At 48.1% G+C, this 69976-nt stretch overlaps 3 protein-coding genes across 11 annotated transcripts; all 3 read left to right on the top strand.

Moving 5' to 3' along the window:
- Window positions 1-4541: 4541 nt before the first annotated feature.
- LOC130888159 (39S ribosomal protein L27, mitochondrial-like) lies at window positions 4542-5137 on the top strand. Its single transcript, XM_057791044.1, has one exon. It carries the CDS (start codon window positions 4554-4556, stop codon window positions 4992-4994), a length of 441 nt encoding a protein of 146 aa, XP_057647027.1. The 5' UTR covers window positions 4542-4553; the 3' UTR covers window positions 4995-5137.
- Window positions 5138-25040: 19903 nt separating this feature from the next.
- On the top strand, window positions 25041-53715 carry Phf24 (PHD finger protein 24). Of its 4 annotated transcripts, XM_057790999.1 has the most exons (9): window positions 25685-25844; window positions 30942-31074; window positions 42574-42955; window positions 43671-43856; window positions 47086-47164; window positions 47442-47647; window positions 47965-48125; window positions 48393-48488; window positions 48770-53715. In XM_057790999.1, exons 3-9 carry the CDS (start codon window positions 42578-42580, stop codon window positions 48864-48866), a joined length of 1203 nt encoding a protein of 400 aa, XP_057646982.1. In that variant the 5' UTR covers window positions 25685-25844; window positions 30942-31074; window positions 42574-42577; the 3' UTR covers window positions 48867-53715. The 4 variants fall into 4 exon arrangements, with proteins under 4 accessions (XP_057646981.1, XP_057646982.1, XP_057646980.1 ...); XM_057790998.1 differs by lacking the exons at window positions 25685-25844; window positions 30942-31074 and adding an exon at window positions 25041-25214; XM_057790997.1 differs by lacking the exon at window positions 30942-31074.
- Window positions 53716-59811: 6096 nt separating this feature from the next.
- Dnajb5 (DnaJ heat shock protein family (Hsp40) member B5) lies at window positions 59812-69687 on the top strand. Of its 6 annotated transcripts, none has more exons than XM_057790541.1 (5): window positions 59834-59924; window positions 60723-60864; window positions 62984-63228; window positions 66109-66710; window positions 66868-69687. In XM_057790541.1, the coding sequence occupies exons 2-5, from the start codon at window positions 60797-60799 to the stop codon at window positions 67099-67101; spliced, it is 1149 nt and encodes a 382-aa protein (XP_057646524.1). In that variant the 5' UTR covers window positions 59834-59924; window positions 60723-60796; the 3' UTR covers window positions 67102-69687. The 6 variants fall into 6 exon arrangements, with proteins under 6 accessions (XP_057646528.1, XP_057646524.1, XP_057646525.1 ...); XM_057790542.1 differs by having other exon boundaries at window positions 59839-59924; window positions 60720-60864; XM_057790545.1 differs by lacking the exon at window positions 60723-60864 and having other exon boundaries at window positions 59812-59924.
- The last annotated feature ends 289 nt before the right edge of the window (window positions 69688-69976 follow it).

The following is a 69976-nucleotide window of genomic DNA, read 5'->3' as shown; positions in this document are numbered from 1 at the left end:
CCCAGGCTGGGAGGAGTTGACAGAAGCTGAACGAGACGAAGAAACTGAGCCAGCAACCTGTAGCACTGACTTCTTCAGGTTAGAGTTGAGGAGACTCGAACCCTCATCTGATCCCCCACGCCAATACTCAAGGAACAAACAGAGTAAGTTTTATGCTGTCACAGATAGGCAACCAGCTCTCTAGAAGGCCAGAAGTCGGCAGTCGAATCCTTCAGTGCTCCTCTGAAGGGAGTCAGCCTCTAGAACCTTCTCTCTGATCTCCAGCCACCTGACACGTCTCGAGGGTTGAACCCAGATTTAGTCTCCACGTCTGTATCCGCTCTGATCTGTGTAGCCACTATCCCTCCCACCCTTCCCTATCTCAAGGCTTCAAACCAAGCCCTGGCCTAAGCAAGCTCAGAGTGTGTTTATGGGATACCATCTCCTGTTGTACCCATCCTTCAGAGATGTCTGTTGTCCAAGCCACTCTCCATTGGGAAATGAACCCAAATTTCCCCACAACAAAGCAGCAAGAGCTCACAGATGTTAGAAGTTCAAGCAAGGAGAAGAGGTTGGGCTTCGATTTCTTCTGACCCTGAGTATCTGTAGAGGGCAAATGGCAGACTTCCAGTAACTGTAGCTTTCTGTGATATAGGAAGATGGTTATCATAATTTTTCAGTTAAGCTTACCCATCTTTTCCGTATCCTAACCTAACCACTGCTCAATTTCACATAGACCAGAGACTTGGCACACACACAAAAAGATGCTTAATAGGTAAGACTAAACAAACAATTTAAAGGAATAATAACAGCAATGAAATTTTGGGTGGTTTTTCTCGGTTTACAAGTTTCACTACAGTGCCTGCATTACTTGGGCTTCTGTTACTGAAGTTATCGACCTAGAGAAAGGGGAGGTTTATTTTGTCTCCCAGCTTCATAGGATACGGTCTAAACTCAATTAGCTGCCTTGCCTTTGGGTCCTTGTCAAGGCAGCACATCACCATTGGGGAGGATTGCATGGCAGAACAAAACCACTCATCTCAGCACTAGGAAACAAGGGGAAAAAAAGAAGATGCTGGGATCCCATAATCTCCATAATAGGTGTGTCCCCAGTAACTTAAAAACCTTCTGCTTGTTCACTTCTTAAAAATTTCCACCCTTCAGATGGTGCCCAGATGAGACCAAGTGTTTAACACTGGGACCTTCAGGGAAATTCCAGATCCAAGTAGTGGCAGAGTTATGACAATAATACTAATATGATAATAAGCTAAATCTTTTCTTCAAATGTTTTATATAATGAATATGTTTGCCAGGCAGTGGTGGCGCACGCCTTTAATCCCAGCACTCGGGAGGCAGAGGCAGGCGGATCTCTGTGAATTCGAGGCCAGCCTGGTCTACAAGAGCTAGTTCCAGGATAGGAACCAAAAGCTACGGAGAAACCCTGTCTCGAAAACCCAAAAAAAAAAAAAAAAGAATGTTTGTCTTAGTTACTCTTCTATTGCCATGACGAAACATCAAGACCAAGGCAACTTATAAAAGAAAATATTCAATTTTCGGCTTGCGGTGAAAGTCCATGACCATCATGGTGGGGAACATGGAAGCTGAGAGGCAAGCACAATGCTGGACCAGTAGCTGAAAGCTCACATCCTCATCTGTAAGTGGGGGGCAGGAGAGCTAACTGGGAACAGCATGGGCTTTGAGCCCACCCTCAGCGACACACCTCCTCCAACAAGGCCACACCTCCTAACCCTTCCCTGTAGGGATAAGCCCCACCCATTAGGGGCGTGTTTGCCTCGGGCTAATGTTTACTGATAAATCTGCCTGGCATGATCCCAGCAGCCCTTTTTTCTGCTTTCCTGTTCTCCGCGGGAACCTGTGGTCCTGTAAGTCTATTTCCCCATTAAAGCTGTATATATTTTTATAATCTGTCTGCATTCATTTACGTCGTTACACTTCCCAAACAGTTCCAGCAACTGGGTACTAAGTATGCAGATATATGGTTCTATGCGTAGGCCATTATAATCCAAACCACCACAATATTTTAACATTAAATATGTAAATATAGTTAAAATTTTCATTTTAAGTATAAACAGCTGGTCTACACTAGACTATCTCTATAACAAAATGCTACTCTATATATTCCAGAAAAAAATTTCTAAATGTGCGCTCGCCATCACTTCTCTGCTCGCTATCCCAGGCTGGCTCATTTTAAAACGTGGGCCCCTCCACCATGATAACATGAGTCCCCATGCTCACCCTAACAGACAGGCTCCACGAGAGCAGGAATTCCTGGGCCTTCACTGCTGTATCCTAGCTCCAAGAACAATGTTTGGTAACTGTGAGTCACTCACTAACCATCGCAGAATTAATGAACAAAAGTCTGTGTAAGTCTTTTAGTATCTGCAGTTATGTTTCCTGTGTGAGTCTCTGTGTTCGTATGAGCATGTGAGTGCCAGTACCCACGGAGGACAAGCTGGATCCCCGAGACCTGGAGTCACAGGCAGTAGTATAAGCCACCCAAAAATGGGTGCTGAGAATCCAGCCCAGGTTCTCTGCAAGAGCAGCTCTTAACCATGGAGCCATTTCTCCAGGCCTGCTCTTTATCCAAAGACAGGTATACTAATGCAGTTAAGCAGGAGCAAGGAAAATAAACTTATTACATGTATTTTCTGGAGGAATTTTTAAAACTTTCTTTATTTTATATGCAAGGGTGTTCTGTCTACATATATGTCCGTGTGCCACATTCATGACTGCCGAGGCCAGAAGAGGGTGCTAACTTCTCTGGGCCTGGGGTAATGGGTGGCTGTAAACTACCATGTGAGTGCCGGAACTCGAACTTGGGTCCTCTGGAATTACAGTGCTCTCGACTGCTAAGCCAGCTCTCCAGCCCTCTTGGAGAATTTATAACAAACACTCACAGTAGATATGTTAGGTTCTATACTAAGCGCTTGACTTACAAACACTTTATGATATGGCCCCTCTGGTGAGCTTTTCTTCTAAAAACCTGGGAGAAACAGACAAAAAGACACTCAGAGAGGTGAGCACTGCTGTTAGCTGACCATAGATGATTTCATTTTCAGTTTAGTGAAGCCTGAGTCAACTTCATGCGTTGCTCTTGACGTTCTAAATCACAAAGGACCATGCTGGGCCTCCTGTGATCTGGTTTCTCAAAATAGTGAGTAGAAGGGCTGCTCTGAGGTTGGGGCTCCTCGGTCCCGGTGTGCACCGCAGCAGCTCTGAGGTTGGGGCTCCTCGGTCCTGGTGTGCACCGCAGCAGCTCTGAGATTGGGGCTCCTCGGTCCTGATGTGCACCGCAGGGGCTCTGAGGTTGGGGCTCCTCGGTCCTGGTGTGCACCGCAGCAGCTCTGAGATTGGGGCTCCTCGGTCCTGATGTGCACCGCAGGGGCTCTGAGGTTGGGGCTCCTCGGTCCTGGTGTGCACCGCAGCGGCTCTGAGTTTGGGGCTCCTCGGTCCTGATGTGCACCGCAGGGGCTCTGAGGTTGGGGCTCCTCGGTCCTGGTGTGCACCGCCACTGCTCAGATTCTCCCCAGATGACAAATGGCAAGCAATGTAGCCATGCTGCCCATGTCACAAGGCTATGGAGAGGGAGCATTAATAAGTGATTACAAAATTCTTTGTAAATACAGGGTACCATAGAAATGAAAACATCGACAACAACAGTAATTACTTCTAATTACCACCTCTATTCTGTATGCAGCTGTCTCTCAGAACCCACTTGGAGAGTTTAATCATCCCGATCAATAAAGTCACCTCCCTCCCTCCCAGACCTGCCTAACAAGCTGTCCTCATCTCCTTCTACCCCCCACTGGCTTTCCTCCTCTGTGTTCCCCTTTCCTCCTTCCTCCCTGACGGTCAGCAAGGGCTAAACACTAGTATTAATGTGGAGGGTCTGCCTGAGCCCTTCAAATCCCTCAAACACGAGTGTGAGGGCCTGGAGATGCAGATAGACCCCTCCCCCACCCCACACAGGAAAGGAAAACTTCCTCCTACAAAGCTCTACGCAGGATCACAGATTTTGTTTTGATTGTTTGTTTGTTTGTTTGTTTGTTGTGTTTGTTTTGCAGAGTCGCAGGATTCACTCTGCCTGGCCTGGAGCTCATTCTGTAGACCAGGCTGCCTTGAACACTTGCAGATCTGCCTGCCTCCGTCTCCCAGGTGCTGGGATTAAAGGCATGGGCCACCCTGCCCGGCTTACAGTATGGATCTTGAATGTCTTCCAAAGGTACACATGTCAGTGGCTTGGTTTTGGGTCTGCTGCATTACTGGACAGTGGTGGGGTCTTCCCGAGGTGGGGGCTGGTGGGAGGAAGTTAGGCCACTGGAGGGATACTGTGTTGAAGGGGCTATGGGGTCCCTTGCCTTCTCCTGATTCTTTCTTTGTTTCCTGGACATCATGCGGTGAAAGCTCTCTCCCTCCACATGCTCCTACATTGGAACTCCACGGGCCCAAAGCAACAACGCCAAGTGACCACGTACTGAAACCTCTCAAAACCGTAAGCCAAAATAAACCTTTCTTTCTTTTAAGATCCTTTCGGGGAATGCGAAGCAGCGGGCATGGCGTCGGCAGTGCTTGTCCTGAGGACGAGGGCAGAAGCCCTTTTCAGCCCCAAGACAGCTGCAGCTCTTGCAGTCAGATATGTGTCCAAGAAGACAGGCGGCAGCTCCAAGATCCTGGGCGGGAAATCACGAGGCAAACACTATGGCATCAAGAAAATAGAAGGTCACTATGTTCATGCTGGGAACATCCTTGGCACTCAGCGGCAGTTTCGATGGCACCCAGGCGCCCATGTGGGACTTGGGAGGAACAAGTGCCTCTATGCCCTGGAGGAGGGGATAGTCCGCTACACCAAAGACGTCTACGTGCCCAATCCCAACAACTCGGAAGCTGTGGATCTGGTCACCAGTCTGCCCAAGGGGGCTGTGCTCTACAAGACTTTTGTCCACGTGGTTCCTGCCAAACCTGAGGGGACCTTCAGACTGGTAGCCATGCTTTGAAGTCCCTTTGAGACCACTGGGTGGAGACTGGAGCCAGGTCACAGGGCCAGATTAAGGACATGGTCCCCAGAGAAGAGGCCTTGGATGGTGACTGCTGGAGACCCTTTGGTAGCGCTGATGTGAGCATCAATAAAGCTCGCTGGAGCCCTGAAAAAAAAAAAAAAAAAAAAAAGATCCTTTCGGGCATTTTGTTCCGGTGATGGGAAGCTGGCTTCTGGTAACTATCGTGAAACACTGGGCTGACAGATGGTTATTTAGTTAACAATGTAGCTCACTGAATAAATGGTGCAGTCCTAACAATGATCATCTCAACATTCAACATTCATGTATGTTCTGTCTACAGCTCCCCGAATGGCTGCAATGGAAATCATAAGGCTTGAAAACTACGAAGCTCTTCTCTGGTCAACCAAGCAGTCCGGCTCAAGTGCTGCCCGTCATCCTCTCCTTGGCTCCAATCCCTCCTGCACTGGCTGGGAAGTTGTCACAACGGAAATGTCTGTCCCTGACTCACCAGGCTTTAGCCTTTTCCTTCCTCCAGCTGCAGATTCCAGGTGAAATCTAATTTCTTGGGGTCTATTATTTCAATAGTCTGACGGCTACGGAAAAGAGCATGAGTATCTCTTTAGGACATCTTTGTTCCTGTCAGAAGGGTGGCAAGAGCAAGAGATCATCTACAATAATGGTGGCTCGGGGGAAATCATGCATGGAGAAACATGTGCTGGTTTCTGCGGGCTGGCGAGGACCCTCCCAGGAGGGGAGCCTTACTTAACCCAGAAGGAATCTGTCACATAAGGTTTGTTTTGTGGGGTTGGTTTTTTTTTTCTTTTTTTTGAAGGGCGATGTCTCATGACATCTTTGGTGCTGATACTATGGAAATGATCCAATAGACATAACAATAATGAAATCAAGGCTAGAAGAGGACAAAGGAAAGAAGAGATTAAGCGACGACACACTTCTACCCTGGGCTGCTGCGCTGGTGAAGAACAGAGCCACAGCTGTGAAAGTGAAGCAATCCCCGATCCCTGTGTCAAACACACAAACGCTCCCGCAAAAGAAGAACGGAACCCAGAACCGTGAAGGAAGAAACGATGCCGTAGGAGAGGCCCGGCACCCGTTTCTATTGCTGGCAAGCTGAAGAACAGCCACTGCGCCTGCGCCACCCTGATGTGTTCAATCACCGGCCGAAAGCAGAGCCTGGGAATCATGGGAGTGAATGTGGTCACTTATTCAGAGGCAGCAGTAGCCAGGACTGCAGAAGCCTTCTCTAGGATTTCCACCAAGATAAGCCCCACACTGTATTTTCTCATCACTAACATTCCCAGCACCTGGGCAGTCTTCTGTCACTATCCAGCATCCATCCCGAGATGTAATGTGACTTCTGTTTGCAGTCTTGATTGGGATTGGACGAAAGGTTAGTTTAAGAGCTTTCTATTTGGCCTTCCTTACTGTAATATCTTTTACCCCAGTGGCCATGAGCCCAGGGTGAGGGTTATGCTAAGATCATTCAAGTACATGAGTGCAATCGGGAACAGAGGGGACGACCACGGGGAACATCTACCAACCCAGCCGCCCACTCTGATCCAGGACTTACCATTTTCCTCAGTTTCTTTATTCTTTCCACCATCTTCTAGGATACCCCAAGCACACCTCTTTCCCTCAGCATTGCCCGTTACCTTCTTAACCCTCTAAGAAACACTCCATTCTCTTGGGTTCTTAGTAGTGCCTGTGTCAGCAAACACACGTATGCACACACACATACAACTACCCACAAGCCAGTCAATTCTTGTTTATCCAATTTTATAGTACCCTTATGAAAACCCCTTCAAGGGCTGGAGAGATGGCTCACTGGTTAAAATCATCTGGTCACTCTTTTGGAGGATCCATGTTCAGTTTCTAGCACTGACCTGGCAGCTCACAACCTTCTGTAACTCCAGTTTTAGCAGATCTAATGCCTTCTTCTGGCCTCTGCTGATCTCTGCAACCACCAGGAAGGCACATATGCATGCTGGAAAACACTCACACACATACACTTGAAATAAAATACATCTAAAAAGTAAGCATCCTGAAAACGCAGTGTATCCTTGGATACACTGTCTTGCTTCCATCAATGTGTGATAGTCAAGGTTTTTACATCTTAGCATATATAATATCTTTGCTCCCTTACCAGGTAATAGGCCTCCCTTTCTAGGTTATGCTGATGTTTAACCTTACATCATTGGCCTAGCAGGAGGGGGGTTAGGGCTCCTGAGGGGGAGTTGTACAATGGTGAAAAGGGCAGAATCTGAAACATCTATTAAAATGTCAAGTATCGGGGCTTACTAAAGAAGAGCAGGCCAGGCCTGCAGTCTTGGCATTCAGACGGGCTTCAGACCCAGCAACCCCAGGAGCATCCCTCCAGATGTCTCTTCCCATATGTCAGGGTCCAAGGTGTCTCCAAGCAGGACCCTGAACTCAGCACAGCAGATTTGCTTTGACTGATGACTTAGGTCTCTGGAGCCGCTCTAACTCCCAGATCTTCTCTGGGCTGCTTGTCTGTGCTCTCTTTACTGCCGTGTGTAAGGGTTCTCCTGCTTGGGTTCTGGTTCTCCGTTAGCGGCCCCCTGAGCCCCGTTATCTCTCTGCACAGCATCAGTGGGTTCTGGTTCTCCGTTAGCGGCCCCCTGAGTCCCGTTATCTCTCTGCAGTGTCAGTCAGCTTAGCCAGAACTAGCAAGCTCTGCTGCCTTTGTAAGCATTGCTCCCCCACACCATATGTTCCAGGCAAATGAATCACTGCACCAAAAGGCAATCCTTCTAACCATGAAGTTTCTCCTGATCACCTTCAGAAACGGCACCACCATTGTATGCCACCCAAGATGGAGCAATCTTTACCCATCAGACAATAAGTGAACCATACCCAGAATTTGTTCATAGAATACATTTTCTTGGACCATGTAGACCAAGAAGATATCAAAATGAAATAAGATACATAGAAAGAGACCTCAGAGAGAGAGGGAGAGGCAAACAGACAAACAGACAGACACAGAAAGGAAGGATAAATATCAGACTGCATATAGTTCTAATAAAAATTCAACAAGGCCATGGGAAATCCTCATGCCAAAGTGCCTGTCAAATATGTGCCTAATGCTAGGCAGTGCTGGCACACGCCTTTAATCTCAGCATTCAGTAGGCAGAGGCAGGTGGATCTCTGTGAGTTCGAGGCCAGCCTGGTCTACAGCGTGAGTTCCAGGACAGACTCCAAAGCTACACAGAGAAACCCTGTCTTGAAAAACAAATGTGTCTAAGGAATAGTCCTGCCCTAGCATCCCCGCTTGAAGCCCTCTCTTGCTGAGCACGGCCTTTGTGTAAACAGTGAATTCAGAGCGTGTCTCGCTCAAGCTGTCAATGAATCATATACTATGCAATATGTGTGCCTTTTCATGGCTACCACAAGGCTTCACAGAATTCTTTTGAATATTAAATAACACACACAGAATGTTTAGTTTTATTTAGGATGTAGAAACCACATAGATTTTGTTGGTTGGTGGAATTATAATTTTTATTAATAGTCAGTGCCTGTTCCATTGAGAAGGCATTATCTCATGGTCCCAACCATTTAGATGTAACACCATAACATCCTGACACCTTAATTTCTATGTTGTCCACCAAGAATTTTAACTTTTGACATTCTCTCTCTCTCTCTCTCTTTCTCTCTCTCTCTCTCTCTCTCTCTCTCTCTCTGGTTTACTGTTGTTGTTTTTGTTTTTGTGAGACAAAGTCTCACTTTTTAGAGTGGGCTGGCCTGAAACTCACCCTGTAGACCAGGTTGGCTTTGAACTCACAGATATCTGCTTGCTTCTGCTTCCTGGGTACAGGGATGAAAGGTGTGTGCCATCATGCCCCGCTGGCTTACTTTCTAAATGACACTGTTTATCTGGTAAGAGTCTATAAGCTAATTTCCATACTCATTCAAAGATATGCATTTGTTGTTTTACAGGTTTATGTGAACAATTTTATATTAATCTAGCAAAAACCAGTTTACTACTAGACTTCTAATGGAGCACCTCTGACCACGTGTGAGAGCACCTTAAGAAGAATTCAGTGGGGGCTGGAGAGGTGGCTCAGAGGTTAAGAGCACTGACTGCTCTTCCAAAGGTCCTGAGTTCAATTCCCAGCAACCACATGGTGGCTCACAACCATCTGTAAGGAGGTCTGGTGCCCTCTTCTGGCCTGCAGGCATACACACAGAATATTGTATACATAATAAATAAATAAATATTTAAAAAAAAAAGAAGAAGAAGAATTCAATGAACGCCGACAGTATCACTTTACGATAATGGTAACATAGCGGTGGTTTAAGAAGGTGCTTTTGGAGAGCCAGGCGTGGTGACTTAGGCTGCATCCTCAGCAATTAAGGGGCTGAGATAGAAGGATTGTTGCATTCAAGGCCAGCCTGGGCTATAGTAACTTCCAAGCTAGTCTAGGCTAAAATATAAAACCCTGTCTTTAAAGGGCAACTGTACACCAGGAGTGATGACCCATGCCTTTAATCCCAGCATGCAGAGGCGGAGGCAGGTGGATCTCCGTGAGTCTGGGGAGTAGGGAACTTATTGCCATAAGCAATGTGGGGCCAGGAGGAGCTGCACTAGCATTTGCAATGGAAACAAAGAGAATAAGAAACTTCCAGAAGGGAAAAAGTAATCTAAAGTTAGTCAATAATTTATTCTAGTGGGTAAGGAAAAGAAATTAAAAAAATAAAAACTCCCAGGTCCTGAGAAAGAAAATGGACAAACTGGGAGTATTAAAAGCCAGGCGCTGTGTCTGCTTTGGTTTGGTTTTAATATGCCCATCAATCACTTGCTCTTCTTCTAACAGCAGCCCCCTCAAAGACCCACGCAAACAAAATTGTTAAAAATTAAAATAAATTTAGAGAGAAAAAAAACAGACCAAAGGCATGATATTTCTTGAGAATCAACGCTCAATTTCACCTTTAAAAAACTGTGTTTGAGTTATGTGTGGGTATGCACCTGCATGTGCTCTCAGAGGCCCGAGTCATCAGATCCCCTGGAGCTGGAGTTACAGGCAGTTGTGAGCTGCCCACACCTCTGTTCCCACCCACCAATCCACGCCTCCTCCAGTTCTGTTTAGGAAAGGGCAGGTCTCCCATGAGTAGCAACAAAACGGGTGACCATCTCTCTGTAGCCTTTAAGATCCCAATTGCATAAACCATTTCTTCAACATATTTTCTTTCACTTGAATTGGATTTCTTTCCTTTGAAAGTGGAGCTCAGACACTACAAAGTGAGTTCCAGGACAGCCAAGCTATCACACAGAGAAACTCTATCTCAAAAACAAAAACAACAACAACAAAAAAGGAGCCAACGGCAAGACAAAGGAACTATATTTACAAACTACAGTGATCTTAAATAATGCAGAAAACTATGCACTAGCTCAGCATTCACATGGCCGAAAGCTTGGCGAGAGCTATGTAACAGACATGGTGTTGTTTATGAAGTTTAGACCTCAGCACTGATCTGACAACTTTGCCATCTTGTATACTGTAATGACTGACATGTACTAGCACGTACTTTATGCCAATTATGATGCAAAGAACTTTACATTCATCACTTTGATCATTTCACACTTAAGGAGACAGAATCAGGACCATATGAACCCATCCCCAACAACACACGCCTACCACGTGTGGTTTTGCAGTCTGAGTTCAGGTCCCTCACTCCAGACCCCGGCTCTTCACCGGCCACTACACAGCCTCTCTTGTGGTCTGTCTGTATCTATGATGTGAAGCTAAAATGCTTTCAAAATCCATAGGCGTCATTTTCTAAGACTCCTAAGTCTCTGCTCACTGGAGTGCTTTAAGACTATTGAATGGTTTTTGTTTTCAGATACTCCTGTGCCTTCGGAAGCTACAACAGGGAACCTCGACTCCTTTTTAACTCTAATACCTTATGAAGGCTGAACAAGTGGGTTTAGTGGAAACAGTAAACCTCATATAGAGCCACAAGGAACTCTGAGGTCTTGAACTGTCTCTTCTCTTTCATGGAATCCCCACAGACAGGTCTGAAAAGTTCAAAGTCCTCCTTTTCTGCTCTTCATGGTCTGTGGTCCAGGATGTAAAAGGAAGACCGAGGGACATAATAAAATAAATCCTCAGCAGACAGATACAACTCTCCTTCCTCTACCCAGCACGCTGAGTTTAAGTCTTCACTGTCATTTATGGTCTTAGTGAGAGACATTTCCCACATGGAAGTCCATTAGGCACGTGGGAAACCACGTTAAGTGTGATGTGCTCACCAAACCCCACTAATGTGGGCATTTATCACGATGGAGACATTGGCAAGACACATCTTAGAACTCCCCATTATCTTCCATAGCCTGTCCAGTCTGGTTCCTACCTTCAAGCTCGTCTCTGAAATTGCTTTTGAGACATTCCCAGTAACATCCACATTGTTTGATACACTGAGTGGGCTTAATATACACCATTGAAATCTGTCATTAAAACTTTTAAAACTGACTGAGCCTGGTGGCATATGCCTGTAACCACGGTGCTTGGAAGGCAGAGACTAGAGGACCAAAAGGTTCCATGGTGAGTTTAAGCCAGCCTAGGCTACTTAGCCAAAATTGTCTCAGGAAAACCACAGTGGGCAGAGTGTATGTGGGGGGACTCGCTATGTAGGTCTGTGGTAGAACACTTGCTTAGCACGTATAACTGGTGTCGTCTCCAGCACTCTTCCATCCTCCCCTGCCCCACCAGTACTTCACTTGTCTAGCGTTTGTTCATCTCACTTCACCTCCACACACCCTCTCCTCTGCATCCCTGTGAAACCTCTTTGCTCACACCGCAATACAGGGTTTCCATTTCCAGCTTTCTTGTCTATACCTTTGATAGGTTTCAAGTGGGGCTTTATTGATTGATTTTAATATTTGTTATTTTTATTTGTGTGGTGTGTGTGTGTGTGTGTAGACCTATGTGAGGTACTTGTGGAGCCCAAAGGGCACTGGATTCCTTGGAACTAGAGTTATAAACAACCATGAGCTGCCTGATAGATATGGGAGCTGGGAACTGAGTCTAGGCCCTCTACAAGAGCAGTAAGTGCTCTCTCTACTCACTGTTCTAAGCTTAGGGGCTAACCCAAATCCTGAAGCATGATAGGTACTCAAGGAACGAACAAATGAATTCCTAAGGCTTTACCTGGGCCCAGTGCCAGGCATGCTTGCTGTGCCTCATCTGCTCTGCTCCAAATGACTCCAAATCATTTCTTGGCAACTGCGCTATTTCCCTAACTCAAATGTCATGCAGTTTCTAGGATGATCTTTCTAAAGCCAAATTAGGTTACAGTGCTCCTGACTGAAAGGTTCCAACGGATTAGCTAGAGCCTCTAGAGCAGTTCAAAGCCTGAGAACAGCGTAACACACACAGGGGTCTCTGCTCCCTGCCTGTTCCCGCTCTAGCCACACCACCCACCACCAGTGACTCCACCATGTCACTAGTTCCTTCATACATACACTCTTATTTGTCCAGCAAAATATCTAATGGCTGCTCAATGGGGGCCAGTGAAAACACCCCAGATCACCAAGATGAGGGGATATGCCATGTTTAACACACACACACCCCCGCCGCCCTTCTGGGGCACATTCTCATCATCCTCACCTGCCGCCCTGAGCAGGAGCCCTTTGTTCAGTGTCTCTTCTGTAGAACTGTAAGAATTCCAGCTGGGCAGTGGTGGCGCACAGCTGTAATCCCAGCACTTGGGAGGCAGAGGCAGGTGGAACTCTGGGAGTTTGAGGCCAGCCTGGTCTACAGAGCTAGTTCCAGGATAGAGAAACCCTGTCTCAAAAAACAAAAAAAAAACAAACAAACCAAAAAACAACTTCATGATTCTTTATAACCATCCTTTGTACCTGTTAGCCATGTTGGTCTAGGTTTTATGAGCATTTGGTTATGCATGTGAGAAACGGGGCTTCCTTGAGGGAAAATATAATATTTCTAAGCCTATAGAAGTCACTTCATGGAAAATCACGCATGTGTACTGTATCTCTCACTAAACCATGAACTCCCACTCCAGCTGTCCTCCGTGCCAGCTCAGAGTCCTTCTTCCCAGGTCCATGATCTCTACTTATACTTGCCCACAAAGGTCACTGCAGGACCAGAGGGGTACCCAGGAGTTCATCTGCATTTCTTTTTCAGGGTAACAATGCCCTGCAGCTTGCTTGTGACCTAGAGGAGCGCTCATCCTAACGCTTCCTTCCAATTCCTGCAGCTTTTATTAGAAGTCGAAATCTGGGGCTGGCGAGATGACCTGGCAGTGAAGAGCGCCTGCCACTCTAGCAGAAGACCTAAGCTTGGCTCCAGGCACCCACATCAGGTGGCTCACAGCTACCTCTAACTCCAGCTCCAGGGGACCTGACACCCTCATCCTGCCTCTGCAATCATGTACACACACAACAATAATCTTCAGAGGACTGCTCACTGATTCCAGGACACTGCGGCTGTTCTCAGTCTGTTCCCATAAGGCACAGGGCCCATCAAAGCTGATTAAGAGCATGTGTAAGAGTATTCCGTACTTACCAAGGGATTTCAAAGCTAAGTATAATTTGGACTGTTGTACAAAGGGCCTACATAGAATCTAGACTTATAAAAATTCTCTCTGGATTCCTCCTAAGTCTACGTAAGTCTCTCATGCTAACTAAATCTGTAGTTTCCTTGGTCTAAGATCCTTTTGTCTGGTTTCTCCGGAAGTACATATTATATTCGTCTATTTCCTAAGCTGTCCAAAATCAAAAGATCAAAATCACTTAGAGCAGGCAGAGCCGTCCAGGCCCTTGATACGTCTATTATGGTGGAGACCTGAGAGGCTTCAAAGAATCTAATTCTCAGAGAGACGGGGAAAGTCTAGGTCTTGCCATGAGCACATTTTTCTTACCTATCTTACGATCTTTCCTTCAGCTGTGAGTCTCTGAGTTGAAGCCAATTCCATTAACGAGCCACATGTTCTGTCAGGGGAATGCTTCCAGACAAAGCAGCCTCCTTATTAACTCTTCTCTCGATGCGGTAAACGGACGCAGAGAAAACTGCCTTTTTAATATCTCTTTCTTGCCTTTTAATATATTAATGCGAGGCAACACGTTCTGTAATCCGCTAAATTTCATTAACTGGAAAGTGAACAGCTGAGCTCAAAGGAACAACCAAGGCCTTAGGCCCTGGGAGTGCCTGCATCGTTGTGAAGTTCCACACTGAAAATCGTTGTTTTGAGGCAAATAAAGAATTTAAGGTCATAAAAGATAACATCCACAGAACATCTGTGTTTGTGTCTCTGAGTCCCCACTGCAAATCAGGCGCTGGAAAGGAAACACGGTTCCTGCTCTTAGAGTCTTGCCCACCAGACTGAAGCAACAACACACGATGTTGCAAACCAGCAGATAAGATGATGGAAGGGAGCACCAGATGCTGTGCTAGTCTAGGCAAGGTGAGGGCCAAGCTACCGTGGGAAGTGATATCTGACCTGACTTATACAGAAAGGTTTAGCCAGCCAAACTGGAGAGCCGAGCAGAGCCGTGAATGTGCAGTCAGACATCAACCAGCTGACTTCATTAACAAGGAGCAGTTTTGGTTGGGTTGGGGTTTTTGTTTGTTTGTTTGGTTGGTTGGTTGGTTGGGTTTGTTTTTTGTTTTTTTTTTGTTGTTGTTGTTGTTTTGGGATTTTTTTCCCCTCTTTTTATTTATTAATTTTTATTTCAGGGACTGTGGAATAAGAGTATTTGGGGGATGGTTTGCACATGAGGCAAGAAGAGGATATCCAGTATTCCATTCTAATTCTGTCCTTTGAGCCAGGATCTCTTACTGAACCCGAAGCCAGGCTGCTGGTCTGCAAGCCACAGTGATCCTCCTGCCTCAGTGCCACAGTGCTGGAGGGTTACTGGTACAGTCACGCTTAGATTTCTATTTTCACGTTTTAATTTTATTTTATGTGCATGAGTGGTTTACCTGCATATGTGTTGGGGCACCACATGTGTGCCTGGTACCTCTAGAGATCAGAAGAGAAAGCTGGATTCCCTAGAACTAGAGAGAATTACAGACAGCTGTGACCACCATGTGGGAGAATCAAATCCAGGTCCTCTGGAAGAGCAGCCAGTGCTCTTAACCACCCAGCCATCTCTCCAGCCCCACACCCGATTTTTATGTGAATGCTGGAATTTGAACTCAGGTTCTTAATGTTTGCACAGCAAGCATTCTTACCCACTCAATCATCTCCTTAGCACAGGAAGTTTTTGAAAAGCTGCTATATAATCCAGATACCTGAGAAAGATGAAGATGAGGGACTAAAAGACATACAAGCAGGAACAAAGAGGTGCTGCTTTGGATAAATATAGTCAAAATAATTCCAAAGAACCAGGCCAATGAAGCTGCTGCTGCTGCTGCTGCTGGTGCTGCTGCTGGTGCTGCTGGTACTGGTGGTGCTGGTGGTGCTGGTGGTGGTGGTGGTGGTGCTGCTGCTGCTGCTGCTGCTGCTGCTGCTGCTGCTGCTGCAGCGGAGGAGGAGGAGGAATTGCTGTTGGTGGAGGTGGTGGTGATGTGTCCTCAGACTTTTGGTGATACTGAAAATAGAGCTGGTGCTAGATCCTGGATGCTGGCATCTAAGAGTAGATCCCTAAAGCAAAGCCCCACCATCCCAGTGGCAACCCCAGAATGGACAATTCCTGAATTATATAGGAAGCGGTTTCAATGCTAACAGATAAAAAGGGGACACCCATAAAATAGATGGGCAAAAGTTAGGCATGCTTATACTCCCAACAGATGAGAAACTGAGGCAAAAATACAAACTCATTCCCATCCTAAGCTACACGGCAATGTCTTGATTAAGAAAACCCAAACAGGCTGGCAAAATCGTAGTAACACCACTTGCTGCTCAAGTTTGGTGGGTGACTTTGATCTCTGTAGAGTATGGCAGAGAGAAAACTGTCCTCTGGCTTTCACACTTGTGCCACGCTCTGTGCACACTTATAGAGAGACAGAGAGAGAGAGAAACCAACAGGGGCCAAAAGGGTGGCTCAGCAGTTAAAAGCATTTGCAGCTCTTGCAGAGAACCAGGCCTGGGTTCTCAGTCCCCATGTGGCAATTTATAGCCATTTGTAACTCTAGTTACAAGGAATCTGGTGTCCTCTTATGGTTTCTGCAGGCAACAGGCACATATCCAGCACACATGTGTAGGCAAAACACATGCATGCAATAAATAGATAGATAGATAGATAGATAGATAGATAGATAGATAGATAGATAAAGTCATTTCAAATAAACGAACAAACCCAAATAAATAACCCCCCAAAACCCATATAGGCAAATGGCCTATGTTGGGAAAGAAGGATCCCAAGTCAATAACCTAAGCTTCCTAATTTAAGAAATTAGAAAAATGTGAGCAAACACAAAGCAAGTAGAAGGAAAGGAAGAACAGAGTAAGATCATTGGAGTACAATACAGATAACAACTAGCCAAAGCAATAAAAGGCAAAGTTATTTTTAAAAGACAACAAAATTGACAAACTTGGCTAGACTCACCAAGAAACAAAGGAAAAAAGACAAAAGTTACTGAAATAAGGATGAAAAGATGTATCAGTGGAGAGGATGTTGCCACCAAATCATAAGAAACAGAGTTTGGATCCCCAGAACCCACACAAAAGCTGTGTGGGTGTGGAGGTCCATCTGTAATTCCAGCTCTCAGAAGGCAGAGATAGAGGGTCCCCCAGGGAAACTGGCTAGCTAGCCTGGTCATCAGAGAGCTCTAGGTTCAGCAGAGGCATTCTGCCTCAAAGAATAAAGCAAAGAACTGAGGAAAAAATCTGGATGCCAGCCTCAACCTCCACGTGCATGTGTGCATGCATACACACGCACACACACACACGTACACCCACCCACGTGCAAAGATGCACACCCGTGCAGCACACAACACACATACATACACTTTTTAAAAAGCCACTAAATAGAAATAAAAGAGAAATTTAACTGTCCAACTCCAGAGAAATCAAAAGGATCCAAAGAGCTTCCAGGTCCTTTTGAGTCTGAGGACAAGCTGAGTCCGAAGAAGAGCTTGACCCCAGGAGTTCTAGAGCATCCTGGGCAGTATAGCAAAACCCTGACTTAAAAAACAAAGCACAAGAGGGCTGGAGAGATGGCTCAGTGGTTATCAGCACTATCTGCTCTTCCAGAGGAGCCAGGTTCAATCCCAACACCCACATGGCAACTCATACCTGTCATAAGGCCATTTCCAGGGGATTTGACACTCTAACACAGACAGAGTTGTAGGCAAAACACCAATGACCATAAAATAAAAATAAATTATTAAAAAATAAATTGTTCTGCCCGTGCATTATTCAAATCCTTCCCTCCTTTCCCCCATTCTCTCTGTCTGCTCCTTTCTCTTTTTTTTTAAAAAAAAAAAAAGTGATAAAAGAGTGTCTGAATAAGAAAAATTAAAACTTTACCCTAAATTGAGAGATGGAGAGAAAAGCTTTGGAGACCCATGAAGGAAAAAAAGTTCCTGGAGAGGGCAACACCAAAGGTTCCTGACACTGAGAAGAAAGGTGGAAACTGCCCTGTCCACAGATCCCTTGCCAGGAAGGGGCGGCAGAAGCTGCTCCAGGAAGCAATCCTACACTCAAGACATGCCCACAGCCCTCACAAGCCTCAAATCCACTTGTGGGTTTAAATGAAACAGTAATTTCTCCGGCAAACAACAGAGAAGAATCCCACTTAGTCCGCTGTATGACTTGAGGAAATCTGTTGCTAAGGACTGAACCACCCTAGACAGGGTCTTTATGCTTCCCAGGATGCTCTAGAACTCCTGGGCGCAAGCTGTTCTTTGGACTCAGCCTCAAAAGTACCTGGAACGTCTTCTAATCCTATAATTTCTCTATTGTCAGCAGTCAATTCTTCCCTTCTAGTTCTTTCTTTTTTAAAAAAAAAGATTTATTTATTGTGTACACAGTGTTCAGCCTCCTTGTATGCCTGCAGGCCAGAAGAGGGCACCAGATCTCATTACAGATGGTTGTGAGCCACCATGTGGTTGCTAGGAATTGAACTCAGGACCTCCGGAAGATCAGCCAGTGCTCTTAACCTCTGAGCCATCTCTCCAGCCCCTTCCCTTCTATTTCTAGTTCACTAACTTTTAACGTTTAGCACACATATGTGTTTGTGGCGCGTATACACGTGTGCAGATGTGGATATCCATGATGGACATCCGGAGCCTTCCTTGCTCACTTTTACTCTTTGAGGCAGATCTCTCATTGAATCCAGAGCTCATTCATATATGCTAGGATCCCTGGTCTTTGTACTCTGACAGCTGGAATTAGAGGTGTGGCTTCACAGCCACCCAGCACTTGTCTGAGTTCTAGGGTTCGAAACTCTGGTCCTCATACCTGATTGGCAACAGCTTATCCAATGAGCCATCTTCCCAGACCTTAGATCAGTAATTTTCATCTTTTTGTTTTGTTTCTTGGTGAGTTTAGCCACAGGTTTGTAAATTTTGTTATCTTTAAAAACATAATTTTGAGTTTTATTGACTTGATTATTTTCTGGGGTTTTTTGTTGTTTGTTGTTTGTTTGTTTGTTGAGACAGGGTTTCTGTGTAGCTTTCGAGCCTGTCCTGGACCTTGCTCTGTAGACCAGGTTGTCCTCAAACTCACAGAGATCTGCCTGTTTCTGCCTCCCGAGTGCTGGGATTAAAGGCATGTGCCACCACCACCCGGCTTGATTATTTTCTGCATTGCACTTCAATTTTTTTTTTAATTTTATAAACTTTATTATTAAAAACTTGCAAATATCTGGGTAATGATGGTGCACACCTTTAATCCCAGCATCAGGAGGCAAAGACAGGTGGATCTCTGTGAGTTCGAAGCCAGCCTGGTCTACAGAGTTCCAGGACAGCCAAAGCTGTTACACAGAGAAACCCTGCTTTGGTGGCGGGGAAGGGGAGACTTGTAAATAACTTAAAATATCACACAACAAAATTAATTAGATGCAAGTCAATAAAATTCCATGGACTTCTATACAGTTAGAAACGGCATTGTGTACATGTTATGCACTGACCAGCGAGTTTTACTCAGTTCTTTGCTATTTTCTTTACTTGCTTTGCATTATTTGCTTATGTTGCCTGATAGCTTTAAATCTTATATTATTGATTTAGGATCAGTCTTCTCCAATATAGGTTGGGAGAATGTGTTTGTGAATATTGTGTGTGTGTGTGTGTGTGTGAAGTTGTGCACATGCCATAGCTCTCATGTGGGGACAGGATATAGAGAAATCACACTAGTACTGATACAGAAGCTTTCTCCCTGCTGGCTAGCTTTCTTTCCCATAGAAGCTATAAAAAGATCTCTTAAATGCAGCATGGGACTTCACAGAACACAAGGGCGGTGCAAAGTCAGTCTTGTGTACTGCAGATGGAGCTCAGTAGTAAAGCACACGCTTGGCATGCACAGGCCTTGGGCTCAATCCCCAGAGCAAAAAGCTGGTCGTGTTTACATTCTAACAGCGAACAACTGGGAAGCAAAATTGTGAAACTGTGTGGTATGTGAAATGCTGCCAGGTGTGGTGGCACGCGCCTTTAATCCCAGCACTTGGGAGGCAGAGGCAGGTGGATCTCTGTGAGTCGAAGCAAACCGGGTCTGCAAAGCGAGTTCCAGGACAGCCAGGGCTGCACAGAGAAACCCTGCCAAAAAAAAAAAAAAAAAAAAGATATGAAGTACTTAGCTGTAAATACACAAACAAAAGGTCTATATATTTGAAGACTTCAAAGTATTGGCAGAAATCAAGAGAACTAAATAAGTGAAGATGTCCTTTTTAAGAGCTGAAGCAGTTAATCTTGGAATGAAAATGTTTCCCAGGTTAATCTAAAGATTTAACATATCCATTTAAAATACCAACATAATTTTTTACATAAATAAGCTTCTTCTAGAATTGCCACAGAAAGATAAAAGAATTAGAATACCCAAAAACGTTTTTAAAAGAACGAAGAAGAGTCGTACTATCTCCGCACCAGGACAAGAACAAGCATCCTCGTAAAGATAACAGTGCACGCTGAGTGAATACAGACGCTGAGCAGTAGAACCGACTCGACTCCACGAGTTGGGAAAAGCAGAACGTCTCTTTCCTCTGTTCTCACACCACCATCTAAACAAGTCTTGTGTGACCTCAGATGTGTGGGAGATCTTTACACTAGCACACAACGACTCCTCATAGCTGGACATCCTCCAGTCCTGTCCACTCTGACACTATCACCCAGGACAGTGACTCCACATAGCTGGACATCCCCCAGTCCTGTCCACTCTGACACTATCGTCCAGACAGTGACTCCGCATAGCTGGACATCCCCCAATCCTGTCCACTCTGACACTATCGTCTAGGACAGTGACTCCTCATAGCTGGACATCCCCCAGTCCTGTCCACTCTGACACTATCATCTAGGACAGTGACTCCACATAGCTGGACATCCCCCAATCCTGTCCACTCTGACACTATCGTCCAGACAGTGACTCTGCATAGCTGGACATCCTCCAGTCCTGTCCACTCTGACACTATCATCTAGGACAGTGACTCCACATAGCTGGACATCCTCCAGTCCTATCCACTCTGACACTATCACCCAGGACAAGCTCAGTGCACTTGCAAGGTCCTGGGTTCAATCCCTAGCACACAATGAAGAAGGAAAGGAAGAAAGATGGAAGGAAAAATGAAGAGACAGAAGGAAAGAAAACGGGAAAGGGAGGAAGGAAAACTTGTCCACTTTGCCAACATGGCCTTGAAGTAGTATCGGGTCTCACAGACTGGTTAGTAGCTTGGGCCCAAGACTACCCTGTTCAGACCTAGTTGTGGGTCTAGGACTCCAGAACATCTGACCAACGCACTACAAACTGGACTTCTCATGATGTCCTCTTCAGGTTTGATTTGTTCAACAAGGTCACTCATAGAACTCAGGGAAATACGATCTTTCATGGAGCCATAAACAAGACTTAAAGAACACAGATATGCACCCAGGTAAAAAGATACATAGGTCTTCACCTGAAAACATCTCAAACGTGGGAGTCTCTACCTTCTCAGCATGCCAAACAGTCTATGATCTCCTCCCTGCAAGTCTCTGTATGTTCTGCTTCAAAAAGCTGTCCAAATTCTGTCCTTCGGGGTGTTTGTGTAGGCTTTATTGAATAGGTATGAGCTCTAATAAACTGGGCAGGGAGCCCCAAGAATGGCCTGTCTGTTCAGATTCCTCCTCCAATGAATGGGGCAGGATCCTTCTAAATGAGGGAGACCTTGTGATTTATTAGGTCAGTATTTCTATACAGCCACCTAAAGGCAAGGGGAGACAAGAGTTTCTATAACCCGCATTTAGACAGGAGTTATAAACTAATATCCATGGTCAAAAACAACAATATAGGGGGCTGGAGAGATGGTTCAGTGGTTAAGAGCATTGCCTGCTCTTCCAAAGGTCCTGAGTTCAATTCCCAGCAACCACATGGTGGCTCGCAACCATCTGTAATGATGTCTGGCGCCCTCTTCTGGCCTGCAGACATACACACAGACAGAATATTGTATACATAATAAATAAATAAATATTTAAAAAAAAAACAATATAGGACTGGGATTGTAGTCAGTGGTGGTGTGTTTTGTCTGCTATGCTTAGTGCACACATACATGCACACTCTCACATACATATTCCAGAAAAAAAAGGCCCACCCAAAAGTGGGCAAAACAGCTTTACTGAAGTATAATTGACATATTTTTTAAAAAGAACTATATGCACTTAACTTGTGCAACCTGAGCTTAGGAACAGACTAGGCAATTTCTTGTCCATTTCAGGCTGCTGGAAATAGATAGCAGACGGGATGATTTACAAGCAAAACTTTATTTGGCTCATGGTTCTGGAGGCTGGGTTACCCAAGAGTGTGGTCTTTGTACCGCATCATCTCATGATGGAAGCCAGGAGGGCAAGGGGCAGGGGCAGGGGGCTGAACTTGCTTCTGGGATCAGCCCACTCTAGCAACATTAACCCATCCCAAGGCAGCACCTTTCTGACTACTGAGTCAGGCCTCACTTCCCAACACTGTAGCATTGAGGATTAAAATCTCAACCAGTAACAGGCAGCAGTTGGAATAAGACAATGAGTCAGTAGAAAAGCTTCTTAAACCTGGTCCTGTTTATAGGCTGAAGGTGGGGGAGCCAACAAGGGAGAAAGCTGGGGTTCAGAATGACGATAGATCAAGCAAAAGAAGGAACAAAGGGAAACATGATCAAAGGCACAGGTGGGTGAGTTGACAGTCTGCAGAAGGACGCGGCTCTCCTTCTGAAACTATGGGAAAGGAAAAGAGGCTAAGTAAATATGGATGTTTTACATCACCTTTGATGCTTAGGATAAAGATTTCCAAACTGAAAATCATGAGCCCTGTCGTGAAAGCTCTGATTCTTTGATTTTTACTACAGCAGTCTCAGATGAGGGTTTTCGAAGACCAGCTGTCTTAGTTAGGGTCTCTATGCTCTGTGTCTATGAGACGCCATGACCACAACAACTCTTATAAGGAGAACAGTTCATTGAGGCTGGCTTATAGTTCAGAGGTTCAGTCCATTATCATCATGGTGGGGAGCATAGTGGCGTGCAGGCAGACAAGGTAGTGGCTACATCTTGATCAGAAGGCAACAGGGACACTGAGGGGTATCTTGAGCATCAAAGCCCACCCCACAGTGACACACTTCTCTAACAAGGCCACGCCTACTTTAACAAGGCCACGCCTGCTAACAGTGCCACTCCCTATAAGATTGTGCAGGCCAATTACATTCAAACCACCACACTGGTCCTAATAGGCACAAAGCCCACTGCTTCTTTGGCAAATGGGCATAGACTGTTGTATTGAGGGATCCTTTTCCTGTACACGCATGTTTATTGTGGTAGTTCACAGAAACCAAGATACAGAATCAACCTTGGTGCCTGTCTTATTGTGCTGTGACGGCACACTGTGACCAAAACCAAGTTGGGGAGAAAAGGGTTTATTTGGCTTACACGTCCTTGTAATAATGACAGTCCATCATTGAAGGAAGCCAGGACAGGAACTCAAACAAGGCAGGACCCTGGAGGCAGGAGCTGATGCAGAGGCCATGAAGGGGCCCTGTTTACTGGTAAGCTTTCCCTAGCTTGCTCAGCCTTCTCTCTGATAAAACCCAGGACCACTAGCCCAGGGATGGCTCCACCCACCATGGGCTGGGTCCAACCCCATCAGTCACTATTAAAAAAAAAAATGCCCTACAGCCAGATCTTACAGAGGCATTTTCTCAGCTGAGGTTCCCTCCTTCCAGACAACTCTAGCTTGTGTCAAGTTGACCAAGACTAGCAGGCACAATGTCCATCAACAGAAAAGAAAATGCAAAAGAAGATATGGTTTATATACACAATAGGGCTTTATTTAGCTATAAAAACTAAATTGTGTCATTTTCAGGTAGATGGACTTAGAACTAGTGATCATTGTGTTGAGAGAAATAACAAGACTCAGAAAAACAAGTATCACGTTTTCTCTCCTACATAGAATCTAGATTCTTCTGGGAAAATATAACCCTGAAAGTAGAGGAGTGAGCACTTGGGAAGGGCGTCCACAGAGAACATGGGGGTGGAGTAATCATGGCGCAGTAGCTATACCGTGAAAATGCCAGAATGAAGCCCACTTGGGGAGGGGGGGATTGAAACAGTCTCGTGTAGCTCAGACTGGGCTCAAACACACCAGCATCTTAGAATGACTAAGTCCTGATCCTCCTGCCGCCACCTCCCCAGTGCTGCTGGTATCACAAGCATGCTCTACCACACCCAGATGAAACCCAAGGTGCCAGGTCTTGAATTACTATGCTGAGATATTAAAAGGAGAAACTGAAGCTGACTTCAGTGTTTGGAGATGAGGACTGTCTTAGGGTTTCTATTGCTGTGAAGGGATACTACGACTAGGGCAACTCTTATAAAGGAAAACATGTAACTGAGGTGGAGGCTCACAGTTCAGAAGTTCAGTGCATTATCATCATGGCGGGGAGCACGGCGGCACGCAGGCAGACATGGTGCTGGCTACATCTTGATCAGAAGGCAACAGGAAGTGGACTGTGACACGGGGCAGTTACTTGAGCATAGGAAACATCAAAGCCTGTCCCCACAGTGACTCACTTCCTACAAGGCCATACCTACTCCAACAAAGTCATACCTCCTAATAGTGCCACTATAGACAGTTCTGTGGTCCTTGTCTGAAATTGCTGGTCTGAAGTAATTCTAAAGGTGAGTACCCCACACCACATGGACGGCGCAGCCTGCTCTTCAATGTTAGTTTCACAGGAAAAGAAAGATAGCGACCCTTGTTAACACTAATTCTGTAGCTATGGGTTGTGATGCCTAGCTGCCTCTCAGTCCTCAACAGCAATTTGGGTTCTGATATCAGAACACCTGGGTTTCAATCTCATTTCCATCACGTAGTAACTCTGCTCCCTCAGTACAATTTCTCCAAGGCATAGTGTCGTCACCCACCATGGGAGCTCATGCCGGTAACCCCAGCACTCTGGGAGGCCAAGGCAGGAGGGCTGAATGGCTGCCTGGAGTTTGAGGCCACCCGGAGCTCTGTTACAGAGCGGTCATAGCTACACAGTGAGTGGCATTTAACATATTTAAAATAGTACCTTTGCATTTGGCATTTTTTATTTTCAGTTTTATAATCAGATAATAATATGTACTACTATATTTATGTAAATTCTACATTAAGAACAAGTATCCCCCCATAACACCTGCAAAGTGTGGTGGGGGGGAGACTAAATGCTCAAAAATTAACGAGAGTTGTGTTTGATAGACACAAATGAAGACGTCTCTAAAATGTAATTTAGATAAGAGGGGTCTGGGGATATGTACACATCGTCTGCTATCTTCCTGTGATTAGTTGCTAGATGCTTTGTGACTTGTTCTTTTTCTTGCCCTCTTCAAAGCGTGGAGTTTGTTGCAATGCGCCTTACAGTCCTCAGAAACGCTAGCGGCCTGACAAGCTGGCTGTTTGACTAGTCTGAGGGCTGAGATTGCTGCAACAAAAAGTGGGTTACATGACAGAACAGCTCTGTTGCTGGAGGTGGAGGACCAATAGCCTCCGACCAAGCGCACAGGGCGAAATGGAGCAGCTACGGTCTTCGTGAAGGTTCCTCTGGCCACTCCGGAGCCCAGTGGATACCTGACGGTAAGTGCCCCATGCTGAGCCCGGAGACCTGGGTGGGTGCGCTGACAGAGTCGGATAGGTGTGTTCTTCCCAGCCCGAGCAGGTGCTGGCTGGTGGCAGCATCCGCACGTACCCTGCTCTGTCCCGGGAGCGGGTCGGTGGGAGCATCGCTGCAACGCCTGCAGCCCAAACCGGGGCCAGCTCCGGGGCGCGCTGACCTTGCCGCGGGCGGCCTGGCTGGCGCAGTCTCCGCGCCGCAGTGCCGGCTGCTCGTGCGGGCGCCCCCTGGCACCGGGACCGCCCGCTCCTCGGCCGCCGCCGCCGCAGCGCGCCCGTGCTCCCACCGCGCGCCACGCGCGCCACGCCCGCCCGCCCGCGGCTAGCCCAGCAGCGCGGTCCGCGCCCGCGGCTCGGGAGGGTGGGGCGGCGCGCGCCCACGGCCCGGCCGGAGGCGCCGGGCGCGGGTGCACGCGCAGCGGGTGGGAGTGCTCCGGGAGCGCGCGCCGCCGCCTCAGCCTGTCGCGCCGCCCGCGCCGCCCGCTCCCGGCGCTCGACCCAGCACGTCGGCTCCGGAGCGGCCGTGGGCAGCGCGGGCCCGCGGCATTAGAGTCCGCCGGCCTCGGACCCGCGTCCCGCACGGGGACTGTCCCGGTAAGCGAGGGCGGGGGCGGTGGGACCCGGCCGTCACCCTGAGGGGCGGGTCTGCGGTCCTGGACAGTCCTCCCCGGACTTGGATGCTGGTGTGGGAGCCGCCCCCAGGGGGCCCCTGTGCAAATGGATGCACCCCAGTGACTGCTGTCTATAACCCTAAGGGAGTCCGTGGGGCGGCGTAAAGGGAGACGCCCAGGGCGCTCTGCACTTTCTGCCTTGCACAGCCCCAGTCTTGGAGGGCATCCTCCTCAGGCCCCCAGAGAGGCCTTCTGTGAAAGAGTGGCAGCATCAAGGTAGTCTCTGGACTTGGCTCCATGCGAGACCATCTAGGGACCCCAGGGACCTTCCAGGTGGTGTTGGTGAACCCCAGGTGATCTCAGCCTGTGCCCCAGAGATGCCCAGAAGGAACCCTTGCCTGGAAAAATTGGATCCGTTTGTAGCATCATATCTCCAAGGACTTTGGCACTGACCTCCTATATGGATTTCAGCATGTCCTCACTTGTACCCCTCAAATAGTGGAAAGGAGTGGGGACTCTGTGGGACTGTGGCCTTTGTTCATTCCAGTTCCCACCCTGCCCCCATTAGAATTTCTCTTCCGTATGATAGCCCGGTTGGCTTCAAGCTGGACTTTAGGGGAGACAGAAACTGCTTCTAAGAGCACAGAGCCAAAGGGGTACCAGCACCAGTGAGGCCTCCAAATCAGAGATAGGAGATCTGAGCTCTTGAGTTTGACTATCCAGAGAGCAGTAAGACCAAGTTTCTGGAGGAAGGAAGAAGGAAGAGGAGAGGGTTTTTGAACGCCGCTCGAAACTGTGCTACATGTTTGAACATCTTACGTAATAACAACAGTTTCATAAACTTGCCCCATTTAAACATTAGGTATTTGTGACGCAGAGATCACAAACGTTAGGAGGATGGCGTCTGTTCTTCAAATTTAACTCAGAGGAAAGTATGTAATAGGGGCAGAAGAAAGAGTGGATGTTGGTAATAAGTTGTGGTGTAGTGTCAAGCATGGAGCTCTGCCATGGCAGATGCTCAGCAAATGTGATGCTTAAACGGATAAGGTCGGTTTAACTGAACATGGAACCATGGGAGCGGCTATCCACTTCATACCCAGGTTGTCAGGACTTGCTTGAGAGAACTAAAGGGGCTCCCAACAGAGTCTCCTGGGGCCACCTTCCCTGCTGCGGGATCTTGGGGACAAAGACAGGGAGACACTGTCACTTCTGAGTCACTCACACTTCCCTTGTGGCCCTCTATGTGCACCAGAGGACACTCATCCATAAATACCACTCGGGACACTTTGCCGAAGAGTTCTTCTGTATGAGGGAAGCGGGAGAGTGGGAAGGATGAGAGCCAAGAAAGGCTTCTTGGAGAGAAAGCCTGAATCTGATACACTAATGCTCCTGTCTCACCCCCTCAACACTTTCGTTCCAACTGAATCCTAAGGATTTAACTTTGGACCCAAAGATAGATTCTGACTTCTTATCCAAAAGTGGAGTGTTGAAAGGGCCAAGCAATGGAATTTACCAGAGAGCCATTCTGGAGTGTTCCTGTTCGTCTCTGTCCTCCTCCTCCACAGCCAAACCTAGCAGCACCCTCCTCCTCTAATAAATCCAGCCTCCTAGAGCAATGGCCAAATCAGAGCAGAGGGCCATCCTATAGTCAGGCTTGGTCCTGGGCTTCTTTGAAGACATATACACCGACTTTGTGACTGAGGCAGGGAGATTGCCACAAGTTGAACGCCAGCCTGGGTTACAAGGAAAACTGTCTCAGAAAACCAAAACCAAACAAACAAGATAACACTATTTTTCTGCACTTGCTGTGGTAACATATGCCTATTATCCTGGCACTTGAGAGGCGGAGGCAGAAGAATCTCAAGTTCAAAGCTAGCCTGGCAAATAGCAAGTTCTAGGCCCTGTCTCAAAAAGAAAAGGTAAAAAGAAAAAAATGCTTCTTTGGGCTTCTGCAGTTACATGGTGAGAAGAGAGACCAAGCTAGTGAGAAAACCGAATAATCTAACTCACCAGTTGTTAGCTGAGCTTGCTTTTCCTTAACCACTTGGCTCCTTTAAGGATGTAATGGCTGTGGTACCTTATGTATAGATCAACAAGCAAATTCTGACAGAGGTTCCTATCCGTGGGCATCTCCCTGTTATAAAGGTATCTAATCCCCTTTCAGCTGAAAGCCTTGTCATTAGCTCATCTGACCAAAACAAACATATCCATTGTTTAAAGAGAGAACTGAGGCAAGCCTGCAAATATATATGGTGGAGTTGGTCCTAATTCAGATAGTTCTTTGCTTGGTTTTGATTTGTTTTTTTCGAGACAGAGTTTCTCTGTGTAGCCCTGGCTGTCCTGGAATTTGTTCGAAGCTGGCCTCGAACTCAGAGATCTGCCTGTCTCTGCCCCCTGAGAGCTGGGTCAAAGGCTCTCAGATATTTCTGGTTGAAGTGTTGTTATGATATTGTTGCTATTGTTGTTACTAAACTGGTCATTTCATCAAGGGCTCTGAGTATCACACTCCCTGGTAATCTTAGGGGAAAATAACTTGATTGATCCAAATGCTCCTCAAATCTTGGATTCTCAGTACCATCTCCTGATGTCTAGTATTGAGTAAACATTGTGTTTCAGAACTTGTCAGAACAGTACCTAAGCACAGCCTGAGTCAGAATGTGTGTGGCGGGTATTACTGGACAGCCTTAATCTTCTCAAAAATGCTTCATTCCAAAGGAAAAGAAAGGAGAAGTTCCCTTCCCCACCTGAGTAAGCACAAATAGATATGAATTTCTCAGCCTTGGCTCTTCCACAAATTCCCTGACCACATTCTAACCACTTTCTTCTGCCAGCTTTACCCATGTGTTTTCTAAGTGCTTCCTTTGCTTGGAACGTGGATAATAAAACCTCCGCAGGTCCATTTCCCACACCCCTTGTTTCCTCCCAGTACACCTGTTCCTAAGTGGCTCATATTTATGCTGATGTCTCCCATCTCTAGCATCCGGTGACCCTCGTCCCACATGCCTCTCTAGCAATGCTTCTTCATCCTCCAAATTTACTTATTCATATCTGATGGGAATATCATTATCTACTTGGTCCGCCGGTCTTAATGACTAAGTCCTGACTGGAATTGCGCTGCCACCTTTAAATCAGGAAGCTCGAACTGTCAGTGTCCGTCTGGAGACATGATTATTGGTTCCATTACAGCATCTTCCCCGCTCTCCACCCACCTTCCAGCAATCCCCTCAGAGGTCTGCACACATCCTAAGTGCTGCTGACTTGCCGGCGCTGTGCCGTATAAATAGGAAAGTTCTTGTCCTGGAGGGGTTTGCATAGACTTGGTCTGCATTTCTTCACTCGTTCACTATTAATATAAAGTGCAGGGGAAGGACTGGGGAATATGGAGCTTCACGGGCTATGTATGGCAGTCAGAACACAGTGTGTCCTTTTCCCAGGTGTCACTGACAGCGTGCTGCTGAGATGTGTTTCTACAGGCAGCCACAGTCCAACCCCCCTTCCAAAGTTGCTTTTGCCTGTGTGTGTTGAGCGAACTGGCCACACACACTCCTGCCTTCCTGTGCTGGTCATATGTTTGGGTAGCGCATCACAAGTTACAAGACCCTTTACATATCATAGTCTCTGATCTTGAAAATGTTTCCTGTCCCTGTGGTCTTCTCGCGGACGTTAAGCGGGATGGCTGGCGCATCCTCTTCTCGCTTGTGTTTGTTTTTCAAGCTTATGTCTCCCACAGACAAAGCCCCAGTGATAACTACACCTGCCAGATCTTAGGCTGAGGGGAAGAGTTTCCTGTTAGGAAGTTGGGAAAGAAAGGTCACAGTGCACTCACTGCTCAGCCCTGGGGTTTGTCAGGACTGCCCCTCATCATCCTGGCCAGGCTCCCCCATCCCTGGATTCAAATGAATAGGCTCTGTTAAACAAATATTTTACACGCATACTACATCAAACCAGTTCTTTGAGCTGATGCTAATTCATATGTGAATGCAGATTTCCTTGCCTATTTCTATCCAGCACCCAAGCTGGCTTCATAGTTCTAAGTCATGATGGAGTCCCCTTATAGCTCCATGCTTGGCATGTGTTCTTACCTCTTCCTGGAATGCTTTTTTTTCCTCATCCACTGGGTTAACTCCCACTCATCTTCAAAATTTAGCTCCAGCAACACCTTTTATTTTAATCCTACACGTATGCCCCTACACATACTCTCTGCATCCTACACATATGCCCCTACACATACTCTCTGCATCCTACATGCACATACTCTCTGCATCCTACACGCATGCCCCTACACATGCACATACTCTCTGCGTCCTACATGTATGCCCCTACATATACTCTCTGCATCCTACACATATGCCCCTACACATACTCTCTGCATCCTACATGCACATACTCTCTGCATCCTACACGCATGCCCCTACACATGCACATACTCTCTGCATCCTCACAGGCAGAGATCCCATTTGTTCATCCTACCAACAGCTACTAGCACTTATTTGTGCCGAACACATAGTAGGCTGCACACACACACACACACACACACACACACAAATTTACAACCTCAAAAAGCAAGCAAATGGTAATAATTAAGGTGTAATAACTGCAGAAGTGGAACTGAATCTGTGCTTTGGGGATCTAAGAGCAGAAAACAGGGAGTGCCTCTCCATCTTGCTGGAAAAATTCACTTGCTGAGTGCAATCACACCAGCCAATCACTGCCAGTGTGATGTTTCTTAACTGTTGCTCGGCTTCTGTGGGAAGTCAGAGCTGTAGCTTTTAATGAAGACAGCCCAATCCCCCAGAGGCTAAAGATCATGCCATCATTTTGTTCTCGTGTATATTAAAGCTCTGTGAGCTTTCAGTAAATATTAAGCAGCAGCAGGATGTCCCTCCTGCCTCGTAGCCTTGTGCCGAGGCCAGGAAGACAGTTTTACTCAGTCTTTAGCCTGTCTGCTTCTTAGACAGTCCTGACATCGTCCTGCAGTGTGGGTGACTGTGTCTTCCCAAATAGGCAGACGTGGATGGCAGGAGATAGGGAGGGAAACTTTCAAGGTCTACAGACAATGAGAACTGAACCCCGTCTGTAGGCTCCGGCCAGGGACCAACAACTAGAGACGGACTCCGAGGACACTGAATTGAGAGGCTGGATTCCTAAAGCAACAGGCAGCAGAGAAGACCTGGACCATTTGCGGCTTGGGTCGCCTCAGAGCCCGACAGAGGGTAAGGGAATTCTTTGTTGTAGCTCTGCTTGAGTTCTGCAGGCTGATGCTGGTGTGTGTGGTGAGCTCAGGGTCTGTGCGGTGCTCTCTAAATCGGCAGTTCTCCCCCTGTGGGCGATACCTCTTTGGGGGTTGCAAGTCCCTTTGACTGGGCCACATATCAGATATCCTGCACATCAGATATTTACATTATGATTCCTAACACACACAGAATTACAGCTATATAGTAGCAATAAAACAATTGTATGGTAGGGGTGGGGTCAGCACAACATGAGGAACGGTATTAAAAGGTCACAGCGTTAGGGAAGCTGAGAAACACTGCTCTAAGTTGATGTTCACACCACAATTCTGTTGGTTTTCTATACTTTGTAACTTTTCCCTTCTATGTTAATTGTGGCGCTTTCCCTGAGGTTCTTGGTCAGTCCTTCTGAGACATGTTTCCAGGAACTAATCAACCAATTAAAATTCCACACACTCATGCACAGCTGCTGCTCCTGCTCCAGCTCTCTGCTCAGATCCAGGACCAAGGAGATGCGTTTCCCAGGCTTCCTTCTTATGCCCCTAGCAGGCTGCCCTCCTGTGGGCCAAGCTGTAGTCTATAGGACACAGACTTGGAAGTGGTGGTTTCCCCGTCTCACCATGGTGGTGGTGGAAACTGGCTAAGTTCCAGAATTTCATCCCTCCCCTTTGTAGACAGATAGTAGCAGAAACTGCCCTCTGCGGCCAGAAAACCACTCATAGTTGCTGTATGGTGGGTGGGTGTTCTTACCACAGAACCCTGACTCACCGTTTGCTCGGGCTCCACCCCGGAGGGGGCAGTGCTGATGTGATGCACTGAGCATAGTTCCAGAGAAGTGTTCTGATCCGGGTTTCAGCCAGATTTGCCTTTGTTTTCTTTAGTTTTTAATACTGGGAATTAACTCTAGGATCCCTTGTCTTAGACATGTTCTTTACCACTCAACCACATCCCTAGCCCTCTTTTCGGTTTTCGAGACCTGAGTGTTGCTAAATTGCCCAGGCTGGCCTTGAATTCACTACACAGTCCAGGCTGGCCTTGAACTTGTGATTCCCTGCCTCAGAATCCTGAGAAGCTGGGATTACAGGCCTGCATAAACAAGCCCAGCTTCTGGCCAACACTGATGAATAGGAAGGTACTGGGAGCCAGGCGCCGGTGGCACACACCTAATACCAGCACTCAGGGGGCAGAGGTGGATCTCTGAGAGTTCGAGGTCAACAAGGATAGTCAGAGCTGTTACACAAACCCTGTCTCGAAAAAAAGAAAGGAAAAAAAAAGAAATGATACTGACATCATGTCTGAAATAAACTTATTTTGCCCAGTCATCTCTGCAACATTCATGTTCTGTGAAAGGCAGAGGAACCATCTAGATTTTTTTCTACCTTTGTTTTCATTTCTTTTTCTATAAGCTCAACCCCCCTCTCATCCATCCATCTATCTATCTATCTATCTATCTACCTATCTATCTATCTATCTATCTATCATCTATCGTCCATCCATCTATCTATCTATCTATCTATCTATCTATCTATCTATCTATCTATCTATCTATCATCTATCGTCCATCCATCCATCATCCACCATCCAGCTATCATCTATCTATCATCTGTCTCCTTCCTTCTCTCCCTCTGTAGACCAGGCTCTCCTCAGATTCACAATGATGCTCCTGCCTCAGCCCCTCAAATGCTGGGATTACAGGTGTGTGTCACCACACTCAACTTTCAATACTCCTCAGCCTGCTTCTTCGCACTGAGGGGTTCGCATTGCCTGTTCCTGCTTAGGAAAGCCCTCATAAGCTCCAGAAAACCCCTTTTAATTGCTCCTGGGCCCTCCAAACAGCATTCATTCCTATACAAAGGATCAGGCTCAAGTGGGTAAGCGTACTTTACGGTAGCATGCTGAATAAGGAAACTCCCGCCTATTGGGAGGGTTGTCCCTCAGCCTCTCCACAGCCACAGCATGCCTGGCAGCCACAAGAGAGGTTCCCTTGCTGCCTTCCCCTTCCTTGTTTCTTTCCCAGCTCCTGCTGTGGAACAAAACCTCTCCACTCCCACAACTTCGCCCTTATAAATAATCCCATTGCATTCTAAGCAGGGGCTCTGCGAGGAACGGGTGTGTCTTGCACACTCTAAGCTGCCCACATATTCGCTGTGCCTGACAAATGCATCTAAACAGCCTTCTCTGCTGAAGGAAAGATTCTGATCTTCGCCTTTCTCCTTTCCTCCTCTTCCACCGTCAGATAACCCTACTTGCCTACACTATTATCTCCCGCCGCCTGCCCCTGCCCCTAAAGGTTTTCCTTTTTCCTGGATACCACAAAGCCTTGATAGGCACATAGTCACCTCACTCCTGAGAGACAACATCTTCTTATCCCCTTTTCATTCTTGTTGAAGAAGCAGAAAAAGAGAGAGAGATTCCACCCACCAGCCAAAGAAGTAGTCATTAGGAATAATCTGTGAGATCTTTTACTTCCTTTTAAGTTGCTCCTCTTCCTAGGACTTTCTTCCCGCACAGGAGAGATCAGGCTTTCTCACCAGGCATCCGTTTTTACTATCACTAATCAGTGCCACTTGTTTCTCCAGGAATTAGAGCTGATTGTGTTAATTTCTCGAACACCGCAGGTGCGCGTCTCAGCTATGCCAGCACACTCGCTTTTAATCAAGGTGTCTTTTGTAGTCCTCTTCATTAGACATTAAGAGATTGCGCCTTGTTCTTCAGGCTTAATTCTGTTGTGTCTTCACAACTTATAATCAAATCATAGCCGTCATTTCAAAATAATGAAAAAAAAATGGCGTGAGGTCTCGTTTGGATCTTAATGGCTTCCTAATAATGGTTCCACTTAACACTCTGTGCCTTAGAGGCATACAGTGATCTAGAAAAATGAACCATCTGTAATAAAAAGAATAGCCGTGTTCAAAGAAACGATGACAAGGGTATTATGTTACTTACTTTTTATACTTGATTATTTTCTTAGTGCATGTAAGCTTCTGTCTTTATAAAAGTTCTCCCAAAAATAAACTCCCGAAACCATTGCAGTGACTTCATTGCCATCTGAGCTATCTTTCTATCTTCAGACTGAGAAAGTGGTTTCCTGACATGGGTCAGTGGGTGGAAGCAGACAGTGGGAAGAGCTACAGTGTTGGGAGGTGTCTGTTTCCAGACGCTAATGCCCTGAAGAGTGATGTTCCTAACTGGCGGAGCTTGTCAGTATCCCTTTTTATGTCATCAGAAAAAGCCAAAGCACCAAATGCCCATACTGCAGCTCTCCCGGTGACTCAGTCCTGGAAAGTGATTTTAGTATGTTCTGGATCCCCAGATAAACGTCTCCAGCTACATTTCAGCCCGTGCCTTCTAATCAACATAAAAGTCTCATCACTGCTCTCTAAGTCTCTGACATAACTCCTAAGAAAGAGGCTCCTCCTGTCTGTCTGGAGAGCTGTGCACTCCCTATAGCCCAGGAGCCAGGTGGGCACTGCCAAGCTCTGGTGTTTTACAATCTGTTACACTGACGAAAATAAAATAATAAATAAATAATTTTTAAATTATTTTTACTATTTGTTACTATTACTATTTGTTAGAAATATAAGTATATATTATGCTTGCTGTGCACTTCAACCCACTCATTTAACTCCTGAAGTTTTGTCATAGACTTTCCCTACCCTCAGAATCCAGTTTATTAACTGTTTGGGAACTATTGCTCTTATCTTTATATTTCAGAAACTTAAATCAAATTTTATATAGTTTGTCTATTAAGCTATTTTGTAGTTTCCTATTGAAATTATTTCTCCCCTCTTACCGTTGTTTTTAAAAAGTGCTTTAATAAGTTGGAAGGCGCATGGTGGTGTGTACACCTTTAATCTGACTCACGAGGCAGAATCAGGTGGATATCTTCAAGTCAAGTCCAGCATGGAGTCCCAGGTCAGCCAGGCCTACACAGAAAGACCTTGTCTCAGAAAGGGGGTGGGCATTAGTAAATGTTGTTTAACACTGTGGTTTTATTGATTGATTGATTGATTGATTTTCGAGACAGGGTTTCTCTGTAGCTTTTGGTTCCTGTCCTGGAACTAGCTCTTGTAGACCAGGCTGACCTCGAACTCACAGAGATCCGCCTGCCTCTGCCTCCCGAGTGCTGGGATTAAAGGTGTGTGCCACCACCGCCCGGCAACACTGTGGTTTTAAAAGAATCAGTCTGCCGTGGAGAGTGCAGCTCTTTTCTCCTTCCGTTCTCTTACTTCACCCTTTTGTTCCTTTTCTCTGTCATTGTTTCCCCTTTAAAATACAAATCCATTCTCTTTCCCATTCTTGGAGCCAGTGATGGACCACAGTCTCACTAGGCTAGCTTTGAGGTGTCCATCTGCAGGGGTGCATAGCTCTCTGGAGACTCCAGGGGTGTGCCTGTTCCTTGTCTTTCCAGTTTCTCAAGTCCACCAACATTGCTTGGCTCATGGCCTCTCTTTTCTTCAAAGCCACTGTAGTCTTTCACATCCCCCATGTCCCGTCACAGAGCAGGTGCCCTTTGGCCAGTCTCTCACTGGTAGACCTCCCATCCCACACTGTTAGGAATCACAGCCATCTTTAAATCCAAAGGAAGAGTGGGATGGAGTTCCTGAGTGACATGCGCAAAGCCGTGGTCAGTCCCAGCACTGCCAAAGGAAAAGAATCATGCCTGTTACAGAGAGAAACCTTGTATCAGAGAGAGAGAATAAGTCCCAGCACTGCCAAAGGAAAAGAATCATGCCTGTAACAGAGAGAAACCTTGTATCAGAGAGAGCGAATAAGTTGAATGAAATGTCTCAAAAGACATTTACATGGAAAATAAACACATAAAAGAACTTCTAGGGCTGAGGAGATGGCTCAGTGGTTAAGAGCACTGACTTCTCTCCCAAAGGCCCCGGGTTCAATTCCCAGCACCCACATGGCAGCTCACATCTGTCTGTAACTCCAGTTCTGGCATCATCACACAGACATACATGCAGGCAAAACCCCAATGTACATAAAAAATAAATAAATCTTTTAAAAATTTTTTAAAAAGAACTGTTCACCATGCTTTATCCCCAGGAAATGCAAATCTAAACTGCATTGAGATTCACCTCACCCCAGTCACAATAGCTGTCGCCCTGAAAACACAACAATGCTGACATGGATATTGGGTTATTAGTCCAGTCCCTATGGAAATAAGCACAGAGGTTTTAAAAAACTAAAATAAGACTGCCATACTGTCTACTCCTCAGTTGTGTACCTGAAGGAACCTAAAATCAGAATACACCAGAGATAACTAAGCCAAGCACAGTGAAATGAGCCTGGGATCCCAGCACTCAGGAAGCTATGGTAGGAGGACCCTGACATCCAGACCAGCTTTGGAGAGAGACAGACAGACAGACAGACAGACAGACAGACAGACACATATAGGTATGTATATATGTGTGTGTGGTTTCATACCAGCCTGAGCCACACAGAGACTCTGTCTCAAAACAAACAAACAAAAAAGTAGAGATATTGAGATATATGTGTACCTTTTTGGTTATGTGTTTTGAGGCAGGGTCTCACTATTTGATTCGACTAGTCTGGAACTACTCTGTAGACTGGCTGGCCTCAAACTCACAGAGATTGGCAGCCTCTGCCTTCTGAGCGCTGGGATTAAAGGTGTATGTGTGCCCCATGTCCAGCTACACTCATGTTACTGTGGCACTCTTCACAGTAGTCAGGTTATTAGCTGTCCATCCACAGATGGACGGGGAATGAGATGTGACATTTACACACAATGGAATTTTATTCGGCTCTCAGGCAGAGTCAAGTATTTACAGGAAGATAAGTAGAGCCAGAGACCATCAAGTTAAACAAGTAAGACAGACTCAGATGATGCTCCCTTGTCTCGTTCATATTTGAATGTAGACTTCTATAAAAGATGTCAGGGTAGAAGGGGATGTTTTCATAAAGAGGAATGACCAATGGGAAAAGGGATGAGAAAGGATAATCAAGACCAAATCTGTTCAAAGTACATTCTGTTAATATGTGTGGAAAAGCATAATGGAACCCATTATTTTGTACAATTACTAGACACAAAACTGTTTTGATGATTCTAAATCACTATGGATAATCATTATAGGGTAGTTTGGGGGTTTTCTTTGTTTGGTTGGTTTGGTTTGGTTTGGTTTGGTTTTTTCAAGACAGGGATTCTCTGTAGAGCCCTGGCTGTCCTGGATCTCGCTTTGTAGACCGGATTGACCTCGAACTCACAGAGATCATCCTGCCTCTGCCTCTGCCTCCGAGTGCTGGGGTTAAAGGCATGCGCCACCACCCAGCAGGTAGCTTTAACTAAATAAGATGTATTGAAAATAGCAGTGAGGGGGACCCGAGAGATGACTCAGTGGTTAAGAACACTGGCTGCTCTTCCAGAGGACAAGGGTTTCATTTCTGACATCCATATAGTGACTGACAATTGATTTTAACACCAGTTCCAGGGGATCTGACTCCCTCTCCTGGCCTGTGTGTGTAATGCATATAGAGTACACAGACATACATGCAGTCACAACACTCATACACATAAAATAAAAAGAAATAAATCTTTTTAAAAAGAAAAACAGCAGGGAAGGATTGTGTGTCGATTTAGCATTCCTCTTCTTTGTCTTCCTGCCTAACACAGAGCACAGCTATCGCCCATGAAGCATCCAGGCAGTGTTGGGGTCATAGGCCCATCTAGAACCCCATAGTCTAGCTTTAACATACATTCTCCTCGACACCCTTAATGCTGGTAACCCTCTTTAGGTCATTTAGGCCTATAAAAGAACGTGAATGTTCTAAACGCCTAGAATATATGCTCCAGACACAGGCTTTAACAGAGAGTACAAAGCAATAGACTATCTCACACCAAAGTTAGCTGCCAACTCGGGAAAGGGGGTCTGAAGGGAAAGTGGAAAACATAGAACAGAAAATGTGAAAACTGGATACATTCATCCACCGAAACTCAGACAGCGCTTTAGTTCCTCTTCTGTTGCTGTAGTAAGATCACGTGACTAAGGAAACCTATAAAAGAGATCATGTGATTGGGCTTATGCTCCCAGAGCGTTAAACTCTGCAATGGCAGAGTGACCGCATGGCAGTGGGCAGTCGGAGAAGCAGCTGAGAGCTCCCGTCTTGATCCACAAGCAGAACACCTAACGGCACACCTCCTCCATCAAGGCCATATCTCCTAACACTTCCCAAACAGCCCCACCGACTGGGTGCCAAGTACACAAACATGTGGACCTATTGGGGCCATTCTCATTCACAGGCCACAGTCACTGCCGGCATTTTGTTCTGTGCCCCGTTCGCTAATGGGCTCGCATGTTTTGGACGTTTTTTTCGACAGAGACACACTTGCACCTCAGTGGTTTTCACACTCTTGAGTCTTCCCTGTGCCGTCCATCTTTTTAATATTAGGAACAAAGCATCTTTTTTATTTTAGCTTTTTATTTATTTGTATGGGGGAGCAGTATATGCTTGTAAGTGTAAGTGTCTGTGGAGGCCAGAGATGAAGGTGGAGGCGTTTGTGAGCTGCCACGCATGGGTGCTAAGTACAGACCTTGGAGCCTTCGTGAGCTTTAGCTGCTGAGATATCTCTCCAGCCCCTGATATATATTTTCAATATGAAGAAGGGAGGTATATTTTAATCAGAATTTACTTTGAGGGCCTGGAGAGGTGGCCCAGTGGTTAGAACACTTGCTCTTCCAGAGGACCTGGGCTGAATTCCCGGCCCCCATACAGTGCTTTGCAGCCGTCTGTAGCTGCAGTTCTAGAGAAGTTGGTGCCACTTTCTGGCTTCTAAAGACACTGGGAATGCAAGTGGTACCAGACATACATGTGATCAAAACACTCATAAAAATAAGATTATTCTTTAAAAAGAATCCACTTTGTCCACTGAGTTACACTTTCCTAGCTCAGCGATTCTCAGCCTTCCTTTAATACAGTTCCCCAACCATAAAGTTACTTCATCGCTACTTCATAACTGCCATGCTGCTGCTTTTATGAGTTGTAATGTAAATATCTGGTACGCAACCCTGTGAACGGGTCATTTGATCCCACAGGTTGGGAACCACTGCCTTGGAAGACACATTCACAGAAAATATTCTTTAGTTTTCTATGTCGGGTTTTTATCCTTTTGAGTTTCTAGCCTGAATTTTAAAAACTAACATGGAAGAGGCAGGTCCTCTCATTTTACCAATTCAAGAATATGGGTTTCTGGGTCTGGAGAGATGGCTCAGTGGTTAAGAGCATTGCCTGCTCTTCCAAACGTCCTGAGTTCAATTCCCAGCAACCACATGGTGGCTCACAACCATCTGTAATGAGGTCTGGTGCCCTCTTCTGGCCTGCAGGCATACACACAGACAGAATATTGTATACATAATAAATAAATAAATATTTTTAAAAAAAAGAATATGGATTTCTGTCAGGCATGGTGGCAAAAGCCTTGAATCCCAGCATTCAGGAGACAGAGGCAGGAAGACCTCTGTGAGTTTGAGGCCAGCCTGGTCCACAGAGCAAGTTGCAGGACAGCCACAGCTACATAGTGAGACCCCGTCTCAAAAAAAAAAAAAAAAGTGAGAATATGTGAGTTTGCTTAGTAACAGGAAGCGTGGAGCAGAAATCTGTACCACTGTGGTGTGCACAAGCAATACATATTTCTGGAAACAATATGTGGCTGTCCCAGGCATGGGACATAGTAAGGTTCTGCTGGGAAAAGGAAGACTTCTTAACAATTAACTGCAAAGATTTGGCTTGGGTTTTATCTGTGAGTGCATCTGCATGTACAGAGGGCTGTGTGTGTGTGTGTGTGTGTGTGTGTGTGTGTGTGTGTACGTGTACGGGCAGAGGCCAACTTTGGGTATCATCCTTAGGAGCGAGCCATCCACCTTGTGTTTTGAGACAGTGTCTTCCTCTGTATCCCAGGCTGGCCCTGCACTCACAGCAGCCATCTTGCTTCAGTCCCCAGAGAACTAGAATTACAGGCATGAGTCGCCATGCCTGGTTTTGAAAATACTTATTAACATCTATTATGTTCCAGAGACCTCACTAGGGTGGAGGTGGGTATTGTGCAGGGTGAACTAGTCAGAGGAAGTTGACATTGATCAGATAGTCATCCCATTAAATATATGATGAGGAAAGTTACTGCTCTAGAGAAAGAGCGTGGTCTGGGAGTGCTCCAGTCTGGAGACTGCGGTGACTTCCCCAAAGAAATAACACTTGAGCGAGCTGGAAAGAGGAGTCAGTAATTGGTGTTCATACTTTCCAGAAATAGAGAAAGCATGTCAAATAACGACTGGAGCAGGACTAGTAGAGCTCGGAACACAGAGAAGAGGAGGAAAGTTTGAATGTATGTGCCTCGTAAGCCGTAAGGCACAGACTTAAAGGATCTAATCCTAAAAGCTGTAGAGAGCCCTGGGAAACATTCATGCTGCTGTGGGAATCCTGAGTGTCCCAGGGTTCCTTAACCCAGTGATTCCTCTAACTTATTTCCAATTCTCTGGCTGGTACTTCTCTTCTTCTAGTCTACTTAAAACTGCCATCTACCATTCTGTCCTTCAGCCAGCCAGTTACCAGTTTATTCCTAAAAGTCCCCAATTCTATTTTCATGGCAGCAAATGCACTCAGCGTCATACCTGTTCTTGTTCATTGCAAACCCTCACTCAGCCTCTTGCCCAGCCTAGTATAGTAATCCTCTCATTGTCTCTACCTTTTCCCGGCTGCCACTTTCCCCCAAATAAACTGAAGATAGCTTCTCACACATCCCGTGAGGTTCCCTGTGACCTGATAGTGTGGTCTCACACTTTTATTTAAATCCTTAAAAATAGCCAGATTGCTATATAGTTTGTAGCATAAAATTTACTCATTTAAAGTGTAGCACTAAATTATTTTTAGCATTTGCACAGCTAGGCAGTCATCACCATGCTCCTACGTTAGAACGCCTTTGTTGCCCCCACCACCACCAAATAAGGCCATACCTATTAGCAGCACACCCACCCACGAGCTCTCTGCAGACTTAGGGAGACACCAGTTTATTTCCCTAGATTTCCTGGACATTTCACAGAAACGGAATCACAGAGCCTCTGCCCTCTCATGACTGTCTCCTTCCCAGGCTCACCCATGTTTCATGTGTGTCTACACTGTTTTGTAAGAGAAGGCTAATGGATAGGCGGTCTTTCTGTCCTGTCTCAGCTCTCTTTAGGTGGTCCTGGAGTTCTTCCTTGGAGTCTGATGTTTAAAAGCGTGTGTGGTGTGGGCGGTCCTTCTCCGTTTCCTATGATGAGTGCTTAGTGACATGAACGTGGCACTGTTCAGTACGCCTTGATTAGCGTGTGTTGAGCACAAGGTTGACATGGACTGTTGCTCTGCTTAGAGCAGACATTCCTCAGCCATCTTCCAGCGAGGCTTCTAAGAGTAGGAAGACGTAGACCAGCTTTGCAATGCGCCGGGTCATGTCCTTACTTTCCCACGCTGTACTGTGGTTCTGCAGGGAACAGGGGTGAGATTCCTTTTAACTTGTGAAAAATTATGGACCTTATTGGAGAGTCTAACAGCAAAGGTGAAAATGTGAGCGTTATCAGTAATAAAGCCTTAGAAGAGCAAAGGCATCCACCGTAGAGCTTGACTAGGTCTATTGTCTGTGAGTGGGAGACCCACGAGAGGGAATCGAGGGGTGTTTGTGACCTTGACCACATACGTGGAGGTGACAGAGCTTCCTGGCTGCCTGATTAAGGAATCTTCTAAGAATAGAAATTCATTCACTCTGGATTGAGAGTTAGCCAGCACTCGATAAGACCCTGGGTGAACTGTGCACAGTGCTCACTGGAGGAGCTGTCTTGCAATCAGAAAACCTGAAATAGGTTAAGTCTGCTTTAGAAGATGAAAAACTTGAGGTCTAGAGTCTCAACCACCCCAACCACCTCAGAGTCGCAGAGACCTGGTGCCCCTGGGCTAGACCAGCTCTCCATAACAAGGAAGACAGTTGCCACATATGGGTGGTACACTCTACTTAATTAAGCACTGCTTTTCTCCTTTCTTCTATGAGGTGTGTGTGTGTGTGTGTATGCGTGCGTGTGTGCATGTGTGTGCGTGCATGCATGTGCGTGCTTGTGTGCGTGCGTGTGCATGTGTGCATGTGTGTGCGTGCGTGTATGTGCATGTGTGTGTGCATGCGTGTATGTGTGTGTGTGTGGTGCTGAGGTCAAGCCCAGGGCCTTAAGCATTTGGCACAAAGCTCTCTAAGGTGGCGCTATCTCCCCTACCCAGGTTCATTTTCTTATGGTATCCTCATGACAGCCCTGTGAAGTGCACTGCACAGATAAACCTCATTCCACAGATGGCAAGACCAGAATCACACAGCCAGTCAGAAGCAGACCAAGCAAGGCCTTCTGACTTCTTAGCATAAACCCTTTCCAGTATGTCTTGCTGCACTATTTAATAGTGCCTGCCTTTTCCGTGAATGGATAAGACTGATTTTGTCCGCAGAGCCATGGGGGTGCTGATGTCCAAGCGGCAGACCGTCGAGCAGGTGCAGAAGGTGAGCCTGGCTGTGTCAGCCTTCAAGGATGGACTACGGGACAGGCCTTCCATTAGACGTGGAGGTGAGCTACCAGGGTCCCGCCGCGGCACTGTGGAGGGCTCTGTTCAGGAAGTACAGGAAGAAAAAGAAGCAGAGCCCAGTGCCCCCGTGGTTCAGGAAGAGAGCAGCATCAACCGTGCGGCCTGGGAGCGGCTCCGGGATGGGCGTGGAGTTGAGCCTGAGGAGTTTGACAGGACCAGTCGATTCACACCCCCTGCCTTCATCCGACCCACCCGGAAGCTGGACGATGACAAACCTCCAGATATCTGCCTGGATCCCCGGGAGCCTGTGAGTGTTCCGTTAAGGCAGAATTCCCCTGTCTTAGCCTTTAAAAGGATCAAAGAACAGGACAGGGAAAACTAGGTGTGGCTGAGGTGAGACTTGAACCAGAAGAGGAAGCTGGATTCAGAACAGTCCTTGCCCCACAAGACGGGTTTAAATGTGTCTCTGTGTAGAGTGCTTGCCTTGTGTGTTCAAGTCCCTCTATACCCAGTACCACAAAGGGAAGCAATATTTCATAAGAATAAAATATTAAGTATAGCTTGGATTAGTCACAGTGTAAGACTTGGACTTTTGAGTGGGAAGGAACGGCGGCATGACAGAGTTTGAACTAATCCTGTCCGTATCATCTATGGACTCTCAACCACAGAAGGTACTAACCCTTGTAGGGGACATCTGGGAAATTTGAAAAGGGGAACTGGGGTGAGATACAATGACTGGGGAGTTCTACTGGCATATGGATAGTATTAAGACAGCTGGGATTTGAAATGTCATTTAGTGCTTGGGACAATCAGTCATACAGATTATTCTCTATGAAGTGCCAATCATATCCCTGTTCAGAAACATAGTAACAGAGCCCTAAGCAGCTAGAAGAGCTTCCTGGTTCTCATCCACCAGGAAGAACACTCTTACCCTTCACCGTGGCTCCAAAGAGACCCAGGCCCACACAGCAGCCCGTAGGATCTCGCTCTCTGTACTTTCAAATCCTGTTCCTTCCGGCCAGGTTGTCAACGATGAGATGTGTGATATCTGTGAAGTCTGGACCGCTGAGAGCCTCTTCCCATGTCGCGTCTGCACCAGGGTCTTCCACGACGGATGTCTGCGCCGCATGGGCTACCTCCAAGGAAACAGTGCAGCGGAGGTGACAGAGGTGGCCCACACTGAAACCGGCTGGAGCTGCTACTACTGTGTAAGTCTGGACTGTAGGACAGCAGGAAAACTTGGCGTCTTTCCAGAGGCCCAGTCTTAAAAATGGCTGCTTCTAAGCCGTGACCTAAGGGATTTTCTAACAGTGCATGCAAGGGTTCTAGATAGGTAGATAATCAATTCCTTGCTGTGTGGTGTATTGCATGACACAGCGTGACACAAAACACCATGCCAGCAGCGCACAGGCCCAGTTGTAACATGCTGGACCTAAGTGTGTTCCAGAGGGAGCAAACCACCCTCAGCTGGGAATCCTAAGAAGAACAGATCTAACCGATGAAGAACAGTTCTGCCCAGGGAACTGTCAGGTTCTCTAGAAGTCTGTAGTTGTTGTTCCTCATACTTACCTGAAAAAGCAACCTGGCATCCTGACCAGCGTGCTTCCAGGAGAGGTAGCTTCTGTCTCAGGAAAACACTCAGTCTTGATGTCCTCGCTTGACCTGCTGCCTTTTAGGAGCGTTGGTTCTCCATCTCTGAAGTGATGGTTATGTGAATTAAGTAGCAAAGCTGTATTGATTCAGAACGCTGCAACTCTATATAAATGCCTTCCAGCTCTTAATGGCAGAAAGAATCTTAGGTTTCCATTGAAAGCCAGCTTCACAGCCGTTCATCACCATTCCTGAGTAGACTCCCAGCCTTTCCTTCCTGCTGTGCCGTCCTGCGGATTCTTCACCAGCCTCTGACTCAGTGCATGGAGCAGCTGCCGACTGTCTTCTTCCTCTGCCTGCAGAAAGCAAACATGTGCTACTTTCTGACTCTCCACCTATGGCTGATCCACAAAACTAAGTCTGAAAGTTATTTCCAGCTACTGCATACCCCACTCTGAAATACACCACAGAACACACACCCTGCTCTGCTGTCCTGTCCGTCCTTGCTTCCCTCCCCTCCTCCCCCGACCCTTACGTACATACACTGCCACCAGCACTAGCCTTTTTTTTTTTTTTTTTTTTTTTGATTTTCGAGACAGGGTTTCTCCGTAGCTTTTTGGTTTCTGTCCTGGAACTAGCTCTTGTAGACCAGGCTGGCCTTGAACTCACAGAGATTCGCCTGGCTCTGCCTCCCGAGTGCTGGGATTAAAGGCATGCGCCACCACCACCCGGCTAACCTTTTCATTTACATCAACCCCGCCAGCCAGCATGGGCCTGCCTCAGTCAGTGTGTGTCTCCTTGCTGTCTTCTGTGAATGCTCTGCTTCCTTCCCAGCTCTGCTAGGGTCCTGCCCTTGCCAGCTCTACCGGCCTCTTACAGTTCCTCCGAGTTCATCCCTTTCTCTTCCCTCCATGCACAACCATACTTCCTAAGAGCACTTCACTTTCTCCCGACTTCTCCACCCCTCCAGCCTGACCTCTGCATTCAGCTCCTTGCTGAATGGACTTTTACTGAGGCCATCAATAATCTCTCAATGGTCAAGTCCAAAGAGGTCTTTTCAGGTGTCTTCTTAGCCTTTCTGATAACACTTCCTTATTTCCTTCTCTTTCTCTTGGCATTTGTTTTCTAAAATGTATACGCTATATGGAAACTAGACAAAATGTTCACAAATAATAAATATCACCACTCTTAATACCACCTCCCACAGCCTGCCACAGCCTGCCACAGTCTTTGCTTGGTGTCCAGTACTCCTGGTCTCTTTTGGCTGCCTTTGGTCATTTTTTCTCAACAGCGATGGTTTGTTTCCATCTGGGCACTGTATTCCTCGGGGTCCCATGATCTTTCTCACTATTTAAACATTAGTGATTCCCATATCTGTGTCCAGACTTGAATTTCCTACCTCAGGGGCTTCCCCATCTTGATGTCTCACCGGTACTCATGCTTAGAACGCCCTCAAATGAACTCGCCTTTCTGCGTACAGCTGTTCTTTCTCCATCCCTGACCTCTGTGAACAGTAACGTCATTTGCCGGTTTCCTAGTCCCAGCTCTTCCCTGGCCCTCTTCCCTCACAGCTGCTGGGTCACTAGGTTCTGTTGACTTGGCTACCCAACACCCCTCACCTCTTTGCCCCTCCCTCTTCTCATCTCTGGTTTTAGACACTCATTTTTTCTTACCCGTACCATTACAACAGCCACTTAACAGATTTTGTCCCTCTGAAACCATTTCCCCATAGCAGTCAGAGATCTGACAATGACAACCATCCTTCTGTGCCTTTCCATTGTCCTTAGAACAAACGCCCAAGTTAAGGGTCTCAGCCCAGGCCATCTGAGGAACGTCACAGTTCCTTATCTTTTTCTGTTTCTCCTTGCACCCCCTTCGCGGTCACATGCAGCAGCCACACCAAATATCACAGTGTCGAGCACACAGCCATTGTGCCCAGAACATGCCAGATGATCAATAGGTGTCTACTGAAAGAGTCATCAGGTTCTCAGGGAAACCCATAGATGGGTACCCATGTGATAACTGCATATGCTCTTGATTGACAGTTTAGGAGGACAGTTAACCAACTACTACTGCAAAGGACTTTTATTCTCTAATCTTTTTAAATTACTTATTATTTACTTACTTATTTGGCTTTCCGAGACAGAGTTTCTCTGTGTAGCCCTGGTTGTCCTGGAACTAGCTCTGTAGACCAGGCTGGACACAAACTCGCAGAGATCCACTTGCCTCTGCCTCCCGAGTGCTGGGATTAAAGGCGTGCGCCACCGCCACTCCACAAAGGACTTTCATAATTTAAAGACTCCATAGGACTGCCAACAAAATAAGTTCTCAGTGCTTCCTAGTAATTAAAACTTCTATGACAACATAAAAGTTCATCTTGTTTAGGAACATTTCAAAACCATTCTAGAACCACTTAAAGCTGCACACCTACTAGAAGCAGGGCTGTTTGTTTTTATAACGAAAATGTGCATTAGGCACAGCCAGTGCTTCTAATAAATACGTGCTGAGCATCTGAACTGGGGTCGACAGCGCCAAGTACACCCTGCAGCAGCTTCCTGAGGTGCTGCTGTGACATCCCTGTTTGCTCATGGTAGCTTGAAAGCAGTATTTACTGAAGGGACTTAGCCAGATATCTGGATTCCAGGGAGGACTCTTCCCCCAAATTCAGACAGCTCAGAGCAAATCTTCCCTCTTTCTAGGGCCTTAGTCTCCTTGACTGTGAGTGGGGGCCGGAATCAGGGGATCCTGGCGTCTCTTTGGGGGGAACGTTCCCACCCCTCTTGACCCAGGGCTTCTCATTTGTCGCTGGCCTGTATGGCCACTGACTTCACTTTCACGTTCCCTCAGGACAACCTTAACCTGCTGCTCACGGAGGAGGAGATGTACAGCCTCACAGAGACCTTTCAGCGGTGTAAAGTCATCCCTGGTAAGGCCGGCAGGCGCTGCGGAGGAGGGGCCAGCCGCATCCCTTTCTTCCTGAGAATTTGGGGATTTGGGGAGTAGGGATGAGTGAGTCCTTCTTCCTGGGTTGTGGCCATCAGAGGCACTGCCTTCCACCACAGCTCCCCTGAGCTCTTCTGGCTATGGGAGGTATAACCCGACGAGAACCGGGACTGTGGGGGCCCTGAGGGTGCCTTAGAGGTGAGTGAAGGTGTCCAGGGCTGAGGAGGGGTGGGCATAGCCAGCACGGATGCCTCCCACAGATTGCTCCCTGACCCTGGACGACTTTGTGCGCTACCGCCACCAAGCAGCAAAGCGAGGGGATAGCAACAGGGCCCTGAGCGACGAGCAAGAGGAACAGGCAGCCCGCCAGTTTGCAGCCTTGGACCCTGAACACCGAGGCCACATAGAGTGGTCCGACTTCTTGTCCCATGAATCTCTCCTACTGCTGCAGCAGCTGCGTCCCCAGGTGAGGAGCAGCAGTAACGAATGTCCATGGGGGTCAGAGGCCTCAGGTGCATGCCGGGCACATTAGGGCAGCATTGGGAACTGTCTAAACAAGAGCAGGGATCAGGAAAGGGTACCAGGTCCACCCAGTGATAGATGACCAGTGACCAGGGCTGAGGAGACTGCTGGAGAAGATCTGCTGTGACTGGACGCCCCTAAAAATGTCAGGCTATCAAAAAGGCTCTGGGGGCAGCAGAGGTTTGGACATGGAAGTGCAATTCTCTGTGGTTTTCAAGATATTTTCGCCTTCGAGACCTTAACTTAGCTCTTCTTCCCCAGAACTCTCTATTGAGGCTTCTCACCGTCAAGGAGAGGGAACGAGCCCGGGCCACCTTCCTGGCACGGGGCAGTGGGAGCACCATCAGTGAAGCAGAGTGCCACCATGCCCGGCACTCCTGGTTCTGCAAACGCCTGGCAGAGGTGTCCTCCTGCAGTGTCAGGTCTGCTCCTCACCAGTCCTGCCCCCTGGCCCTCTGCCTGTTCCATCTGGACGCCCTTGGTATAGCATGTGCATGTGGGCAAAAGGTCCTCCTGTGGACTAGGTAGAGGCAGCACGTAGGGCAATCTCTGTCTTAGACTGTGCTGCCCCATGTCCGAAAGCCTGGACAGGCGTGTCTGGGTCCATGGGTCCACCGGATTTTGGAGGGAGGGCTCACAGCCTTTTGTTTTCGCGCTCCTAACTGTATGTTCGTTCTTGTGCCTGGCAGCATCAGCCATGTGGGTCCCATAGCAGACAGCAGCCCAGCCAGCAGCAGTAGCAAGAGTGAAGATAAGACCCCGCTGCCCACAGAGCAGGGGTCCAGGTGAGCTGACCCTCTCTTCTGTATACAGCCACAACACCCCTTATAGATAAAAGAAGGCATTACCACTCCACCCCAGAAGAGCAAGCGTCCACCCTAGAAACCAGGCCCCAAAAGGACACATTTGACCCCAGGTCTCTAGGGCCAGACAGCTGATCTGCTAGTTTTGTGGCATAGCCCACCCTGACCATATTAGACATGAGGCAAGCTTCCCCGAGCTCTCTACCCAGCCTGACAAATCTGTTCTCTCTCTCTCTCTCTCTCTCTCTCTCTCTCTCTCTCAGATCTGTGGACTGGCCCACCTTCCTAAGAGAGAATGTCATCTACATCTTGGCTGCTCGTCCTAACAGTGGAGCGATCCACCTGAAACCCCCAGGATAGTGTGGGGCAGAGAAGATGAGTTCCGGGACGGTGGCATCTTCCCCCTCCTCTCCTTTCTCTTTCCTCAACCAACCTCTGGCACTGAGGCTCACAGGAATGGGGCACTGCCAGCATCTTAATTTGTCATTAAGTTCTATGGCACTGAAGCCACCGTTCCCCTGACAACAGAGGCAGTCTGAGGAATGCCACACTGAGAAGCCCTGAGAGCTGTGGCATCTTCACCTGCTACTGGACCACCTCCCGCCCTCTGCCACTTCATGTGTACATATGTGCACATGCACATGCAGCCACATACATGCCTAGGTAGCCATGCCTTCAAACTCCTGGTTCTTTTTTTTAATGAAAAAGGACCAAAATCCCTTTGTGAACCCCCTGGTGTAGATGAGATGGTCTCGTCTCACTCTTTCTATTGGCCAGTTCTGAATTCCAGTAGAAAGAAAGGGGCAGACTAGCCTCGCTTCCCCTCCAGGAGATGCCCAGAGGCCCCCTGCCCACATTGAAACCCTCTTCCGTGATGAGCCGCTGTTGCTCGTGAGTGTCTGTGTGTCCCTCAGGTGTGCTGTGGGAGAACAGTGAAAAATCATCCCTGAAGTTCGTGTTTAAACTCTAATTCCTCGTGACAGTAAAGGAAACTAGCTTGTGGGTTTCTCACTGCAAAAAAATGGAGACAGCCTCTCCCAGAGACCCAGAATTCTAGGAACTTTACAACTAGGTCATCCAACTTCACAAGCCGTTAGCAGACCAGGAAAACCAAGGTGAGCCTCCTGGCCCCTACTTATTGAATGGTATCGCATGGTCCAAAGCTCTAGGGACCCAAGTGGGACAGATGCACTGGCAGGAATTGCAGCCCTCTGTGGGAGATGCTTCACTGGCTGCCACGGAGGTCGATGAGGATACAATCCCATGGGAGAGGAGAGAAAAGCAGGCTTTTCCTGCTTCCCAGCCCAGCTCCACCGCAGACATAGAAATGTGGCATCTTGTGGAGGGCAGGCCGGCCTTGTCCATAGCCTGGAGGAGCTCTGTAGAATCCCTACGCAGTCGTGCTGAATCAGAAGAGGATACAGCCGAGGCTTGCGGAGATTTGTATCTCAGCTGTCAAGAAGTCCTAGTCGCATCCTCAGGGGGAAGAGTTTGTCCTTCTGCCCATCATGGAGTTGTAGCCTCAGCTGCTGCTTCTCTCTGCCGCTAACTCATGTCTTCCCCTCCATGCTAGGAGCTGCAGATAGCCTGAGAAGCTCTGTGGACCAGCAGAGTGCCACAGGTGCACCAGGGCTGGCCAGCAAGCTTTACCCAAGCCCATTGCCCAGTTCTGAAGCTCTCAAGTCAGTACATGGTGTGGGTCAGCCCTTAGTATATGGCGTGGGTCAGCCCTTAGACCCGGGCTCCAGGTTCTGGATTTCTACTTTCAACCAGATGACTCGGGTATAGCCAGTTCTGACAACGAAGGGTTCTTCAAGAGAGGGTTGGGCCAAGTCATGCAGAAGCTTGCATTATCTCCACTGCTCAAAGCCCTTGTACTAAAGTGGACGGTTACAGAAGGAGCCCATCACCCAGTGATGCTCAGGTGAAGTGGGAACTGAAGCCAGGGCCTTGTCTAGAGTCCTGGGTGGTCTGTTTGTAGGAACCGCCTGCCCCAGAAGCAGGGTGGCAAACTGCTGGAGACAGATTATGTAGGACTGAGATGATACAGATAGGAGATACATTTTGGGGTTCACTGTGAAACCCACAGCTTTAAAAAACTACTACTTTTAAAGCTGGGTATGGTGGTACAAACCCTTAATCCCAACACTTGGGGGACAGAGGCAGGTGAATCTCTATGAGTTGAAGGCCAGCCTGGTCTAAATAGTAAGTTACACAAGTGAGACTTGGTCTCAAAAATGAAACAATGAAAACTACTCAGCCATGTCCCCAGGACTTATTGATAAGGGGGCCCATTATTCAATCTAGAAAGAAAGAAAAGAAAGAAAGAAAGAAAGAAAGAAAGAAAGAAAGAAAGAAAGAAAGAAAGAAAAGAAAAGAAAAGAAAAGAAAAGAAAAGAAAAGAAAAGAAAAAAGAAAAAAAAAAGAAAAGAAAAGAAGCTCCTGGGCTCAAGGACTGTCTGTAGCAGCCAAGCCTGGGGTTTTGCACTGAGAAGATTAAAGCATGTTAAATACAAGGTCTCTTGCTCACTCTCCCAGTGAGTCATCATCTATCCCTGTGGCTGGGAGCTGCTGAACCTCACAAGACATCATCTCTGGGCTTTGGGAGTTGAACAGAGCTTTCCTGCCACTCCCTAGCTGTAGGTACTGAGAGCCCATCTTACTCCATAGTCCTTTAAGATGATGCTTGCCACTTTGGAGCTGTGGGGGTTTTGTTTGTTTGTTTGTTTGTTGTTTGTTTGTTCTGAGTTTCTTGCTCCTGCAGTTGAAGGGCAGAAGGCCACAAGCTGGCTGGGTCCCAAAGTTTGCAGAACCAGCCCCACAGCTCATCCACACTAGGACCAGGCCTATTTGGGAGCACCTCTGTATCCAGGACACTGGTTTTCCTTGGTGGGGGCCTGATGCAGAGGGCCCACGGGACTCTACCCCCAACAAAGAATGGGGGTTACAACTTATAACAATCCTGAGAAGCAAAAGAGCATACAGGACAGCTGGCCTCTTCCCCATGAGCATCTCGTTTACCAAAGGGAGGGTCCCTTGCTCCCTAATCCACTGCTACAGAGGCTCACCCCAACCCCAGTGTCCATGCTCTCTCTCTGAAGTGGCCTCCCAGAGCCCCTGGCGCATGCACAGAGGTGCATTGTCATCACCTAGTGAGACTCATCCCTTTTCAAGCCTTCCTATCACTGTGACTGTCTGAAATCCTGCCAAGTGCAAACATTAATGTCTGGCTCTGATGAGGGTATGAGAAAATGTTTCTGTCTTTTCCGTCTTGGCTGCCAACAGTTAAGATCACTGCTTTTCCCAAACACCATCCACCCTGAACTCCAACCGAGGGAGGCTTGGAGGCTTGAGCTACACATATGCTTCCCTGAAGACTGCTTGCCCCAAGCCTGGTTTTCCTCCAGCAGTTTTCATCCATATGTTCAAAATTAAATGAAGGGTCAGAGTTCCTGAGATTGGCTTAGCCCTGCACAACCTCTCCAGGTCTGTTCCTTGGCCTCCTCCCCTGAGGCAGTGACCCCTTGTGGTATCCCAGGGATGGAGCAGTTTCCTCATTCCTAGGTACTGATCCACTCAAGTGCTCTTCCTCTGAGGATAGCTGCAGCAGAAGCCATTAATACATTGCCTCTTTCTACCCCCAGCCCAAACAGTGGGCTGGCAGGGTAGACACTTGCCTTTCCAGCCCTAGTGCTCCCTATGGGAGGTCACCTGGACCTTGTTTAAATGGCCAGGCCTTGGAGTTTCCCCATTCCTATCACCAAAACAGAAAGCACAGAATTCAACTGCCTGGAAAGAGGCCGCTCCCCAGGGAAATGAATACCAAGGCTGCCCCATGCCTTAGCCCAAAGCACAACAGTCATTGCAGGCATCACAGCTTCCAGCAGTGCAGAAAGCACTCACGCTATGAGACAGGCTCCGCAGAAACTGTCTAGTAGGGGCCCATCCAGCCGTCACTACCCAAGAGCCAAAAGTAAGCAACCTTGAGGCACAAAACTTGAACTGGCAACAGGCTCTGATGTCGATATTCCATGTCTCCTTCCAGCCAGCAGAGTAAAGACATACATGCAGTCATGCACTGCACATGTAATAGAAAGACAAGTATACAGGGTCATTCATGGCCCAGAGCATGGAAAATAAGGCCAGGCCTTGTCTGGACCCATGAGTAAGAAGCCCAGTTCCACTATGGAAATCCATTCTGAGAACTGTGTCATTAGGCAACTTCTTAGTGCAAGCATCAAAGAGTGCTCTTACATAAACCAAGACAGCTACCATGTTACTAGGCAATATAACTTATGGGACCACCATTGTACATGCCATCTGTTGTTGGTCGAAATGTCACTATGTGGCACATGACTATTCCGTACTTGGCACTCAAAGGCAAAACAACCTTGATGCCAGAATTTCAGAAAACCCTGGCAGTACCTGTGTCACCATGGCCCCCTTTTAACCTGTCATTCACAGTGGAGTCAAGTCACCACATTCTCCTTGCCATTTGGGTTTAATTTGCTCACTGTGTCTCCTTTGATCCTGGCTGCTGCCCAGACAATGGAGATCTTTAGTGGGCATGATGAGTGTATGGCCTGTTCCTACAGCCCAGCCCTGGAATATGGTGGGGCCAAGCTTTCCTCCTGGAGTTGCTTGCTTTTTGCCACTATTTTTGGCAACCTTGAAAAGAATTCCCACTAGACCAACACTAAAGAAAAGAAAAGCTACCCCCTCTGGGCTGCATGCCCCAATAGCCCAGAGCATGGAGCAGAGGATCTGGTGCCCCCTCTGGGCTGCATGCCCCAATAGCCCAGAGCATGGAGCAGAGGATCTGGTCTGATCTAAAAGAATGATTAAGAAGCCTAACTCCAGTCCAGTTTGGGATGGAAAGGGTTGGCCTCTCCAGACAGCAAAGGCCTTCAGATTTAGCCTCCACCCATTAAGGGATATTGTGGTCTGTTTCCAGCCAAACAGGCTTGGGGAGGGGGAGGTCTGAGAGCCCTGAAGTAACTGAGGACCCAAGGCTCTCTGGTTCCTCACGTCCTTCCCATGGCCTTTTCTGATGAAGATAACTTGGCAGCAATCAGAAGGGACCAACCCCCAGCCCTCTTCTTATCTACAGCTGCATGCTCCTCCCTGTGACTCAGCCTTCACAGTACTCCGAGCAGGAGCTCCCAGAGGCTGAGCCCTGCAGAGACCAGAATAAAGAGATTGTGATGTTGTTTCTGCTGCTTGCTTCCTGTTGTTGGGGATCCTTCCATTTCTCTGTCGTTTCCCATCCCTGACCAGTTCCTGGCCTGAGTATAAAACAGGACAGTGCAGCCTTCGGTCTGTCTTCAGTGTCTATATTCTTAGTGGTGTGTGTGTGTGTGTGTGTACGCACATGTGCATGTGTGTGCCTGTCAGAGCACCTCAAGGGACCTGTTGCCGTGTAGTCTAGCACCTCCCCTCTCCACTCCTCAGAATAGACCCAGACAGAGAACCAGGCTTGTAGCCACGTTACAGACGTTTCACCACCTGCACAAGTCTTCCACGCTTCCTGCTTCCACACCTCCCCCATCTAGGGTTTTCCCACAGGGCAGGGAGTATCCACTTGACTAGGGAAGTTTGATGGTCACAGGAGTTCCTTCTTATCTCCAGACTGGGGAAGCTGAGCAGCAGGGTTGCAAAAGGTATGAAAACTGATCCTTAGCTGGTAAGATGGTTTCAGAGAGGAAGGCACTTGCTGCCAAACCTGATGACCTGAGTTCGACCCCCACGGCAAATGGAGATAACTCCCATAAGTTGCCCTCTGACCTACACATGTCATGGCATGTATGCACACACAAAATAAATAAATATGCAATCTTTAAAAATTAAAATCCTGCCAGGTGGTGGTGGTACACATCTTTAAACCCAGCACTTGGGAGGCAGAGGCAGGCAAATATCAGTGACTTTGAGGGCAGCCTGGTCTACAAAGCGATTTCTAGGACAGCCAGAACTGTTACACAGAGAAACCTTGTCTCAAAAAACCAAAAATAAAATAAAATCCTGTACTCTATGAACAACAGCGTTTCCCTTCCCCCCTCCCCCATTCAGCAATCCTAGTTGGAGGTTTAATCCCTTCCAGGACGGTGACTCTCACCAGGGGCCACTTGCTCCCAGGGCTTGTTGGAACCCCACCTCTGCACAAACTTCTGCCTGTCTGGTATGCTCCCTCTGTCTACCAAGAAAGTCATTCCCCCAAGGAGAAACAGTGCTACTCAGTTCTCTAAACATCAAGTTAAACCCAGTGTTCTCCCTAACTCCACTTTTTCCAGGGGTTCCTTGGATTTGACTTGACAAATCTGTTTCCTCATCTTTAAAAAGCTAAAGAACAGCTCCTGTCATGTCTGCCTTCTGAGCTGCTAGAAAAAACAGATTGGGTTGGTGAGAGGAAAGGCGCAGAGCAAGCGAGCAGCTAGATTCTGGTTCCTCTGAAGCTGTGTGTCATCTTCCACCCTCCTGCGGTCTCAGGCATAGATAGCTCTAGGTACCGCCCGTGGTCTCTGTCCACAGTGCTGAAGTCACAGCCAGCTAGAGACTGTCGGTCCTTTGTTCTCACCCCTCTTCAAGTAAACATCAAATGTAGAGATTTCCAGGCTCAAAGATTGCCCTCAAATTCAGAAAGTATCATACAAATGTTTTTATTTTAACTTATTTCAAGTTTTTTTTTTCAAAATCATAATAGACCAGAGATGAATCAGCAGCTCAGGGGCAAAAAAAGTGCTTGTGGTTTTAACTTGGTATGAGTGATCTATATGAGTTAGCTACCAAAAAAGGAAAAGCAAAATGAATGCCACCTAAGGCTGCATGGAAAGAAGTCTAGCTAGTCAGGGAGGGGAGGCAAGCCATCCTTTTTTTCTTTTCTTTTTTTTTATTTTTTATTTTATTTTCAAGACAGGGTTTCTTCGTAGCTTTTGGAGCCTGTCCTGGAACTAGGTCTTGTACAGATCAGGTTGGCCTCGAACTCACAGAGATCTGCCTCCCTCTGCCTCCCGAGTGCTGGGATTAAAGGTGCGCACCACCACTGCCCGGCTGAGACAAGCCATCTTGTTCAAGCCTTGTTTATATCCAGCACTTCTGGAATAAGCACAGACTGAAAGCCTTGAATGGCTGGAATCAAACATGGCAGATGAAAATTTCATGAAGACCTGAATCCTGGAAGAGGGTGGGCATGAGTGGTGCAGATGGCTGGGATTTGGCAATGGGATTTATAAACCTGGAGGAGTCTCAAGGACAGAGCCTAGCTGAGAGGGGAACGAAGGACAACTAACCACCAGGAGAGGCAGTGAAGCCATCAAAACATTCGACAAAGGTGCTGAGTTTGAGAGTGATACCTGGCAAGGTACTGAGTCCTCTTGACACCTGAGGAGCCAGTCCACATTAAGCACCTTCCCAGCCCTTATCCAAGCTGATCTGAAGATAGGTACGTAAGTTCAAGCAGTCACATGACTTTAAAGTTTAGGTATCAAAAACCTAGAACTTCCTTAGTTCACTAGTGGGCTCCTGGAAGCTTGCCTTGAGACTCTTATGCTACACGCCCTCTGCTGGCCATCCCTAGAACTGCCACTTCGTCCTAAAGTGAGAAATTAAATCTTTCAAACCCCAAAGGTACTGATCACTTTCGGCCTCGAAGCTCAAGGAGATGCCAGCGAGTACCAGGGAGTTAAATCGCTGGTCAGTGCTCAGTCAGTGAAAAATACAAGAATGACAATGACAATAAGTTCATGTGTCTAGCATTAAAATTAGGGCTTAACTATGTCTAGGAAATAAGCTAAGGCTGAGGCTGGAGTCAAAGGATTGCTTTGGCCAAGATTATAGCTAGAGGCAGTGTCTCAAGCAGGTGCCAAAGTTGGGACTCAATGTGGGACCAAGTCTATGTTCATACGTCAGCATGAAGCATGTATCAGATGAGATGCTAAGAGTTTGACCATGGGAAGGAGTCAGTCTGCATTCAAAGCAGCATTCGTATGGCCAGGTGAAACATCACATGATGAGCAGCCAGTCACTGGAGAGCCCAGACATAGATGTGACCCAGGGGACCAGTAGGGAAGACGAGAAACAGAAGAAAGCAACCTCTAGTTTCTCTAAGGAGTTGCTGGCTTTAAGCATGGCGATGGGGTAGACTGAGGATCCCCTTTCTCCTCAGATGTTGCAGTCCCAGCTTCATACTGTAGGCTCCTCACACACCACACTGCCACACATGAATCATAGGTTCAATTTGGGGAAAGGGGCAGCCCAAGAGCCAGTGCTGTCGCTGCATAGAGCTGGCAGTTGTGGGGGTAGTCTTTCTTGCCTCCAGGATTCTGTTTCTACTAGCAACAGGGCCTGGCATCCTCCCACACCCATATCTTAGCAACTATGGGAGCCCCTGGCAACTGTTGCCATGGTGACAAGACAGGGAACTAGGAACAGGCCGAGGTGTGGGGGGAAGCACTTCCTCTGGAGGATTTGGGATGTGCAAGATAGGGGGCTCCTCCTCCCATACACAGTCTGGGAGGGGACATGAGCTCCTGCTCAAACACCTCCTCACTGACACCCACCCCCACCCCCTGCCCACAGGTTCCGGTTCCCTCAGGGTGAGGAAATGAGGGACACCTAGGGTTATGACGTCTCCGTGAGCGGGGAGGACAAGCGGGGGTGTTTGGAGCCAACATGATCACAGATGGGTACATACACTGGCAGAAATGGTGTCAGTAGCCACATACTTCCCTCCTCTTCACTATGTAACCACTTGCCTGTACAGCCATTCATTTAATCATACATGTGTGCTGTCATGAAAATCACATACTGATAACAAGTAAAGAATTGGGCATACTACACACAAAGATAATTGTGCAGATACACCCTTACAATGGAATTATGATTATAACAGTAAATAACTCCCAATCAGACACACTCACACTCTCACAACACACAGATAGCCTTGAACACACAGTAAGAGTTAATTTGAATATTAATCACATGCCAAGCTCAGAACGAAAACCATTATTACATGTGTCACCTTAATTAACCCTTGAAAAAGCCCTGTGAGCTTCCATTGTTGCTTGGCCAAGTTGCCAAGAACAAATGAGGCGCAAAAGGGGCGAGTGGTCTCCCAAGGTCAACAGGCTCACCGACTTCAGCGCTCGGGTTCTTACAGTCCACGCTGCACTGTGCACTCTGCTCAGACGCCCTGGATAGTGGGTCAGAAGGCACGGTGATGATACAGACAGTGGAGTTTGGGTCTTACTCCTAAGGACACAAACCTAGAGTCCCTGAAGTTTAGCAGGGGCAGAGCCAGGTGATGCAACTCAGCCTCTGTACTGACATGGACAAGGCTGGGAGCAGCAAGAGGCTCGATTTAGAAAGAAACAGCTGCAGGCTGTTGGAGTCCCTAAGTCAGGAGAAAGAATAGTGAGGAGGCAGTACCACTCCCAGGCCCCTCTTCCCACGTTGCCCATTTCCATGCCACACTACTTCATCCCCTCATCGCTGCCTAATCCCTTCCTCCTCACTCCTTCCCCTCTGGTCTCTCTGTCCCATTTTGTTGCTCCTACAATCTCCGCCCCGGCCTACTTCACCTTCCTCTCACCCCTCACTTCCTCTTTGCCTCCCACCCTATCTTCCTCTGGCCCCTTTCCAGTTCCCATCCCACCTCCTTCAGCCAGATACCTGCTTGTTCCCAAACTGACCGCGCCACCTCCCATCCTTCATCACTCCTCTACCCCGCTTCCTCTTCCCACCCTCATTCCTTTGCTTACTCAAATTCCTTTACACTCAACAGTCCCAGGTGGCACAACGGGAAGAGACAGGTAGTTCAGAATATGTAGACCTTGCCTCCAAATCCCCAGACCCCTCTCCTGCTCTAACCTGTGGCCTAGATAGTCCAAGCCTCAGTTTACAGTTCTATCCAGCTTGCATGGCCTCCTAGGTATCTAAATCTGTCTCTTGAAACTGGCAAAGAATGAGAGACGAGAGCATTTTCTCAGGCCTTTTCTTTGTCACTAAATCTCCCAAGAACCCTTCCCCCTCTTCACCCCCAGATTACCCCCTCCCACCCCCACTCCCTCCAGCACAGATGGGCCTGGGAGACAGTAACGTGGGCGCCAAGCTCGGTGTCTGCTGGAGCGGCGGCTTCCGCTGGCGACCGCCTCCGCAGCCCCGCCTGCTCTGAGTATCGGGGACACTGGGGCTGAGATTTAATGATTTACTGGGGGGGTTGGGGGAGGAGAGGTGACAGTGTATGAGGGAGTTAAGAAAGGGGACCATGAGAAGCTGAGGTAAAGGGTTAAAGGGAAAGTCATGAGCAGACCACAGAAATAGGGAGATAAATTAAGAATAAAACAAAAGAAAAAAAGTAAGGAAGATACATAAAAAGACAGAATGTTGGGGTGAAGGAAGGACGGGTATCATGGGGGCAAGAAAAAGAAGTTAAAAGACAAAGATGAAAGGTTGATTATAAGGGGCTCTGTGGATTCCGAGTAGCTGAGAAGTGACAGCTCCTAAGAGAGTCAACAGCCAGCAAGAAAGGTCTACACGGAAGACGGAAGGCAGCTGGACAGAGAATCATGAAGGTGTCACTCCTGGAGTTACCAGTTACTATAGTGTGCAGAGAGGAGGTAGCAAGGGCACACAGACTCTCAGGTCTGTCCTGGTCTGTTTCGTGCTACCGTTAAGCCATGTCAGGTCAACCTCAGAACAAGACAAAGTAAGGCTAAACCAGGCCAGGTCGGGTTGGCTCACAATTTGCTAAATGGTAAGAAGAGAGGCTACACCTCCCCCAGTGCACTATTCCCGCTCTCTATCCTTCGACTCTCCTAAATGAAGAAAGGAAAGAAAGACTGGTGTCACCGCCAAGTGGAGAGCGCAGTTTTCCTATTAGGTGGTCTTTGAGGCTGAACTCATTCCAGAAGGTTCTCCCTGGACTCAAGCAGTTGCCAGCACGGCTCACCTCATACTGGAGACTGGACTAATATAGTTGCCCGGCTGGCTTGCGTCGAAGTCACAGGGACGAGCCAATAAAATCAAAGGGCGCCTGGAGTTGACGCCCTCTGTCCTTTTCACCAATGACACGACGAGATGGAAAAGAGGTGTGGTTGATTGATCCCGGAGGGCACCAATCACACCCACACCAATCACTGCCCGGAATGTGTGCGCGTGTGGCCGGGTGACAGGGGCGGAGAAGGGGTGGCTATCACCCGGACGCTCGTTGAGAGATGTCCAATCATAGCAGAGTTTGAGCTGAGTGACGGGCAGACAGTACAATGGGAAGCCCGGAGGCGGAGCCGTGGGGGCGGGCTCCCGGTCCCGCTGTCTGCGGCCGGCGGGCAGGCGACTCCTGTCCCGAGTGGAGGCGGCGGAGCCGGAGCCGGGGGAGGGGGCAGCGGCTGATAGAAGGACCGCGGCGGCGCCCGCAGCTCCCCACCGGTGAGGGCGCTGAGCGAGGACTCGGGGGTCCCGGGAGTGGGGAGTCGAGAAGACAGGTCCGGAGCCGGAGGGGGGACCGGGGACACCGAGGGTCCATAGCCTCCTCTGCCATAGGGGTGTGGGGCCTGGAAGCTTGGGGTCTGCCAGGTGCTGGGTGTCTGCGACGAGGGTCGGGCTGGGTCGGGTCGGATTGGGTTGCGCCGGGCAGAGGCGTTTCTGAGCAGGCCAGCCAGCCAGCTGGGGTGACATCACCGACCCCCTCCCCCGCGCGAACCCCCTTCCTTCCTCTCCCCGCCGCGCCTTTTGTCCGGGCCAGGCTCGGCTCAGCCCCGCCCCTCCCCGCCCATCTGCGGAGGAGGAGACTCCCCGTCAGTGACTTCATTGAGTAGATTCTTGGAGATTGGGCTTAGGTCCTCCCCAGAGAGGCGAGAGGAACTCACTGCCTCTCAGGCCCTCACTATCACACCTGTCACAGGTACACACGCTGCCACTCAACAAGCACATATTGTCACTTCCAGCCTCACTGTCACACAGCCATACAGCCACTCACATTCAGCCAGACACTGCTGTACCTGAGAGCAGGTGGCCGCTGGACCCTCTCCCTCCACTACGCACCTGGGGATCAGGTCCAGCTCCTGCGGCACGAGACAGGCCTTGCTGGGCAAGGGCCTCTGAGAATCTGAGGAGGTGGCTGCCAGAGCTACAGCGTCCCAAGCAGGCTCCGGTGGAGCGATCAGAGGTGAGGGGCTTGGCTGGGCATGTTTAAGCGCACAGTGCTCTCCTGCCCACCCCCAGCAGCACCCCCACTACAGGCTCGAGGAGCTTTCCGGAGCTTCCCACACTTCTGGGGAGAAGACTTCTTAGCCAGCTTGATGTTTAAAATTCAGCTGGAGCCCTTAAAACTTCGAGCGTGGACGCTGAATGGGTTTGTAAAGTTTCGGTAAGTCCCTCCTGAGAAGGGCACTCATACCCATGCCGAGTCGATTCTCCACATCAGCCATTTCCTGCACTGCCTCCCTCCTTCCTCCCTTGCATCCTCATCTCACCCTGTGACATCCTTTGACCTCACCTGATCGTTCGAATGAACTGTCCCCCATATCATTCGTCTGTCTCAAACTCTTTGTTTCCACACCATCTCCGATATTTCAGTTCCTCCCTTCTCCCTCTCAAGCCATCTGTCACCTGTTTTCCACTTCGGCCATTTCCTTTGTCATCTCTCATGCCCTCTGTCAGTACCCGCTCTTCCCTGTCCTTGACAGTCCCTTTTGCTCTTTATCCTTGTTTGTTTTTTTTTTTTTTCATTTCTAGCTCTACCCCAACATATTCCTCATTCATCAAAGACAGAGCCATGCCATGGGACTCCTTTGTCATTCTGCCACGTGGCTTGCGGGGAGGGAGAGGGAAGGAGGGTGGAAAGGTGGGAAAGGAGGCAAGTCCTGAGAGTTTGCTCTGTGTCTGTGGAGGCAAGAGAATTATGGGTCGAGAATAGCTAGCAGGTGGATGCCAGGGAGGAAGCTGGCAGTGGTGAAGAGGTAATGAAAGGACCACAAAAGGTGGGTGGGCTTGTAGGCTATGCCACTTGCCCCTCTTGCCTAGAACCTGCTGGAGTTTTCTGGCACCCTGTTGCTGTTCTGGGTTTCTTTCAATCCAGGGGTAAAGAAAATGTGGGCTGAGGCAAAGATGGCAGACCACCCCATCTCCCTCTCAGACTGCTAATGCCGCTTCCGAAAATGGCTGCCCTCCCCCAGATGCTCTTTCTTCTCTGCCTCCCCCAACTCCTGTCTCCCCCACAGGCGTGACATGCTGGTGTGGGGAAATGGGGGAGTACCCGCCTCTATGGTGCCTTCTCTCTGTCAGAGTGAGGTGACTCCCAGAGCCATGAGTCAACCTAGCCACCTGCAGCAGGCCCTTTAGGGCCAGGAGCTAAGACCATTCTCCCTGCCTACCTGGAGCCCCCAAGGCTTCACCCCTGACATAGCCCTTAGTCCTTCCTGCCAGGATACCTTGTACACCTCACTACTGTGAAGTAGTAGGGTCAGAAAAACAGGCCTCAGCTGTGGCTGCCAGACATTGCTGGAAAGACTCTGGTTCTCCCTGTTTTGACAAGGGTTGGCTACCCCTCAAAAATGCTAAAGTACAGCATCTGGCCACTCCCTTCATATTGTCCACAAATCCATTGATGAGAGCAGGCTAGAGCAGAAGAGTCAGAGTACGTTGGTGTCCGTGAACCCCACTCAGAAGGGGTTATCGGAGGAGTCAAGTCCTAAACTGTAGGAGCAAGTAGAGGAGGGCTTCAACAAAGGTATTTAGGACAAGGTGGTTGGTGTCCATCTGTCTCCTGGCAGCGAGGCTTAAGAAAGCCTTATCTCTGGTGCTCTTGTTCACTACCATTGGTGCTTAGGCCATGTAGACATGTATTCCAATGTCAGGGCGTAGATGCTGGGAAACAAGGGATAGACAGTGCCCCCCCTTGCTAATGAGGGTGTTAGAAACAGCAGGTCCCAACGGCTGTGAGTCATCCTGTGATCTGAGTTACACGTGAAGCTCAGTATAGTCTGGGAAGAAAGGGCAGAGAGATCTAGGGTCCCCAGTGGCAGAAAAGACTCCAAACTCCCATACCCTGGTTCAACTTGGCCGAAGACTGGAACCTGGTCCCGGTCCTGGGATACTACCCCAGCTGTCCTCAGTCCGGGCACCATGCCTGAGGTGTGGCGTAGGAAGACTACGAAGTTCAGGTGACCTCACTCAGTCCGCTGACCTTCGCCAGCTTCTGTGAGTCTGTCAGTCTACAGAGCCATCTTACTCAGAAGGGCCTCCCAGGGGTGCTCAGGCTGGCCCCAAAAAGTGGACCACAAAGGATCACAGAATCCTAGCATGTCAGAGCTGGAAGGCATCTAGCCCAAGACTTTCATTGTACAGATGGGGAAAGAGAGGCCCAGAGGACAGGCATGACCTATTGAAGGTCATACAGGGAGTCATTTTAAGGATTGCAGGATCATCAGGAGTAGGGCTGGGCTGTAGAGAACAGGGTACCAAAGACTGGACTTGGGTTCTTTCAGAAACAAGGAGCCCAGCACCGGTCCAGTGGCTGTGATGGGAAAAGATTATTACAAGATTCTCGGAATCCCGTCAGGGGCCAATGAGGATGAGATCAAGAAAGCCTATCGGAAGATGGCCTTGAAATACCACCCAGACAAGAACAAAGAACCCAATGCTGAGGAGAAGTTTAAGGAGATTGCTGAGGCCTATGACGTGCTGAGTGACCCTAAGAAACGGAGCCTGTATGACCAGTATGGGGAGGAAGGTAAGAAGGTGGTACAGCGGCCCAAACTTGGACCCCTGGTGAGCCAGCTCTCATAGTATGGTTGAAGGAGGCAAGTTTCCTTAGAGCAGCCCGCTCACTCACTACCTGGTCCCTGCTCGCTCTCCTCCCCATCTATCTCTTCCCCCTCCCTTGTCCCCTTCTAGCCCTAGAGAGGCTGGAGTCTGAGCCAGAGGCCTCCTCCCCCTCTCCTCCTACCTTCTTTCCTTCCCAGCCTTATTAGTCCTGCCTGAAGTCCCCGCTGCTTCATTGGCTGATCTGAAAGGTTGGTGAGAGCCAGCCGTGACTCTCTGAGGACGGTATTTACATTCATCAGCATAAAAGTCTGGCCCTTGAACAGCCAGGGAATTAACCACTAGAGTTCTGAGTGGAAATGGTTGTTGCCACCATCCCCCTACCCCTGGCCACTTCGGGCCAGCAGCACAGATTTGTCTCCCAGAGGAAGTGGCAGGGATCCAGGAGTGGAAGGGGAGATGTTGCTGGCATCTTACCCCATCCCTAGGGCAGCTGGTGGACATGCACAGGGCGGACAGCAGGAAAGGCCCAAATAAAGCCTCTAAGAGCGTGGCTCCTCCCAGCACATCCCACGGGCATGATGTAGCTGCTAATTCTGGTCCTGCCCCTCGGGGCCCGCCTGCCACCCGCCAGCCACAGGCACCTGTCAGGCTATATTAAGAGACATTGTCACAGCTGAGGACTCTCCTTCCTGGGAAGACCTGCCCTTCCTCCTAACGACATGCACCATTCTCTCACACTGTCCTCTTCACCTTCCCCAGCGTGTGCTTAGAATGAGACCGGCTAATGGCATGTACCATGCCTGACTAAAGGCAGGGGCTCAAGAGCATGCTCCTTCCGTCCCCTCTTCATTTTGTGTCTTGTTCTTCCCTGTGCCCTGTCTTCCCAGCCCCCTCTTTTTAGTCTCCATGCTGTGAGCTTATTCCTTTTTTCCCTGATCATTCCTAGACTTGCCAATTCTCAGAGAGATCAGGCACCTGCTTGAATCCCCGGCATTCTCCCAGCTAAGGTGGGAGGATGGGAAGGATGGGAGTGGGAAAGAAGACAGGCAGTGCAGGCGCCATGCCTCACGTGGCCTGTCTCAGAACTGCATTTAATCCTGCACTTAACCTAACCTTTGTTAAGAGAAGGAGCTGGAGAAGCTACTGAGAAACTTCCTCCCCCACCACATACAAGCCCAAGCCCAAGTGAAGGAAACACCCAGACTCGAACCCTAGGCAGAGCCCCTAGGTTCTGGTGTAGATCTCTGTGGCCCAGGGAAGACCTCTGGGTTGGAGGAGGGAGAGACTGCCTTGGAAAGTCAGGTCTATTTCTGTCTACTCTGCCTCTTCCTCACCAGCCAGACAGAACAATTGTGCACGGAGTGTGTGTGCAGCTCTGACTTGGGACAAGTTGTTCTCTTTGAAGTGGGGTGGTGTGGTAGAGTCCCCACAGTGAGAATTACCCACCTCTTGTTCTCAGTCCAGCCTCCTGCTCTCTCAGCAAGCTCTGCCTAGCTTCGTAAACTTGCTTCATAGCTAGCCTTTAACAGAAGAACAGACCCCAAGTCTTAGGTGAGAGGTTCAGAGGCAACAGCCACAAGCCCCTGAATGCCTGCTATTTGCTTGCCCTCTCTAATCAAACCCAAACCCGTCCTCATGGTCCCATGAAATAAGAGCATAACTTAGGCCCAGGTTCCCAAGGCCAATTGAAATTTTAGATAAAAGGCTCAAAGAGGGCTAAGAATATAGTCTAGTGCTAGAGCACAGTACACGAAGCCCTAGGATCCATCCCAGAAGCACTAAATAAATAAATAAATAAGTCTCAATGAGAGGGGCCCCAGCCCTGAATCGGTCTGTGTAAATCCTCTCCCCCATACTTCTCACTACTCCATCACACACCTACCATAAAAATACCATCCAGAAATCCGAGTCCCTTAGACAAGACCCAACTCCAGAGAGAGCATCTGCGGTCGTCCCTTGCATGGTGCCAGCCCACTGTGTGGTGGTTGCTCCACATTAGCTGTGGGATGCAGGGCTGGTGTGGTGTAACTCTGGAGAAGCTGGTACATTGGCGCCTATGTCTGTACAATATGTGAATGACAGTCTCTGAAGCTGTGTGTCATGGGACCAGAGTATGGGAAGAAAGTAATTGAGTTTTTTTCTAGAAAAATCGTTTTCCATTACCATGTCAATGAGCTCCCTTGTTTTTTGAGACCTCTTGCTTTCTTGTTGGAGCAAAAGTTAGGGAAGGAACCAAAGCAGGGTTCCTCCTGGCTTGTGTCCACGCGTCATTTAGGACAGGTCACTTACTAGCCCCTCTGTGTTCAAACCCTGTCTGCTTGTTTCTAGCTCTGTGTGTCTTGGGAAGTAAACAGGGATTTGGGAGTCAGGTATAGTCTGTCATGTGATATGAGGCCAGCTGCCCAAGCTTTTATGAGGCATGTTTGGACTGAGTAAGTGGGAAGGATTACATAACAGAGGCTATCTCCTAAGTCCACTAGTCCTAACTTTTCAACTCACTGGCTAACTAGCTTGATGGAATCTCAAGATGTAGGTTGCCTGGGTTTGTGTTTTGAGACCAGGTCTCACCGCACAACCCAGACTGACCTGAAACTCTCAGTCCCCTACCCAGTCTTTTGAATATTGAGGTTACAGATATGCACCACCATACCCAGATATCTGCTCCTAAATATGTAGTTGAGTGGATATTAATTTTGTCCAACACTTTTTATACTGTTACCCTCTCTGCGGGAGTTAAAGATTGCTTCTTTCTCTAGGTCCATGAACTGGCAGCTTAGCAGGCAGGGGAAAGACTGGGATGGGGCCAGGATGGGCCACACTGCCCCTAATTTCTCCTCCCCTTTAGGCCTCAAGACCGGCGGTGGCACGTCAGGTGGCTCCGGTGGCTCCTTTCACTACACCTTTCATGGGGACCCTCATGCCACCTTTGCTTCCTTCTTTGGTGGCTCCAACCCCTTCGATATCTTCTTTGCCAGCAGCCGCTCCACTCGGCCCTTCAGTGGCTTTGACCCAGATGACATGGATGTGGATGAAGATGAGGACCCATTTGGTGCCTTTGGCCGCTTTGGCTTCAATGGGCTGAGTAGGGGTCCAAGGCGAGCCCCAGAACAGTTGTACCCCCGGCGCAAGGTGCAGGACCCCCCTGTGGTCCATGAGCTTCGGGTGTCCCTGGAGGAGATCTACCATGGCTCCACTAAGCGTATGAAGATCACAAGACGGCGCCTTAACCCTGATGGGCGAACTGTGCGCACTGAGGACAAAATCCTGCACATCGTCATCAAGCGTGGCTGGAAGGAAGGTACCAAGATCACCTTTCCCAAAGAGGGTGATGCCACACCTGACAACATCCCAGCCGACATTGTCTTCGTGCTCAAAGACAAGCCTCATGCACACTTCCGCCGAGATGGCACCAATGTGCTCTACAGTGCGCTGATCAGCCTCAAGGAGGTGGGGCGCGCGCGCGCGTGTGTCTGTCTGTCTGTCTGTCTGTCTGATAGGAAGCATCTCTTTTCTTTCTCACATCCCCCACACCCTGTGTACATCTTCTTCCTTTCTCCCCACTCTCCGCCTCCCTTTGCCTCACTTTCTGCCTTGTTTTCCCCAGGCGCTGTGTGGCTGCACTGTGAACATTCCCACCATTGATGGCCGAGTGATCCCTTTGCCCTGCAATGATGTAATCAAGCCAGGCACCGTGAAGAGACTCCGTGGGGAGGGCCTCCCCTTCCCCAAGGTGCCCACTCAGCGGGGAGACCTTATTGTTGAGTTCAAAGTTCGATTCCCAGACAGATTAACACCACAGACCCGGCAGATCCTTAAGCAGCACCTACCCTGCTCCTAGGCTCTGTCCCAGCCAGTCTGGAGCCTACCACAGCAATACACCCACACTCACCCCATCTCATGGGGACTCGGCTGGATGTCCCCTGGACACTGGCACTTTTCTAAAACGCAAACAAAAAGCCACTGATTTTCAGGAAAACGTTCCTGTCCCCAACCCCTTTCAGAGCTGGGCTGCTTTGGGGGAATGGGAGGGAGGTGGGGGAGAGCTAGCCCAGGCCAGGGGTCAATTTTCTGTCACTAGCTTTGAATCCAGTCCCCACTCCAGGGGCTGGAAAGTGACTTGAGTGCTACTTGAAGATCTAAAGTCCTTGTCCATGCCTGTAAATAGCATGTCCTCCTCCCCCCTCTCAGCCTTGCTAACCCTTTCCTCTCCCTTCCCTTTGGCGTCCTCCTGTTTCTGGAGAAAGAGGACAGAAAGGACCCCCCCCCCTCCAGGTCTGTAGTGTCCAAGACTAACCCACAAGTATTCATGCACACGAAGCACTTGCCTGAAGTGGTCTGTGTCTCTCTGGGAGACAAGAGGAGAGGACATAGGAAGGAGAGGTCGTTACCTGTGAACAAGGCCATTCATTGAGCACGAGACACTTTTTCGTTTGGGGCAGGGAGGTGAACCACCACTCAGGAGCCTCCCCAACAGCTGCTCTGCCCTACACCCACCAAGTTGGAGGGTACGCTTCCCCGCTTCTCTGAGGAGTGTTCAAGGATGGAGAAAAGGGGGGCTGAAGCATTACAGCTAAGAGGTGGGACAGGACCCATCTCCCAGCCACTGGCAGGAAGGAAAGGGCTTTGGGGTCAGGTGGCAGCTACTCCCCACCAAGAGATTCAGGATCATAAGTTCCTCCCCACATCTCTGAACTCAGGGTCTAGCCACCCCAAACTTCCAAACCCCACTTTTGTGATATGTGAAGCTACTTATTTCTTACCTTTCTGGAGGCTGTGTCGGAGATTTCCAGCCCTCTGACCCCCACCTCACTCCCACAGTTGAATAAAGGTCTAATAGTGAAGGAGATGGGAGAAGACTCTTCAGCTGGTCCTGGGGTGGGGTCTTTAGGTTTTCTCACTTTGACAAGCCCCTGAATGTTTTTATAGTAGTTTTTTGTATTTTTTTGTAATGACAGTATTATGAAAAAAATAAAGTATTTTAAAAATATGGCCTCTGAACAGGAGCAGGGCCCCCGGGGTGCAGGCAGGAATGCAGGGGCACTGTCAGCCTCCTTCCAGAGCCCTGATCACTCCCAGAAAAGCCAAACAACCTCAGTCGAAGCCGAAGCTGACCCCTTCTTCCTATAAGCTCTGACTTTTTGGAGTTCCGGAATATATACCCCAAACATCAAAGCTAGAAGCCACTGCCCGGCTGTCTGTGGAGAAGATGCCCTTGGCTGTGAGAAACAGAGCCTGTTCTCTTCAGAAGCTGTGTCCACATGAGAGCTAACAGACTTGTCTGAACGTTCTCTTTGAATTAGAGACATTTTATTCCTTGGAGGGAATGGAGGACTTTCTGACTGACAAGAACAGGCACACTCCCAAAGACAGTTTGGCCACCAAGTGGGTTGGAGAGATGGCTCAGCGGCTAAGAGCACTTCCTGTTCTTACAGAGGAGCCAAGTTCAGTTCCCAGAACACACATCAAGTAGCTCACAGTAGCTCAGGGGAACCTGACAACCCTGGCCTCCTCAGGAACCTGCATTCATTCACATGCACAATTAATTAAAAATAATAAAACTAATTTTTTTTTAAAGTTTGGGTACAAAGAATGTAGCTAGAGCATGCTGGCAGGCCTGGCTGGGGATCTGGGTTCCACGAAGGGCACTAACCAGAGTTGCTACTCCTTGAATCACACCATTTTCTGAGGATGTCTGTCCTGGTGCCTGACTTGCCTGTCCCTGCTATACAACCCTGAATCTCAGAGCCTGATTAATACTACATAAAGGCCACTGCCTTTTCCCCTTGAGTCTGGGTAGGAACGAACCCTGTGGTTACAGGAATGGCTACCTTCAAGTATGCCAGTCACACTGCTAGAGAGAGCCCAGTAGCACAAGGACAGCTGCCTTCTGCTGGGCCTGGCCTCCCACAGGTGGACACTGGGCTTCTTGGGACCTTTCTGACCTTTCTTCATCCTGTGCAGAAACACTGACAAAGGCTCCTGTCCTCCCACTTCCTGTGGGAGGCTCTTCTACTGCTCCCCAAGCCAGGGGTTCTGGATCACAAAGATGTCTGCTATGGGCAGGGTGGACCCACCCTGCATAATTCTACTTCATTCTCTCCTTCATTGGGAATTCTAAAGTGGTCTCACTCACTTGAGGCTAAATATTATCTTCTGTCTTCCCTGAGACCTAAAACTTGAGGATCTGAATGTCCTGGACCAGAATTCTCCTTCCGGCCCTTCTGTGAACACACAGGACCTAAGAAATTGTCCTGTCTTCATATTTTCACTGAACACACTCTTCTGGGACCACGGGACCCTGAGATCCTAGAAAACAGGCTACCTGAGGCAAGATAAGCTTCTGTTGAAATGCACACCACACACACAACTAGAAAGAGGAGAGGAAGGAGAAAGGAAAGGGGGGAATGCAGGGTAGAACTTTATGAAAATAAAGAAACTAGGGAGTGTTTCCTGGGTGGATCTTTATTGGATTTAAGTTTTTAGTGTATGTGAGTGATTGTGTGTGTGTGTGTGTGATTCTGTAGTAACAACTATGGCAATCATTTTTCCATTTTTGTATGACAATAAGATGTCTTTAGACTCGGCTACCCTGATCGTGAATCATCTTAGCCATTGGAGTCACTCATTCACTCAAACATTAGTTTCTGGACACCTCTCAGCTCACTGGATGTCAGGATCTCTGACTGTGACTTGGACCTCACTTCTCCTGAGCC

The sequence above is a fragment of the Chionomys nivalis genome, chromosome 16 (genome assembly GCF_950005125.1).
Source record: "Chionomys nivalis chromosome 16, mChiNiv1.1, whole genome shotgun sequence".
NCBI classification, from domain to species: Eukaryota; Metazoa; Chordata; class Mammalia; order Rodentia; family Cricetidae; genus Chionomys; species Chionomys nivalis.
The sequence above is the reverse complement of the archived record's forward strand: the minus strand, read 5'-3'. Positions and strand labels throughout refer to the sequence as shown.

Excerpts from the sequence above, each read along its gene's own strand:
- Phf24 (XM_057790998.1), top strand. The coding sequence starts at position 42,578 with ATGGGGGTGCTGATGTCCAAGCGGCAGACCGTCGAGCAGGTGCAGAAG. Across the intron at positions 47,165-47,441 it reads GCGGTGTAAAGTCATCCCTG|ATTGCTCCCTGACCCTGGAC; the intron begins GTAAGGCCGGCA and ends TGCCTCCCACAG. Across the intron at positions 48,489-48,769 it reads CCCACAGAGCAGGGGTCCAG|ATCTGTGGACTGGCCCACCT; the intron begins GTGAGCTGACCC and ends TCTCTCTCTCAG.
- LOC130888159 (XM_057791044.1), top strand. The coding sequence starts at position 4,554 with ATGGCGTCGGCAGTGCTTGTCCTGAGGACGAGGGCAGAAGCCCTTTTC.
- Dnajb5 (XM_057790540.1), top strand. The coding sequence starts at position 60,683 with ATGTTTAAGCGCACAGTGCTCTCCTGCCCACCCCCAGCAGCACCCCCA. Across the intron at positions 60,865-62,983 it reads AATGGGTTTGTAAAGTTTCG|AAACAAGGAGCCCAGCACCG; the intron begins GTAAGTCCCTCC and ends GGGTTCTTTCAG. Across the intron at positions 63,229-66,108 it reads TGACCAGTATGGGGAGGAAG|GCCTCAAGACCGGCGGTGGC; the intron begins GTAAGAAGGTGG and ends CCTCCCCTTTAG.